Below are 72,089 nucleotides of genomic sequence, written 5' to 3' on the forward strand. Positions count from 1 at the left end.
GAAAAGATTTGTCAGTTCATTTAATAAGCTTTTTAATTTAAAAAAATTACTCAAATTATTGTAATGATAGAAGAAAGATTTTTTAATTCATTTAGTAAGCTTTTCGAACTTGAGAAATTTCTCAAACTATGTGTTGTCAATGACAAAAGATTTTTTAATTCATTTAACCAGCTTATTAAGCTTAATCAACCACTCAAATTTAAATATATTATAGAAAGATTTGTCAATTTATTTAATAATTTTATCAAGCTTAAGTAATTATTTAAATCAAGTGTTATCAAAAAAGAAATATTTACCAATTCATTTGGCAAATTTCTCAAGCTTGAACAAGCTTTCTAATAAAGTATTTTCAAAGAAGAAGTTTTTTTAAAATATTTTAGATTTTTTATGGCTTTATGTAATATTTTATATTTATAGGAATGATATAAATGAAGTCTTAATAATATATTATTTATAAATAGTGATATTGAAAGTATTTCACCTAATTGAAATCCTATTATAATCAATATTGTCAATTCTTCAAATAATTTTTAAAAGTCTTTGTTGTATATTTTAGATGGTATCTTTATATTTTCATAGATACAAGTAAATAAATCATTATAATTTTTTAGAAATAAAATCTTTAATTTTTTTAGCATTTTTTACTAAATAAATAAATATTTTAAACATTTCTTTACTTGAATTTCTATCAATATTACATATAGGTATTTATAGAGAGTAGAAGTATAATTCTTTTATAATAAACCGTTTCAAGTTATTCTTTATATTATTACCAAGTATAATACCTTTCAATCAATAAATAATAGAAGAAAAATATAATTAGAAATTATAATCTATAATATTATTAAACACTTCAAATATATACGAATCTCAAAGTATTTTACATTGCAATACATACAAAATATAAAATTAATCTTGAGATATATTAAATTATTTTATACTTTATTTTATTTTATTTCTTTATTAATTTTTTATTTATGATTTTATTTCAATTATTATATCATTATTTAAAATTATTTCTTTTATTATTAATCTATTTACTAGTACTATATTGATATTCCAAATTTTTACATCTTTTTATTCTTTTTATTTTTAACAATATTTTTATTTGTATCTTATAATTAATCATGCTTTTTTATTATTCCATATTTTTTTATTTTTATTATAGATTGATGCATCAACATATCCAAATCTATACTTGCATCTTACTTTTTTAATTATATTCTTTTTATTGGTCCATATTTGTAATATATTTTCTTTCATTATACTACCTCAATCCACATTATTACCAAGATAAACATAATATGTCCAAAAAAATATTCTTTTCTTCAATTTTTAAAGTATCAAAACTTATCTTCAAAATAGACCATAGCTTATAATTACTATCTTCATCTCCATCCAAATTTCTTCTTCTCTTTAACTTTTGCAAAGCTCTTTTTCAACATGTCAACTTCTTTTGTCCTCTTTAAAATGAGCCTACAACTTTCAAATTTAAAGTCAGTCCATTATAAGATCTTACAATTTGTTTGCCAACCTCAATAAGTTCTTTAGATAATATGTCATCATCTCTATAAGAATAAGTTGTAAACAAATTCAAAATTGCATCTTAGTCAAGTCCTTCAACATCATATTTATCAATCTTTGTAGAATAGTGTTTTAGTACCTAATAATTTTGGATTGTCACAATTAATATGCTACTTTATTAGAATAGTGTTTTAGTACCTAATAATTTTGGATTGTCACAATTAATATGCTACCTTTATTAGAATATAAAACATCTATAAGTATTATATTATTAATATGACTTTTGTTCCTCACATCATTTAATATTAGCATGAAATTTTTGCTCATCAATAATTCTTTCATTATTTCTTGAGCTTCTTCCAAATCCTTTGGTTTCAATTAAAAATTCAATTGGTTCAAAACTTTGCAAATTATTAAAAAACCGTAATCTTTATTTTGAATACTTTCAACAAAGCATAATACATCATACATATGTTGCATATTATCAAATGTAGCTTTTGCTAATATAGTCTTTTCTATTCCATCCATATCAATAAAACATAATGTATTTATTCTTCCTTTGCATAGTTCTTTAATGTTTGACAAATGTTCTTTTACATCCATTAATTTCTTTTTTATAATCATGTCCCTATTTAAATAATCAAATCATCAAGTTAATAAAAGTTACAATTTGTACCATAGTTTCTAATACAATAATATGATTTTATATTCATAATTTAACAATATAACATTATTAAAAAAAATACATATTTGAACATAAAGACCTTAAAATCATACAAATCAACTCAATGTATACATCAAACAAAATTACTAATATAAAACTTATCAATGGAATATCAGCATCAACGTCTTTTGTTATCCTCTTTTTATGATCTTTGTTCTTAAATGTTCCAAAATATGGTATTTTGGCTATATCAATTTCCACTAAGTATTTTTTCTTCAATGTTGTCAATTTTTTACAAATTTTTAACAAAAAAAAATTACAAGAGAGATCATGATAAATAGTTGAATTACATATGTAACTTGCCTACAATTACATGAATACAAACTTATTAAATATTTTATAATATTTTAATAAAAATTAATCACTGAAAAGAGTCTTGAGTATAGCAAATAAATTTCTTAATATAATTCACAAGTAAACGTAGAAAAACAAATCTCTACTTATAATTATGATTCTTTTAATAAATTTTTATTATCTCTCAATAATTTATAACTAATAATTATTCATATATAGAAATAAAATAATATATAAATATTCATTTCAAATGTCTCATCATTTAGACAAAATCTCAATAATTGATGTTTATACCTGACAAAATAAGTAACATTTGATTCTTAAATATATTCCATTTACTTATTCAAATAACCATATATTCTTGAAATCTAATTTGATTACTACAAGACCTTTATACAAAAAATATAAATATTAATGCAACTCATTTACATTTCAATCCTTCAACATATTTTATACAAACTAATTTATATTCTATTTTTTTCTAATTCATGGTATTTATTTTATCACTTGTTATACCAATAACATGATTACAATTTAAACCAACTCATAAACAAAAACATATATATATATATATATATATCTCAACATCACAACCATATCAAGCCTTATTCTCTTAATAAACTAACTTAAGTATCCATCCTATCCAATCAACCACATAAACATCACCCTTCACCCAAATCTTCTATGTTTTACAAATCTCCAAATATTATCCAAATCTTGTGCAATACAAACACAACCGTTCACTCTAGTAACATTACACTCGATCAATTCATCCAAGAGGTTGGACACCTCAACTTAATATGCAGTTTCAATATATGATGATTCCATATGGATCCAATTGTTCTATTTTACACGTGTGGTGCAAGTCAATTGTGCAAATGAAGGCTGAAGTAAAAGTTGCACACGAAGGCTGGATGGTACACGCCTTAATAGCAACAAGCAACTTCCTCTTCAGTGGTGGAGTTGACCTTAATGTCCATCAAGAATCTTGCCTTTGAAAAATGATTCAAAGGGTTGCCGTCATTTCTGCAAGCGCAAGTTCATATTCCTTCACATGTATAATCTTGAGTTCTAAGCACGATTATGAATTGTAGCTTGTACGTATTTGGGATCCGTAGAGTATGGCTTCCATAGGACAACCAGTGCAATTACATGTTGCGGGTATGAGATCACCTTCCGCTCTCACTTCAACATCTTTGACATCACCTGCGGAAACAATGGTGAACTCCACTATTTGATTAGTATCAAGCGATGACCAGGTTTGTAAAAGCGAGGAGGTTCAAGCTATGTGAGTATGGTTCTCTGGCTTTTGAGACGGGGTGGGCAAGGAAAAACATCGAACAAACGCTGGCTGAACTTCAAGATAGACGTTCTGTGAGGATTAAGCTGATGAGAGTCATTCAGCAGGGCAAACGATTACTCATATTTTACTTGGCGAACAAGCAGAATGGCAGAGTAGTAGTTCAATGTGGTCACTATCAGCACACGTTACTTCCTCGGAGTAGTAGGAATGCCTCAAACCTGTGTTTCCTGCGTGATGACTTCTGTCATGCAACGTGCTCTTGTCGGTTGTGATGATCTCAAAGGAAAGCTCCAGAAGCAGGTCACATTGTTCTACACTGCATCCAGTTGCTTACACAACTGGCAGATGCATCACTTCTGCAATTGAAGACTTTATTTGTTCTGCATTTTCGCGGCCATGCCTTGTAACTGCGACTTGAGAGAGTTAGGATTAGCCCACTGGGCGTTCATGTACGCATCATCCTCGTCCTCAGCCATTCGCTGCCACGAGCATCAAGACATCGTAATCGTGCCTCAGGTTCTCGTCGCAGCGAAATGGTGATGGACGAGGCACAACTGCTTGCAAAGAATTTCACAATTTGCTTAAATGTTAGATTTCTGAGCAGGCTTACCTTCAGCTGTTCTTGCTGCTTGAAATAATGGGCCATCATTGCCTAGTGCGTATCTGCGTCAATTGGCTGCATATTGGGAGTATTATACAGTTTAGTGTATTAATCTTGCATTATAGTATACAATCTATTAGTTGTGACTCTACACCAAGAGTTGTGACTACAGATGACACTCTTGTATACACATTATAATGTGTAATGTTTGATCACATATAATATAACATAAGATGTTTCCAACACGGCAACGGTGCAGCTAGAACTACTTGTTAGAAGCTCTTCACGAACCACAAATTCCATCTTCAGTAACGAGAGATACATCTGATCTCTAGAGACACTTACTGGTTCCCGTTCTGGGAAGCCTAAGCCTTGCGCCCGCAACTTCACAAGTATCTGTTCCACATTCACCAGTCCTATTGATGAGAACATTCAGATTTCGCAATAATACTACAGATCCTGGGAGCCATCTCAGATAATGAAAATGAACATACGACCTTCATGGTTATCTTGTGTTGGACTTTACATCTCTAATGCAATATCTTAATCTTTAGGTAATAATCTTTCAAGCTGCTGAATCTAGAGCTCCAATTTTTAAAAAATGTGAAATATAATGTAAAAATAATGTGAAATGTTATGAAAGTTTGAAATGTAATTAAAAATAAAATAGAATAAAAATAAAAATATAATAAATATAATAAATTATTTTTTCTAATTTATTTAAGTTTGTAATATAAGTTTTGTAATTAAAGATAGAAGTTGTAGGATTTATTAGAAAGAAGTTTAAAAGGCCTTTGAAGTCAAAAGTATAATATTTTGACTTCTAGACAATTCTATGTGGATAGATAAGATGAGTGACAAAAAACTTCATTTCTATTAATTGAAAGTCATGCCTAATGGGCTTTAAAATGTTATCTCAAACCACACTAGAATTTGGAACCACTATAGGGCAAGCTATTCAAGGCAAGGTAGACCATTCAAAGAAAGGCAAGGTAGTTAAAGTTTGAAGGTTGGATTCAAAATTTTTGTTTTTTGGATAAGAATTTAGGTGGAAGAAATAGGTGAATTGGAGTTATAAAGAGAGAGTTATAATTTTTTGAAATTAGAGTGAAATTTGTATAGAAACTTCCAATAGCACTTCAGCCTTTGTTAATGATACATTACAAACATTCTTCTACTACTTGATTTATAATGTAGTCAAAAGTAATTTATATTATAATATATTTCATCAATATTAATACACCAAGATTCAACAAAAATATTCTTGCACTCTAAAAATACATAGATAAGACAATTAATTTCAAGCATCAAACAATGTTCACCTTTATAGCCTATTCTTTTATACAAAAGACAAAAGAACAAAGGTAGAGTAATCTCCAATCCCATGTATGATGACAAAATATGACATGGCTTTAAAAATATATTTAGTCTATAATATCATAAAATAAAATAAAAATTGTTGCCAAAGATGTCTATTTCAAAGGATTTGAAATGGCCATTACCAAATACTTAATGTCTATATTGTCATTGAAGAATACATTGTCATCTTCCTTGAGTTGGGAAATGACAACAATAAACTAAAAAGGAATAAGTTTTAATCTATTGAAAGTCTACCAACATGAAGAAAATCAACACTTCTTTTCTTATAATAAATAATAGATGATAACATCATACAAATAAAATAAATAAATAAATAAATAAATAAATAAAACATTATCTATTGGTCTACATAATTACGATTAACAACTACTAGAACATGAATAAATCAAAAATTCAACACGTATTAAAAGACCACCAATTGAACTCAATGATTATGTGTTCACCTTGTCCACAACTATAAAACAAAACAACTTGAAGATAGCCAACAATCATTTAGGTTATAACTCAAATACATAGGTGCAACTTTAAATCTATTCTTGTGAGTGTGGCAAATATAATTAGATGTGTCTATTTGCATAAAATTATCGTACGCCATTTAAGAGTCGCTTCAACCTCGATCCTCCACCTTTTGCTTACAGGCCTCAATTAAAGTAACAAAATCAAGTTATTTTTGCTACTGACCTTTGGCCATATAATCTCACATATCATAACATCAAAGAGACCAAAAAGCAATGAATCAATCAATTCATCTTTAAACAATTTGTCTTTGAACACTCTTTTGACAAAAATCAATCCAAAACACAATGCAACACTGAAAAATCTCTAATAAAGCTTACAATATAAAACACAATAACTTTGAGATGGATATTTTTATAATAACATCATATAGTGACATAATTACAATTAAAAGTAGGTACTCAAAAGAGAAAAAAAAACATTGTGTGATATGCAAGGGATATTCCACATAATGACTGATATAATAGAGAGTGTTGGCAAAAAATTACACATCGCCTATTTCAATTTGACTAGGATTAAACCATGGTTATTTTCTACCTAGAATCACCCCTAGATCAACAAGATTGCACAAAGCTTGCAATTTTTTGCTTTTAGTAAGTTCATATTGGCTACTTTCAAAACAACTTTGTCAATACCAATCTATGTTGATGGAAATTGCCACTAAAATAATATAGATGTCTAATAACTAGAAGACATTTGTAAATACCTTGTTTAGTCTAATATCCACTCATGAAAAAATTGTAATTTCTATTTCATGCTTAACAACATTTCAAAGTGTATTTCTTACTGCAATAAATACATCTTAAGAGCAATCTATAAGTTGAAGGTGAAAGTATACACATCAATTTATACAGCCAATGAAGGCATACATATCAAAAGAATACTCTCCAATATCAATCCTAGAGAAGTTAAGTAAGCTAGAAACAAACTATCAATCTATACAAGAGCAATTTTTTCCACTACCTTCTCTTTACAATTCCAATGCTACTAATCCAATGTATCAACTATATTAGAAGTACATACATGTGTGTATCATTAGTACATGTACATACACACATCACCAAATTGTGCAAATAACATCAAAGGTACATTGGAATCAAACTAAGTGTGCTATGAGATAAGATAGTGAGTAGGTTGTGAGTGCTATGGGGATGAATCTAAGCATTGCAGGGACAAAGAACGAATAGCAAAGAGGCTTCAAGAAAGTAAGCTTGAGTTGCCCAAGAATATAAAAAATATATATATATATATAAATAAAATAAAATAAAATAAAATCCATAAAAACAATTGTACATTTATCAGATTGGAGATATTGTATCATAATTAAGGATATATTTAATATTATCAAAAAATTTAGAGGTATATTTGCTATTATTAAGAATATAAGAATATTCATAATATCATAATATATTTTAAGGATATATATATATATATATATATATATATATGATATGATATTTCTTCTTGTAAAAATTATTAAAGGTCTTATATTTATTTATATGATATAAATTGTTGATTCATTCAAGTATTAAGATATTCAACTCTTTTTGTTGTCTAACATTATAATAAATTTAAATTAAACAATAAAAATCTTTATAATTTTAAAATATCAAATTAAACTATTAACAAAATTATAATATATTGATTTTTCTAATAATAGCATAAAATCTTTTTTTTACCTTTTTTAACTATTAAGACTACCTATACTTAAACTAATATCTTTTATTATTTTTTATAAATTTAAATTTAAATTTTTTAATTAATTTGTTTCAAGAACACTATATAGAATTTTTATAACATCCATTGACTTCATCTTCTTGGAGCAACCTTTTAAATTGTTGAAATATAATAATTATATTGCCACTTCTTACTTAATTTCTTTTCTTTTAATTTTTTTCTATTTTTTCTTCTCTATTTATTTTCTAATACTTCTCTAATATCAAAAAATTCTTATTTTAAGGCCTATCTTATTCTTGATATCTTATTTCATTTATTATCAACTTTGATTTGATTAATTGGATTGACTCAACCATGGAATTAATGTGATTCATATAGGTTAATTTAATTAGCTAACTTGACTCAATTAACTCAAGTCCTTGCTTGATTTTTCTTCATTAAATTAAATTTCTAATTAACATTTATCCATCTGAAAAAATAAAAATAAAAATATTAATGATATGCTTAATATAGAATTTCTATTATATATAAATAAAGAGTTTTTAAATAAAATTATCAATTATAATATTTACTTCTTTTAATAAATTTAAAAACTTTGTAATTTTATAGAATTAAGTTAGTTAATTAAGTTAATTGTATTAAATTAAATCAATCTAACCAATCAAGTTGAAACTATTAGCTTATATATTTTCAAGAATAAATAAATTTAATAGACGTAAAACTTACAAATACTTCCAATAATAAAATTTGGTTAAAAAAAAGAATGTAATTTTGCATATGATCCAAAATTTTCAGATGTTAAGCTTTTAATTACTCTCATCTAGTAAATTGCAATGTGGTGTATAATCCAAGTATAGGGCAAATTGAGGTGGTATTAAAAAAAATTGTGATGGCACTAGCAACATCCTATAAAAAATTTACTAGTAGCAAGAGAGTTATCCAATTGTCTTAGTAACAGTTAATGATACATTACAAATATTGTTCTAATACTTGATTTCTATATATGTTTAATTTATTTGTATAATTTTGAAGCTAAATTTATCCAAGCATATAAACCTTTAATATGTTTTTTAAAAGAATTCATGTTTGTAGCTTTAAAAAAATTATATTTTTTTCTATTTTCTAATATTCAAACATATAATCTTTGCGAAAAACATATATATATATATTAAAAAATATCATATAAGTAATTTATTATATTCAGTAATTTTAAATTTTTAAATAATAAAAAGATGCAGATTTAAATGTATATTTAGAATATAATTTATTAAGATGTTTTCCATTTAAGAAGAATCATCAACAATAAAAAATAATTCCAAATGCCAAAAAAACTAAATAAAAAATAATAGCTAATATCTTAAATAAATAAAATTCAACCAGATGAATAGATTTGATTCTTTGTTTAAAATTATCTAGTTAAATTATCTCACCAAAGGCAATTAGCATTTCTTACTTAATTTTACAGTTTAACAAATCCAAAAATACTAACTACTTCATTCAATAGAAAGTATTCTTGTTTGGAATTATAAAAACTTCTTTTATATTAAAAGCTATGATCTACGAATTAATTCTTTAATAATATATATATATATATATATATATATACATATACATATTATTTTCAACTAAATAATTTATAGTTTTGACTTAGGTTTTGAGAAGTACCCTACTCTTAAAAACCACCACATTTAGGGAAACAAGTCAATAGAGTTGGAAAGTTAAAATCTTACAATGGATTGAATTTTAAAAAAAATAAAAATAAAATAAAATAAAATGTTACACACTCATTATACACATAGGTGGTATGTGAAAGATAATTATAATATAACAATTTCTAAAACTTGGTGGAAGCATTAGTTAGGGGTAAACCAACTTACTACAAAACAAAAAAATGTTTTGCATAACTTGAAGTTGCTATATGATAGAAGTAAACTAATAAAATGTACATAAGTCTGTTTGTATTTGTATTTCAAGCTAATTCACAAATTATTGGTTTTAGTCCGCTTTATGAGAATCAAGAAACTAATCAATCATTAAAAATAGACATACTTTGTTTTTATGTATAAACAAAAAAAATCTTCATAAAAGTAATAAAAATAAATAAATAAATAAATAAATAAAATGGTACAGTTCATGCAAATATATGAATTACAGTTCATGAAGTACTTCAATAGCACACAACAGCACACAATATTCAGGTGAGCCACCCTCGTAACAGTATAACTGAACAACTCTGGTCACCCTTGGATCACCATCAATTTAAAGTAAACAGCTCTGCGATGGAGCTGGCAGGACCAAGCCATGAGCGTCACGACCAAGCCTGGACAGTAGTTGGAAACCATCAGAGAAAATAATTCTTGCGCTAGCAGCTGTTCTTCCTCAGGTGCGCGTTTCCGTCGACATCGACTTTTCACGAGCCGAGACGCCGAGGCCGTTTCAACGTCCACTTCACTACTTCCCACCACCTCCTGCATGATGTGCGATTTGCAGGTGTCGGGAAAACTCGCGTACTAAGTTCGGCCTTCAAATGGCATGTGGCCCACCTGACGATCTCGCGTCACAGCTTGATCTGAAGAAGGGCAACGTCACCGCCAACCTACGCCTTGTGGCTGGGCATGCCATCCCCCACTTCCCTATCCTCACCATCCAGCGTCAACTTGGATACAAGAGTTGCGTTCCTCCGAAGTAGGGCACATTTTCGTTTCGTTCATGCCGGCACGGCCCAGCATCGGAGGTTTCTGCTAGCTGAGTGTTCTTAGGATATGGGGTCACATGGTTCCCCCCACGTCGTCATGGTGCCTATTGACCCGGCGGGGCATTTCATCCCTTTCCTCCAGTTTGCCAGTAGCTTGGCAGCTGAAGGAATCACCGTCACCTTCGTAGCCTCCGACAGCCACTTCTCCAAGCTGATAGTTCGCGGCGATGGGAGCCCACATTCAAGCTATCATCTCAGGTTCTTGGAGCTCGGAGACGCCTCGAAGCACCTCACGTCCCACGAGCTTCTCGCGGAACGAAATACGCAAGCTGAAAGAGAGAAAACTGTCAAGCTGCTGATGGAGCTGATTACAGATATCAGTTCCCCAAACGCACAGCTCTTGAGGGGCGTGCCGACCGCTGCTTTCCCCGTCTGTGTGTTGCATGACATGATGTCGTGTTGGGCTCAAGAAGCAGCCGAGCGGCTACAGATCGAGAGGCACTTGCTGTACGTCTCGGCCGTAAGTGCTCTTTCGTGTACTTTCCAGGTATGATTTATTTGTCATTGTTGCGGTGAGGCCGCACACCTTCGTCCTTTGCTTTTCTTCACGCCATCCGAAGCATCCCAGCCTGAAAATCAACCCCATTGAAGTCCGGGTTCTTGTGTTGGCAGTCGGAGCGTCTCGCTCGAGAGGGTCGAGTTCCACTCACTCCAGAAACTCAGAGCGTTCCGATTGCAGACATTCCCGGCTTGCCACCACTCCAGCCTCGAGACCTTCCTTCACTGTTCCTAAGTGCCGAAACGTACAAATGGATGAAATACAACGACTACCGAATGGCCATGGCGGACGTGGTTTTGACCAACAGCTTCTACGGTCTCGAAAAGCGAGCCATCGTTGCACTGCAGGAAGAAGTGATTGGTACTGGTGCTGGCGTGAAGGTCAGCCTCCCTCGGCACCTGCGTCTTTTCATGTGGGATACGGTTAGGTAATCGAGAATAATCCATACTCGCATGGGTTCTCGGGCCCCACACAGAACCTGCGAATTGTGACAAGAAATCCTGACTTCTCCGCTTGTGACATGAAACTCTACGACACTTGTGCAGGCGAAACATGTGCTTGACATAGGTCCAATGCTACCGGAGGCCTACTTTACGGACGACGTGAACCTGCATTTGGATGAGGAAACGGACCCTTGCATTCTTTGGCTTAGCACGCAGAAGCCCTCTTCAGTTCTGTACGTCAGCTTCGGGAGCTTCACCACTCACGGAGCCCCGCAGCTGCTGGAGTTGGCATCGGAGCTTGAAGCCAGCGGCCAGCCTTTCTTGTGGATTTTACGGCTTCCCGATTCGTTGCCTGCTCACGAAGCCACCGAGGCATCGACCTCGCTGGCGGAATACCTGCCCCCAGGTGAATGTTTTGTACCGTCCGTTGCAAGCGTCGAGGTTTCAGTGCCGCTTGCAAGACTAGAATTGAAATCTGACGCTCGACATACGTCAGTTACACCCGATGCGCCGCCTGGCTCATCGGATCCTTCCTCTCCCTCGTATGCACACTGGTCTCCTCACCTGACAGTCACACCTATGCTTGGAATCAGGATTTGAAGAGAGGACGAAGAGGAGAGGTATGTGCTACTCCAGATGGGCGCCGCAGCTGCGAATACTGAGGCATGTTGCAACCGGGGTTTTCCCAACCCACTGCGGCTGGAACTCCACTCTGGAAAGCGTGTGTGCAGGCGTCCCAATGCTTACGTGGCCCTTATGGGCAGACCAAAACCTCAACAACAGGTTAGTCGCTGAGATCCGATGTCTCACGCATGTCCTACTTTCGGGTCACTCTTCGTAACCGCCAGGTCTGCGAGGATCCAGCAATCACAGTACGGGAACCCCCACCTGCAAACACATGCAGGACTGATGCTCTGACGCCGTGGCATGACCGCAGATTCTTGGTGGACACTGCGAAGCTAGCGATCGAGTTGGAGAGAGAACCCATCGACCCAGCGCAGAATCTTGGAGACGATGGGAAGATCAAACGGCGTGTCCGAAAGGAGGAGATAGAACGGAAGATTCGCAAATTAATGCAACAGGGGGGAGACCGGACCATTCGACACAACACGCAACAAATGACACAGAATGCACGGAGAGCAGTAGCGTCTGGTGGGCCTTCGGCCAGAAACTTCGAGCAATATGTCAGCCTCTTGCGATCTGCACCTCCCTCGGCCCATCCTACGCAGAAATCCTAATTAATGCTACCGATCGAGCACGGTCTCCGACACTCCCTCTTCCACTCATCGATTTGGTCACAAGTCTCACGCCAGCGAGTGTCGGAATCGAAGCACTCGTCCACGCGTGGACTTGTGCAAACCATAAATGGAAGCGAACTGGTCACTGTTGTTTACTCTCCTCACACACTCGTCCGTCAGCATGTCCTCGCATTGGTTCTTACAAAAACTTCGTCGGCCCTGCGCGTCACCCAAACCAGCTCCGATTCGCACCGCTCACGATTGCAATTGGTATGGCATCTTAGATGCGCACAACCTTTGCGTTCAAGCCGATTACTGCCAAAACATGCGTCCTCGGAAGAAAATACCCTTCTGAAAGTCATAACGCAGGGGAACCCCACTCCCTCCTCAAGCTCGGTTTCGGCGTCTGCAAAGAGCCCATCTCCAAGCACACACCACCTACGGACTAGAAAGGGCAAAAGTCCAGTGGACACCAGGGAGTTGAATGGTGACCATTACTTCTGCTAATTCCCAAGTGATCCCACGCAAATAAGCCGTCGTACATGTCATTCAAGTAGCTTCACAACGTACTACTACTCCGTTGAAGAGAGAGAGCAGTGTGGGACTGAACACAATAATGGTTCCCTCGCACTTTCACAAAGCCTTCCACGCCCAATCGTGAGGCCTCCAGACAACACTCCCATTCGACGTGCCTGCATCGGTCCTCTGGAGCACCTGCAGGTCTGCCGTCGCTCATACCTGTGCCGGAACCGATTACCGAAACCCTTCCTAACGTTGTGCATACCACAAATCGCCCAACATCACAATCCTTCACAAACTCTAGGCACCAAGGTTCACTCCCACCGTGCTCCGCCGCGCGATGCAACCGCCTCGTTCGAACACGATCGCCATGCTTGCTAACCAGTTTCATCAAAGACGACAACCGTGACCCCCAATCGCCTTGTGGAACACCACCGGCGTGATTTTAATGCTTACAGCACCATACAATCGCCGCATCACAAACGCATCTATTTCACAAGTCAACATCCACGCATCCAACCATCCGTGCACTCCACATTCATGTGCATGCAGTCACACGCTTTCACATCCATATGCATCTCATCACGACGAACAAGCCGAATGTGACGGTTAACCAACTTCGACACCCTCCCGCTTCCGAACTAGAAGAGGGTGTCGGGGGCGTGGATATGGAGAAATGACAAAATTTTAAAAATAAAGAAAAAAAACGAGGAAACGAGGAAATGAAGAAAAATTCGGCGATAAAACGGAGGCCCACTACTGCCTCCATCTCGGTACGTTAACTTCATCTACAACCGGACATCAATTTGCACGCCCGCGCACCGTCACCGCTATGCGCGCCAGAAAGCCATCACAAGTAGCACATCTGCGCTTGGCCGTGATCAGACGTCTTCAGCCACAGATGACGCCCCAGCAGAGGGGCTGTGTGGACGGCCATGTACGCCGCATTCAACCTGCAGTCATCCGCTCCCACCGTCAGAAACTCTCCCACTCGCCTACAACAACTTTACACGATTCCACCACCGCGCAACACATCCACCACCACCATCCTAACCATGCTACCAAACCAGGCCACGACGGGCGGAAAAGACCACTCACTTGTCCACGTCGACCGGGGCCAGAGGGTCAAAGATCTCCTCCTCCTTCTGCTCCACGCTAGGGACGGCGCTTACAGCAACTGAAGCCTGTGCGTCACCCTAACGATAGTGATGTGCGCGCATTTGCGATACCCAGAACATCAAAACGAAGAAGGCCTCCATACACCTCCCTCATCTCCACTTCTCCCACCTTGGCCATTGCCCCATCCTCACCTCACTCTCACTCTCCCTCACCCCCCCTATCCTAACCACCACCCCTTCTCATCGCTACTTCTGCGCAAAACTAACAGCACGTACAAACATCCCACCTTCCATACCATGCCTTCGTAAACATGCGTTGTGTCCACTTTGCCACCATTACATCCACACAATTCAACCAGTACCCACACCAAACACGATGAAAAGGAACACCTCTCTTCATGTTACGCCTCGATTATCAATACAAGTGAAAAGAAGCGGACCGAGTCCCTCGTCTATCGACTAACCAGTTCAAGCTTTTCATTGCTCGGCAGAAAAGTCCATCCGGATGTTACACCTAACCCAACGCGTCTACCCATGGCCCCCAAGCCTACGTCAAAACATACAAAAAGCTTTCCACTACCCCTGCAGAACCAGCTTCGGCCTGGCATCTTATGACTTCAAAATGTTGCAACATCTATTGCCTTGCCATCAGTACATGTGAAGGTAAAAAGGCATCCCACGTTTCAACCACTATTCTGCACTGTCACACACGCCAAAAACGCTCCAGCAGGAAATCACTTCTCACAGTTGCTGAACTCTTCACTGTAATATGCGACCACAGCAGAGCCGGCCTCAGATCATCATTCACTAACACAATCAAACAACCATCAACAACACCGACCCCCCCCCCCCGTTCCTCTTTCATTTGCATCGCCCCCGTCCAACCACAAAGACTACCCCACTCCACCGCGCAACGTCACACTACGCGCCGTGCAATCTCTATCACTGCTCCTCACAGCCACCGTCACTTGTCCACCCCTACCAACACACGTAATCACAAACCGGGCCATCGACGCACCAGTCAACGACAGCCCACAACATACTCTAGCATACCTGCTGGGGATAGTTTCCGTAGCCAGGGTAGTTCCCGTATTGAGCGTATGCAGGGTCCTGCGGCGGCTGTGCTGGATATCCGTACTGATCGTACCCTTGCGCATATCCCTGGTAGTACCCTCCCGCGTTCCACTGGTTTGGGTCTTGGTGCTGGCCCCATCCAGGCTGCCCACACAAAAGAAACAACCAAATATCCTGTCAACGACAACCCTTGCCAAACACGCAAAATATCACGCAACTCTTCATCTCCAAGACCAACACACCATTCACTCCCCGTCACCTTCCACACAACCCTCTGACTCTCATGCAACCGCACATCCACTCCTCGTTTCCGACACAGCCTGCGACTTACATCAGCAGTCTGTTTGTTCCCAGGACTTCTCCCCCACGACAGCCGCACCGCTTGCGTCCCGATCACCGTCTGGTGAAGCCTTTGCAGCGCCTCCTCTGCACAAGCTCTGCACCCACACCTCCCACAAGCCCTTCAATCGTCACATTTTCATTGCACCCGCTCCGCCGCTGGATGCATTCCGGTCGCGGTTCACACATCATCAATATCTGCTCACATATACGCCGCGCCGACACCGCATCGGCTCACGACCTCCACCAACAACCACGACAAACACAATTTGTGCCGGACATGCCCAACCAACGGCTCCTGCAACTTCTCACGCACCTGTGTGTGAACTGGACGAAACCGCAGCCTTTCCCAGCCGGAATCTTCACGTACACCAGCTCCCCGAATTGCCCAAACACGTTTCTCAAATCTTCGTCGCCTACAGCTGGGTCAAGTCCTCCCACGAATATCTGTCCACACAAATCCACCGCATCACACCCCGTGCCTCACCTACCCCACCGCTCCACGCGTGCGACCGCATTCTATCCACAACACCGTTTCTCGAGGGAGGGGGCGGTGCGCCTGGCCAACCACATGTTCGCACGCACTTGCACCACACCACGCCACCTCCCAATCACCACATCCAACGAACCAACCCAACCAGAAACATCCCAACTCAATCACAAAACCACACCCCCCGTCACCGCAGAGAGTGCCTCATCCACTTACGGTTGTGTTGTTGGGATCGTTGTCCACGGGGAACGCCTGCGGGGATGGCTGGGCTCCGTACGCTGCATACGTGGCCACGGCCACCGGAGACACTGCATCCACTCCAAACCAACCACCACGCATCAGCCGTCAACGGGAACTTGCCAAGCCGCAAACCACGACTTCCCCTCCCACTCACCCCACTACAACCTCGAGGCGATGAAACATCGGCACAAGATTGCAAGCTCGATCAGAACCCTTCTATTTCCGTCCCTCGCTCCTCAACCACATCCACCGCCAAATCTCAAACCGGTGGACCCCCAAAAGAATGCACCCAAATCGATGGTCACGCATAACAAATTCATACGACGCACATCCACGCTTCCACCCGGCATGCAAGAACATCAACCCCCATATCTGACCCGTCATTCGATGCAACGCACCCTTCCAGCGCCCGACATGCGCCACCCTCACGCATACGAATGCAACACCCGGGATACCCTGAACCCGCTGAGCCTCCATGCGCAGCCCACCGACAAACCAGTACAACATGAGGCTGACCTACAAGGAGCCGCGAATGAACGGTAGCGCTCACAAACCATGGCTTGGCCACCTAGACCAGCACGACGTCACCGCCCTCTTCACATTGCAACCGTGTACTTCCATCCCCCGCACATCAATCACACACTCGCCACCGACCTCCAAAGCGATGACACCTACGAAGAACGTCCAAGCCCAGTATCTACGCCACACCTGATCATCAGACACTGGACCTTCGACGCCGCATGGTGACCCCGACCACGCACTTGACCCGATTCTCAACCTCGCCCATCCCTCTACACTCATGCATGGGCATAGCTTCGGTCCCGCCACGCCTCCCACTCGGATGACCAAGACTACGAATGCCACGTGAACCGTGACAACGCCGACGTGCCCCACAAACTGGACTACAACCACACCCGCGCAGCATCCGAAAACACCAAGGGACATGGCTACAACCAGGGAAAATGCTCATGTGCCACAAGGAAATCACTACAACGGAAAACCACGCAATGCAGTAGCAAAACGTCCAAACAGAGGACACTGACCTAAATTGCGGGCCACCCACTACTGAGGGTGCTTTCCTAGTCCCCGGAATCTTGTTTTAGGCACCCTTGGTAGCGAGTCCCTTGCCCTCCTGCTTCGACACACATTATTGACGCATGAGCTTACCCACCACACATCACCTCGACCCACACCACCTCCCTCACCCTCGCACCAACCACCCTCCCACCACTCCTCTCCTCACCACATTGCACACACAACTGCAACGACCAGCACTACGACTCATCACCCATGCTCGCTTACACGGCCGCCACACGAATCCACCCAAGCCCTCACTCCTGCTTCTGGCCTGCACCTACGCTCATCCACACGACGCACAAACTCATTCAACGACCGCGACTCCCACACCACCACCTTTCGGGTTCAGCTGGGCGGGCCCCAGAGACTTCTTCGGAGTCGCTGCGCTGATCCGCATCGGCCTGCTCGAGCAGTAGACCCCGTTCATCTCGCTCATCGCCCGGTTCCTCTCCATTTCGTCGCCGAATCGCACGAATCCGTACCCCTTCGACCGACCCGTGTTGGCGTCCGTCACCACCTTCGCGCCCTTCACAGATGGGTACCGCGTCCGAAACGTCTCCTGCAGCATGTAATCCGTCACGTCGGGAGCCAAATCCCCCACAAAGATCGAGTGCTCCGGTCCCGCCTCCGGACGCCTCTCCCCTATTCCAAACGAAGCCCAATTCAGCCGGAATGGCTGTTCCGTGTTCGGCATCTGAGTCCCGTTGTAAGCTTGCAGAATCTTCTCCGCTGCCGCGTGGGACACGAATTCCACGAACCCGTACCCCTCCGAGTACCCCGTCTGCTTGTTGCGTATGATCTTCACGGACTGCACCTGCAACAACCACTCCCACTTCTGTCAGCGCGTCCTCGCCCGATCCCACCGCGTTCTGCCCCGTCCGAGGCACGTCATATCACCCCATGCCCTGCAGCCATCCCTTCACTCCGACTCCCCGTCCACTCCCGCCTCTCCAATCGCTCCCCCTCCGCAAAACCGTCACATCATCATCATGCACAACCATCCATAACAAACACCTCAAACGCCCCACATATGCCTCGCTTCTGTCCACATAAAAACGAACTCGCCTCCCTCAGCAACCGCTACCCGACCGAAACAGCCACCGACCAACCGTTGCCACAGCCGACACCGGCGATCTCCAAGCGTTCGTCATCACTCGGACCAAGCCCAATGCTATCAACTCTCTGCTTGCTTCTGCCACCTCTCGAACAAACTGTTCGTCCGTGGGACGATTCAGGACGCACACACCGCGTGCATTGCAACGCTACTTCCCACGCTTTCACGACATGAGGCACGGCAGTAAGGGTACCATCAGAGCTTTGTGCTCCTCACTAACTCACGGCTCAAGTGCGCAGAAGTACACGACCTATGTAGTCCATCACGCCCACACCACCCACCCCCCCCCCATTACCCTGCAACACCCAATCCAAGGAAACCCCACAATCCGAGATCGCCTCTGCGGGCCGAGGAAAGGTGTTCGAAAGGGCACCTCTCCAGTGTGTACAAAAGCTGTGTGCAGGTAATTCTCGTCCATCCAGTACTGCAGGTCTCCCACCCACAGCGTCTTCACCTCCTCGTGACTCTGAGGCTGCATCCCCGTTTGCTGCATCATCACCCATTGCTGCGGCTGCTGTTGCCCCTCTGGCTGCTGCCCGTGCGGGGGCCCAGCCCCTGCTGGTGACTGCATCATCCTCTCCGAGCCCTCGATTCCAAACACCTGGCACTTATACTTCCGCTTCCCAAGCTCCCTCTAGGACCTCCAGTTTCTGAACACAACACCAACGACGCACCGCACTCTTTGTTACTCATGATACTCCACGGCCCCGGACACGATCACCACGCATAACAGCTTCCCGCTTTCTCCCATACTCTCTCCGCAAAACCCTCATCCGCACCACACCCGCCACGCCCAGAACAGCAACAACATTGCACCACTCGCAGGACCGAGGGGCATAAGAAAATCCTCACTCGTTCCTGCATTCTCTCCTCCACACCGACCCCCTACAATTCGCTTCGCAACAATTCGTGTCCACGATGCGGAGCAGCTCCACAGCAGGTCTAACGAGTTTCCGCCCACAGCAGTTTTAACCGCACACCGCAGGTGCAAGCTACAGTGAAACCTAGAACTCCCAAGACTGCACGCGTCCCCCCGCACGTCGGAGCAAGGGCAAGGCTTACAAACACCCGCCACAGACCTAACGACGGATTCCCTACACCTCCTCGCCTGATCGCCACTTCTCTGCACTCCACCAGCAAAAGATAAACCCACGGCCTCGCCACAACCCAACCGATCACTCACAACGTCCACCTCCTAAAACGTGACCCACCACATTGTCACTCGACGTCAACCTCGGCCGACTCTCTGGCTCCGAACTCCGAACCCCAACGCCACCCGAAACTGCCCGCCCAAAACCCTAAATCCGACATATCATCGCCCACGGCTCTCTCCGCATCGGAACCACCCACCACCAGACCAGAATCTATTAGGTCCTCCGACCGCCGCAACCACCAGCGCATCAATTCCCGCGCGCTGAACCATTGCACCCCTCCCCAGCCCAGGCACCAGCCACAACACCCGGTCCCAAGCCCAAACCCTCGCACCAGCGACAGTACAGAGGGCACTCCCAAGCCGAGAGAAAAAAGAACTGCATGACCGAGGGCCGAAGAGAGAGAGAGAGAGAGAGAGAGAGAGAGGGAGAGAGAAAAGGAAACACAGGGGGAAAAGGTGAAGAACAACAGCATTCGTACCTGCAGCAGGTCAAGCTAGGCTCGCGAGCGGAGGGACGATCCTATGCGGGGGCAGAAAGGAAACGCAGGGGCAATCGAAAGGAAGCAGTCGCAGGTGCGGGAGACAGAGAGGAGCCTCGACACCCCGAGTGAGTGAGAGAGTGCGCAAAGTGGGAGGAGCAGGTGAGCTTCACGACGGGCTCCCACTCTGTCCCCCCTCCGATGGCCCCGATGCGTGGCCTCGCTCTCATCGTGGCCGTCGCTCGGATCCCTCTGACGCTCCGCTGTGGCTCCCTCCCTCGCCTCGAATCCAAGCATGCGGCTCTCTGGACGGTCCCGATTACGCCGCGTGAGTCGCCGTCGTCGTATTTTAAACGTCTATCCGTCGGCTCGCTGACTGCTGAGTGTTGCTATCTAACGAGTCCCGCCCTTTTTTTGTATCATTCATTCGTTCTTTCGTTCGGGGGTTGGATGAATCTGCAATCTCGTGCAAGCTTTGGCGGAGGAGTTGGCAGGACCCCTCCTCCCCCAAAGCCGACGGTGGGACGTCGGAGATTTCCATCGGTCTGAATTTGTAAACAGCAATAATAAATAAAATGTTAAGAAATTCATAAAATGATAAATGCAACTATACTCGTTATTGTATCGTCAAAGAAAGAATTGCAGTGATTTTGAAACAAATCTGCACAATACAGGCTAATCTAGTGATCCAAGCCAAGGAACTACTGAATATATCCAACAATTTAATCGAACATCAAGCATTGGTCCTGTAATATTAAAAAATTATATTTTTGCACATACCCGATGATTATGAGAAAGTGCAAGGTTCGTAAATATGTGGTTAATATACACAACATGACTATTCAACGCGGAGTTGCTGCCTGGCATTAATTGGCTCCCACAATATATCCCCAGCCAAAGCAACCTTTCCACGGCTATTATTTCCTGCACACTACTCTTGACAGAAACCTTCGTAAATAAACGCAGGCACTTTCAACACGTTCGTCTTCGAAAGTGAATGATTAAGTTTGCACTGTTTGCTCGTAAGCGATTTTTTTCGGAGACGATATCGGAATTAAAGACGTGGAACTTGGTTTCAACTTTTGCGATAAACTTAGAAAGCTTCCGTAAGAATCCACATGGGCTTTGAACTGCCCTCTAAGCAGACGATTGCTCCACCTGAACTTGAGAACAAGCCTGAATCTGGCTCCAAGAGGGAAGAAACTCAGAAAAAACAAACTCAAAGAAAGATGGTGCGAAACAATTTCAAAAACAAAAACGTTATAAATGCAAACTACACCAACCAAGAACGCAATACTTCTATGCCACCTTTAACTCTAAACTTCACAGAGTATCTCCTTTTACATAGGACACGAATGCTTAAGCAATTGAAATTTTATTTTCTTGAGGTCTTGAGAGGAAGGAGTTTCTTGTACCGGAGCACAGAACCTGCTTATTGATTTGGACTTGGCTGAAAATATACCAGCGGTAAATTCACGTAAATGCGCCATCAACTTGATTGTGAGGGAAGATGGTATTGAAGAAGTTACAATCAACTTGCAAACAGCACACCAAGTAGGTAGCATTCCTACAGGCCGCTTTCGGGTCTCAAAACTCGCTAAGCACTGACTGGATAGCAACTGAAATATCATGATCATCTACTCAGAGATTAAAGACCAAACACCGCTGAACCACAGTGCGCCTATCATTTTGACGGAACAACAACCAGTTTGTCTTTACGAAATTTCTCAGTTATACGCGGAAGTGGAAACTTCCAACAATATCTGTAACCGTATGGTTTGAACATATGGGTGTGCTATCATGAAGGTTACTTGGGGACTCCAGTACTGCCACAACTTTCTTTACAACACCATATAAGGAGCAAATTTTTGTACGGTTCTGTGTACAGTAAGAAATTCTTCGAGTACCTGGCTAAATTGTAGATGGAACGTACTGACCAGCGACTGGACAACTGGATCAATTCTCTCATTACATTCACAAATGGGTGATGCCTACCGCCTTCCTAACATTTTTAAGGGGTGAATATGCTCGCCAGCAACATCTGAAGCGATCGATTTCTTGTCACTTCCTCCATTGTTGCTGTGACAGGTCTTCCAAAGGAATAACCGAAGTAAATTTAGACATCAAAACTCAAGAGTTTATGCTTGAAATTGTACGACGATTCGCTTCATGAACTAAAGGTTACGACAGAAGGCGGGTACGGTGCAACCTGTTCGCAGTTGTCAAACCTACGTGAAACAAAATTATACTGTGATATAACTAAGTATCAAGGCAAAGATATCAACTTGCTGAGTACTATCATACCTGACAAATGGCAGTAAATTTCTGCAACAAACAAATTTAGACTAAGCTGAGGAATAGCACGACCTTCACTTTCAGCACTAAGCGAAGATAAATTGACAAATGTCACCATGAAGGCGAGAAATTTACCGCTTTCCCAAGAAGCGTTGCAGCCACGTTGAACCCTTTATCATGTTTTTGAAAGAAGGGTAACGATGCATGCATTGTGAACATCCTGCATCCAAACGGATATAAACTTTTTAAATATGGGAATACTAAAAAGGAACTAGCAAGACGATTGTGTTGTGGCCTTTAATTCTTTATTTTCACGAATTAAGGTAAATCGAGTAAAAGGAGCACCTGTAACAATAATATCCCACAAGTCTTCCTCTTCGGCAGATTCCTCTAACCTTTCTGCCTGCAAAAAAATATAGTTGAAATGTTCTTCAGTTCTAACATTTTGAACGATTACACAAGGAGTTGCCGTTACAGGAAAAGCTCTGGATGCACTGCAGTAGCTCCAGGACAATATTTACTAGATTCTAATCTAGTTTTTGGTCGAATTTTAATCCTATTTATGTAAAAAACCAGGTCGGATGCTCACCTTTTGGCATCGCTCCAGATTCATCAATATCAATGCAAAAACAGTATGCAGAACAGCAGGACCAAACCCGGGATACTGAGAGAGGGCATTTTCATTGGTCAAACCAAGAACCATAGTGCATAGACTTGCCGCCAATGCACACTCCATCACCTGCTTTCCTTGAACTGAACCAGAGCAGACACAACTTCAACTCAGAGGCTTGAAATATATCAAAACAATACGTTTATACCGATTTCACAGAATTAAATAAACATTGAAATTTTCATAGGTTATTTCTTTAAAGAAACACTGGTGAAGTTGTAATTGAAGGAATAGGCAATGCTCAAGCTTGATTATTTTGAACATATAATCAAAAAGAACCAGAGCGAAAGAAACAGCACGATTCGATCCAAATGGTGGATACAGTAAGGGAATGGAGCAAAAATAAGCAAACCTGCCCAGTTGGCAAGAGAAGGCACTGCAGGAATGAAGTCCGTAACCTTGATAGATCTACCCAAGCCATCCTTTCGTTGCAAAGCAACCCGAACAGAGACGCTTGCATCATAAATCGTGAAAATAAAGAAATAAGAGACAACTCAATTAGAGAATGTTATGCTAACCCTACAGTTAGAAGTTGTTTAAAGTAATTTCCAGCACATATCTCCAGGATGAAATTCTAAACTAGAAAGATAATTATAAAGAGAAATAAGCAGCAAAATTCCCAAAAACACAGCAACACGTTGAAATACCTTGATAAGCAGGTTCAAAAGTGTATCACAAGCATCAATTATTGCAGCACGACATTCGAAGCCTCTTGTTTCCGTTGCTATACGCACAAACTGAACAATCTGCAGGAGAGAAACTTCAATTATTGGAAACATGAATTTTAAATAAATTATAACGTGCATTGCACATTTCTCAAGAGTTTGCTACCAAAAATCATAGTATGGGAAATTCATTGACAGAAGGATAAAGCTGCCGAACTGAGGCCAAGCATAACCAATTAGCGAGCTTTTCCAAACTTGTCTCAGTAACTACACTAGGTAGAGGAACTGACTGCAAGTATGGAACTGACCTGCTGATGAGCTCCAGAAAGAACCAGAGCTTTGCAACCATCAAGCTCTGTAGTAATCTGTGACAAGGCAGGTAACATGAAGCTGACAGCTTCCAAAGATCTGCACTTAAAGTAAGCACCTTTTAGCTTCAGAAAACAAGAGCTGACACTTTTACATTCAATCACATTGGTACTAGGATACATTTAAACAATCAGTCCACAGAATAAGTACTTCAAACAGCTGGCATCGATAAGTGAGAAACTTGGTGGGAATGTACCCATTCTGCCCTTCTCTGGTAACAGAGAGCAGGAATTTAAGTAACTTGTATACCCGATTTTGGTGGGCAAGAGGAGTTTCCGCCAAATACCTGAAAGACCCTGGTTCAAATTTCTTACTATAAAGGTGATATATGCACTAATGGTGGAAATAGGAACCAAGCAGAAGCTTAATAATTCCAACAATCTACTATTCGATTTGTTTAATTAGATAATCATCTTGGACAACATACAAGTTTTAGGGACATAAGATGTGCATAAGGTTAATTGTTCTTCAGTTGCACTCGAACATACTCCAGGCTATAGAAGTTCATGAAAAGGAGGGTGCACAACAATAACCTTCCCAGCAACCGTACAGTGCCTGCAGCAAATTCCCACACGTGATATCATTTTCCTGAGCAAACCAAAAACAGACATGTAAGATGCCACTTCCATCTCATGAAACAGAAATGGAAGATTATATAAGATGATAAAGAGTAAGTATACCTGCTCTACTTGTTTCTCGAAAACATTTCGCTAAAAATTGGTAGCTAAGTGCGAAACCCTCATTTCACATCACTAATCACGACCCGAAACAAGAGAAAGGGATTCTGATTTCGTGATAAAAGTGAAACCACGGTTGTGAAGTACCAACCTGAGCATCCTCAAGAAACTCAACAATCAAACCTACAACTTCGGTTAACGCAGCAACAGCTTTTTCCATCGTAGACTCCATCAGCTTATCTGATGACACAATCAATGCATGCACACGAATATCAAAACATTCGAAAAAATGTTGTAAGAAAGGAGAGGGAATGACACAGTCCGAGAAACTGCAATGGCACGTTGCATTAAAAATTAGCACTTACTAGCCACATTCTTTATGAAACCAATGTGCAATATACCAAATCACACTACTACATACACTCAGCAATTCGGTGTACCTTGCTGTTCAACGACAACAATGATGATATGTTCCAAGAGAGCGAAATAAGTAGCCAGTCCCTGCTGGTTGCCAGCAGACTCAGCAACTTGAGCAGTTTCGCCTCCTCCAGAATCAAATGTTTTCCTTGCAACTTCATTCAAAAGTACTGCGGTTTCAATTCTCAGTCTCTACCACCAGCATAAAGAACCTGATTTTGAACACTGGTTTCTCTTAGCATAAATGTGGAACAAAGTAACACACTCCAAAGCTATTTCACAATCAGCATCCCACATAAAAGTTAAGAAAATGCAATTTATGAACCGAATCACCGAAGCAAATAATTAGACTCTATATATTTGACTCTGCAGATATGAAGGATTTCCACAAAATACAAATAACATTGTGGAAATGTTCAAGCAGATGATCTTGGAGAGCCTAGTACATACAAAATTTATTAATACATTCAAAAACTTAAGAAAAATAACCTCTAAATTCATCTCAACGAATCAGACTTGCGTGTAAACAGCAAGGAACTGAGGTCACCTGTCTGATGGAAAAGGCATTGGAACTTCTGGAACAACCAATGGCCCCAAAAGCAAAGGCTCTCCAACAATTTCTACCATGGCCTCTGTGATTTCTAAAGCCAATTGCCTCTTTTCTGCCACTGCTCCCACGATATAGAACCAAATATGAGAAGATATAAATTAGTTGAACTTCTGGCACTAACTGGAGAGAGAGCTGGGGCAGAACGACAAGCGAGTCCATACTTTAGATGTGTCCCATCTCGTCTTTCCTCGATTAGTGAAATATAATACAAAGCAGGGACTCGGTTCTCCTGCAACACAAGTGATCAAGCTTATAGTTATGATATGACACCTATCTGAAATTTTCGCAACAAGAGACAGACATTCATAATTACGTTAAAACCATAAAAAATGCTCGTTATTACAAATTAAGAACATCACTATAAGTACAATATGCCTCAGAAATCAGGTGCAGAAACCTCAATAGCAACAATGCAGCGGAGACCGTTTAAGCAAAGAAGATAGAAAAGAGCCTTAGCATACCAACGCGGTTGTTTAGAATAACACCAAGACCTGAACGTATATTGGCACGTCAGTCAGAACTTAGAGTGGTGTTCTGTATAGCAAGTCGAACATGAGCCTGCAACTCAATCAAAAGGACGTCTTGAGAATGAAATCGAAAAATATCAAACAAGGCCCTTATCACACATATAAATGCTGTGACAAAGACTAGTCTCCCTTTGTTGAATTTGCCTAGAGATAGTGCGTAGTTAGGCAGGAATCTTAAAATTACGACAGAGCAAGCAAAGAGAGTACCAAATATTCCGATGCAAGAAAACAGTGAAGCAGAGACATTGCTTCAAACTTGAAGACATCTTGCTGAACAGCTAACTGCCTTGCTACATTGGGAACCTGAAAACAAGCCACAAAAACCTTAGGCACAGAAAACAAGCAAGCATAACAGAACCACTGTCATAACTGAAGGATTGCCCTTCAAAATGCCGATATATCCATCTTTTCCATTTTCAGTACTAAAAGAGTAATGCACTCAAGCTATTATGGCCCTGATTGAACAGTTCTTATCCGGACTGAAAGAGTTCAAAAGGAAGTGATTCTTACCGTGGTTGCCAGTTCTTTTGAGCACTCCATGATCTCCTGCACAGCTCCCGTGGTAGTGAACATAAACAATAATAACCTGACAGCTACAGGTATCCAATTTGCATCTGTATGTACAAAACAATAGGGCCTGTCATGATATGTTCTAACCATGGCAGCATAAAAAGAAATTATTCTTGTGCACTAATGAAGTGTAGCACCCAACTAACATGGAGGGATAAAATGTTAAGGAATAAGCAGAACAGCTAGAGAGAATTAAGAATCCAAGTAACTAGATATCTCTGAAGCAGGACAATGCAGCAATCACAAGATAAAGATACAGTACTTGGTGGTGCCTCGCTCAAACGGCGTACCACTGTAGTCAAGACTTTTTTCCGCGATAGAGTTTCCAATCCCTTGTCTGATGCTGGGCCTGTGGCAAGCAAGCGCTCCAAAGAGTCTCCAGCGGCCACTTCATCCTCCCTGATCATAATAAACAAACTATCAACATGATAGGAATCACCATACTTCATCAGGTTGGGTTTCAATCAAGAAAATGGATCACTGAAAGGATTGTCAAAGCTGTTAAGAATTTTTCAAAAAAGACAGGATGAGGAAACTAGCCGATGAATGAAAAACCGAGAATCTCAGAAATCCCAAAAATTATTTATTAAGGCACTTGCAAACGCCGCCCTGAACAAGAATTGCAGATTTGACATTTACAAACGGTGTATAAACAGTGTAGAGTAACCTTAAGGATAAGAAAAAAATCATTGAAAATATATTGTTGATCACAAAACAGCCTTGGCTCCTTAACAGCCTAATTACGGATGAAAGACATATAGCACTTCAGGACAACTCAAAATTCTCACCTACTTCCCAAATATCTTTAATTGAAGCGGAATAAAAAAATAAAAAATAAAAAATAAAACTTTAACTGGAGAAAACACCGTAAAGGAAAAAGCGGAAGAAAAAGATTGAGAGGAGAAAAAGAAGGAGGCAAATTATACCTGCTTGCTAAAGTTTCAAGGAACTTTACTGATGGTTTCATCCATCGCTGCAAGCTCCGGAAAACGACAAAAAGCGGAGATAATAGAGAGAGCCAAATGCAAATAACCCTGTTGCTGCTCTTTGTTACTGTATCCAATGGCTTCGCCTCCGCTGTGTCCTCTGGCTTGCCCTGTCCCTGCCACATAGAAACATTGGATATTTGCTTCATCGAGCATCAAATGAAGCTGATCAGAACCTGCCAGCAACATCGCAAACTCGTCTGCAGCAGCCACCAGAGAAAGAAACACTGACCGGATGTAAATGCTTACGTTTAGAGCTATTATTCTTTCGCACATCTGTACCGTCGCGCTGATGACATAATCAATAAGCCCGAATCCTATCGTACATGCATGTGAACGAAGCTCTATTGATACTTGTATAGCCGCTTCATTCCCGGTAAAGTCTTGCGTAACACACTGGGGAAGTAGCCAAAACATCATCGGTGACAATTATCCATAAATAGAAACTCATATAATTCTAGACATCCACTGTTATTAAGATTGATTGCTTACAAGAATGGACCTCATAGTAGTGGTAGAATTTCTCGGTGGTTATCTCAAAATTCAGTTAAAGATTTTTTTGTAGAAGAATGCAGATGGGCGATGAAGGGTGCGTAATTCATAAAATCAGTAGTAGTAATTTGCTGAATCAACTTGAAAAAAACACACAACAGGGACTGCGGCAAGGTTATGCGTAATTGTAACATCAATGCCAAAATCCTACAAGTAAAATTTAAAGATCCTCCACCAATTGTGCAATTCACTGGAAGAATTATAAAGAGAAAACCACGCAAGAGAAACCGAAAATTCGAAGCGAAAGCAAGGCAACCCTCGAAGAAAAGCTACGTTCAGAACTGTACTGATAATTTTATGCAACATGAACCTCTGGAACATCAAAAGCCACGTAAAACTTGAGCTCATATTAATGTATGCGACAGAGACAGCAGATGGGACAATGCAGGTCAAAAGAAAGCAGCAATTACTAAAATTCATATAACAAACCCTAATGTCACGCACAAACTACGTAATCTAGATGTAATTAGACTACATACTAATAGGAATCGGGCACAAGGAGTATTTGTATCGTATTTCTGTGCGTATACTTGCAGTATCGGATGTCCGAAGAATACAAGTTCCCGGTTACATTGTGCTTCTCAAGCTTACGACTAAGTTTGCGGAGGTGTTTTTAAATGTAAAAAATGCCAAATATCTGCCATACCTCTCTAGTGCACATTCTAGATCGGACGTTTATGTCAAGTAACGTGACTTACTGTTTGTTTCACTGACTTGGTGAGCATTTTCAGCTCTCTAGTTATGTTCTTGAAGGAATTGACATGTTCTTTTTTTGGAGTCTCATGTTTTTAGAAAAATGCATGAATTGATTTGGAATTTTGTACCAAAAGAAAGTCCAGATGTAATAATTAATGGAATGAAAGAATAAATAATAAATAAAATTGATAACATATGGCTGTATGAGATTCAAAGATGACAATATTTGATTGATGAGAGCATTCATTCTACTTCTTTTTATGTAGATATTTTTAGAAGCTTGCTTAATTGGATTAGAGAACAACAAAGCATATTATAAATCTTATGTTGATAATAGCAAGGATTTTAGGCAGTTGAGATGAAATGTGATTAGTTGGCATTTGTGGTTGTTATTTTTATTTTTTCTTCTCAAAGAATGCTACCTTAAACTTCATTTCTTCATCTCATTTCTAAAATATTTCATAATCAAGTTGGATTTTAGTATTTTACAAAGGATTGTTTGATTGATGGAATTGTAATCATGTTTATATTAAGGACATGAATCTCAAAGAAAGAAAACACAACACACTCTTGTGTTACTTGAAAAGATAAGAAAGTCACTCAAAGATGGTAATATATTGAATTAAAATGGCTATTGCCAAAGACAAGAAGACTAGAAAGTCTTGAAACAAGATTAAAGACTAAAAAGACATTGATAAGAGTGAAGAAGGCTTCACTCTTGTCTCCATATATATTATCTAACTAGGAGCTATATAATTGTGATGTAATATAGCTAATGGGTAAAAGAGTAAAGAAAATATTATATTATAAAAAATATTATTTGAAAATATTGTAGCAAATTATCTTATAAATATAAATAATAATCAAAAAGTAGTAAAACTAAAAATAAAAATGTTGCCTTTTTAAAAAATTAATCTTCTATTTATTTTGTAGAAACATAAATAAGACAAAATAAGATAGATTAAAAAAATAAAGGATATAAATACATATACAAAGAAGTTAGGAGATGATTTTAATAAAAATTATTTTAAAAAAACAAGAATTGATATCTAAAAAGGACCAACTACCATAATACAAACATGATCACAATTCTATCAATTAAGATCGAAATCAACTCCCAAGGCACAAAACCATGCACCTACGGTGATTCTAAGGTTCTTTTGTAAATCAAAGATTGATATTTAAAAAAAAAAAAAAATTATAAGATTTCTTTGAGTATTGGTTTTGTGCAATTTGAGTTTGTAATGACTTTATAAGCACTTTTTAAAATTAGAGTTGTTTTTGGTGAATCTAATTTTGTAAAATATAAAAAAGAATTATATTTGAAAGAATTTTATAAATTTGGTAGTAGATCTACAAGTCAAAATTTTTGGATTTGTGATTATAGTTGTTTTTATTACATAGTATAAATTTGAACATAATCGAATGGTTAGATTGAAGGTTATTGAAGTTCAAGTGGGTTGAAGTCTCAAAAATGGGATTTTGAAGGTGAGTAAAGATTTTTAAGATCTTTAGCAATTTGCTTATTGGATTGAGGTGAAATTTATCTATGTGAGTAATAGACTTAATTTCCAACATATATGTAAATTTTGAGATACATTTAATAAAAAAATTAAGAGATTTTAGATCAAGGAGATTGACATCAAGATTGGAGAAGGGAGTCGGCCAATATTTAAGCAGATTTTAGAGTTTATCTTCTATTTGGTAAGTTTAATCTTTTTAAAAATATTTTATACTTAATACCAACGTAATTATTGAGAGGTGTGCAAAATTTGAGTTAAAATTAATGATTTGATTATTAATTATGGAAGATTCAATCTATCATAGGATTTATTAAGAATTTATTTAAATTTAGGATTTTTTTAGGATTTGATTAGAGTTTATTTAAGAATTTATTAGGATTTGTTTAGGACTTGATTAGAATTTACTTAAAATTTGATTAAAATTTATTTAAGATTCAATTAAGATTTGTTTTGGATTTGATTAGGATTTGTCTAGGATTTATTTAGGATTTGTCTAGAATTTGTGTAAGATTTGATTATGATTTATGTAGGCTTTGATTAAAATTCAATTAATATTTATTTAGGATTTCTTTGTATTTTTTTATAATATATTTAAAAATTTAATTGGACTTGATCAATGTTTGATATATTTGTGAAGCTTTAATTACAATTTATATAGGATTCTATTATAGTTTTTAGGACTTGTTGTTGCAATTTTTTTTTTTACCATCTACAACTATGTATCCAATACATTTTTAAACAAGACTTCACATAATACGACAATGTTATCATAGCAGAATGAATGTGCCTCAAGAAAGCATTGGGCCTTTGGATGCCACTAATTGCTCAAACAAATTGCAAATTTATAAAATACAAATATTACATATAGATTGTCTTTGAAGAAGAAATTATATAAAATATACAGATCTAAGATGTAGAAGAGTGCCTAAGATATGACTAAATATCCTAAAATCACTTCTATTCCTATAAAGATATCTTTTATATATGTATCATTTAATAACTTTCAATCTAACCATCCAGTTGGATTCAAATTTTTTCAAAAGTTAATTTATATTTTTGGTTATCTTTATACAAAAAATAAACCATGAATTCATTAAAAGACTTTGAATTACACCTAATTACTAGTAGATACTAAACATGTCAATTTCTATATATTTGTGCACTAAATCCATCATATTTCAAAACCCAATATTCAAATATCATAAATTTTTTATATGTAAATTTTTAACATAATCATCTATACTTATAGAAATTTTGAGCTAAATTTTTTTTGAGAAACTCAAGATATGGTCCAAACCAAAACCTCGATTAAAAACAATTTACTTACAAATCTCAATTTTTAACATTACTTCTAATAGCTTTCTTTCTTTTATTCTAAATTATAATATATCTATTTCTTCACATAAAATGAAACTCTTAAATTCAACTTTTTAACCTCACTTTTTGATTCTTCAATGCTTTCTTACAACTCTTTATATAATTAAAAGAATAATAATAGATACCAAATTTATACCCTAAATTTCAAACAACCATATTTTCTTTGTTATAATTCTAAATTACATATTTTTTCTACCTAAATTCTGGTTCAAAACACAAGCTTTTCAAATCCAACCTCCAAAATTTGAATATGTCACTTTGTCTCAAATTGATTGCCTTAAAGTGTCTCTGAATTCCAGTATGGTCCCGGACAACCTTTTGAAGCCCATTCAGCATGACTTTCAACTAATGGAAATGAAGTCCTCTATTACTTATCTTATCTATCTACATGGTATGGTTTAGGAGCCAAAATATTATATTTTTGATACCAAAGCTCTTCTAAATTTCTTACTAATAAATCCTATAAATTCTAACTTTATATACTAAATTTAAACTATAAACTTAAATAAATTAAAAAGAATTTTATTTTATTTTATTTTATTTTTAATTATAATTTAAAAATTTATATCATTTTATATTATTTTTACATATATACTACTTTTTGATATAACATCTACCCGCTCCAAACTTGCACATCATCCAACATGTACTAATTTAACCATCTCTATTTTTGTTATCATCTCCATCTCTTTGTACATCTTCCATTTGATCTAGATTTAATGCTTCAAAATTTGAAAGATTACTTAAAATAAATCTATTACTTCTTTTTTTAAATGACTTCATCTACTTCATAGTAATAAGTATGTTCAACATTATACTATTCAATTCACAAAGCAAATAGGTAGTATTGTCATTCACTATAACCACTATATATGGTCCAAACCATCTTCAAAAAAACTTTTTAAGAGTTTTATGTTGATGCTTCAAACTAATATCAATTATTAATATCTAATTTCTAACTTCAATTGATTTAGATTTTAAATGATAGATTTTGTCAAACCTCTTTTTATTGCTCAATCTAGAAGCTTTTAGTTTTTTCAATGTAATCTCTTAATCTTTAAGTAATCTTTTAAGCTATTGAATTTAGAATTTGATTAATATTTTTTTCATAATGCCATCCTTTCAATTCAACAATATCCAAGTAGGCACAAAATCTTCTATAAGAATAATTAACTTTTAACTTAATATCAGCTTAATAGGCATATCATTAGTAACACTGCTATAAGTGATTCTATTGATCCATAAAGTACATGGTAGAAGTCTTGGCTATTGCCTTGGCTTATTTCTATAAGCCTTGATAAGAGCATTAATGATGAAAGGATGTCCTCTCTCACTCTTACTATTAGCCTCAAGATTAAAAGTAGTTGTTAGCTTCAACTTCACTTCATATCTTTTAAAAAAATCTTTCACTTCTATTATATCTAATTCTCCTTGATTACCCTTCATCCTTCTAATATTACTATATTTACTAAAGATATCTTCTAAGATGAATTTTTAGATTCTTTCTATAGTCTTGATCCTCAAAGCTTTTTCTTCAATATGATTTGAGAGTTTTTTTTACTAAAAAAAGATCTTTCATATCTTATAATCTAAATGGCATAACCACCAAGTCAATCATTCAGTAAAAATGTATAGTAAGTAGATAGATAGGATGCATTTCATCTCTAAATCTAACTTTGGACTATAATTGGCATTCAGTACAAGAAGCCTTAAATACCTCCACACCTTTGTAGAGGCTCTTTGACTAATATCACTCTTTGATCTTATAATAGGTGGTTTAAACTCCTGTGTGGCCTATCTAAAGCATATTATGAAAATCTTTGAGAACTTGGTTCTTAATTTTTGCATCATCCACCATTTTTAATGGTACTCTATTCTTCTTCTTTTGCATCTTCTAGAATTTTTTTTTTCTTAAATTATAGTCATAAGATTGGTATTTGATGTCTTTGAAGACCTTGTCTGACTAACTATCTTGTCTCCTTATGGTATTCAAATAGATGCAAATATTTTTTGACTTGTATTTATAAAGATCTTTTTCTAGAAATCACATCTTCACTATTTGGGTTTGTTCTATTAGTAGATAGTACATAGTCATAGTCCTCATCTTCACCGATCTCTTATATCTCCATTTCTTCTTTACAAATATATTTGGCCTTGAATAGCATATCTGTGACAAAAATTTTCTTATTCAAAATATGCACCAATACAGGATTGAGTAATTTGATGTAAGCTATCTACTTCAATATGATAATAACAAGAATAGAATAATTGGCAATCATATCCAATTATGGTAAGCAATTAATATCTAGTACCACATTAGCTCCAATTCAATAAGTTTTGATTACTTTCATAATTTTAGATACTCTCAAAAGCTACTTTTTTACTTTTGGATATGCTCTTTGTCTATCTATGAAAATTCTTGCTCCAAACTTGATAGAAAATCTCTTGCCTTCTATATCATCTTGACCAATAATCCATCCAATAGTAATAGAGCATGTTTCAATAGTAATAAAAATTGGTCTATTACAATCATAGTCAATTTACTTCAAAATTTGTGGTGACTTCAAAATCTTTTTTAAACCATCTATGGCTAGTCCTTGTTTTTTTTTTTTTTTTTTTCTATTGGAATTTAGTTCTTTTTTTCAAGAGACTATATAATAGCTCAACTATGTGAGTAAAGTGAGGAACTTAAATCTAATAGAAGACATAGGTTTTTAAAAACTTCCTTGTTTCAACGATGCTATTATATGCTTTTATCCTAAAAATAGCATTAATCTTTTTAAGGTTACATTTTTAGTCTATATTTTCCAAATAAGTATTTAATCACTATAATTTTATCAATTCCAAATTTATATTTGTCAATAAATAAGGTTGGATCCACGTCTTTAAAATCTTATCCACATCTTGAATGTAATCTTTTATAAACCTTTTGCATCCATCAATATCTAATGTCAAGTCTCTAGCCTTGTCTTTACAGTCCTTGATAGGTATATCATTTACAAAAAGAATAGTCTTTTCAAGTACAAAATTTCTTATAATTTGTTTTATGGCATTCTTAATATGAGCTATTGAGTTAATAACATCTTAAGGCAAAGTGCACATCCTCATAGGTTCCAATGGAATTTTCATAGTTGTTAGATCTCTACTTTTTATGCAAGCTGAAATTAATCATAACAAGAATAAAGATCTCTAGTAGAATAGATGACATATCTTGCAAAAACTTGATTAACTTTATCCACAATCAATTTTAATCTCTTGTTTCCAATTGTTACCTTGTTGATCCATTGAATGTCATGGACATACTCATGTAAGCTAGTAATTACATATATAAATAAGTAGAAGTAAGTAAAAGTAGATAAAAATAAGTTAATTCTATAGTATTTGATATGAAAGCTTCCTAAATGCTTTATAGATGCTACTTTGACTTTATAAGTGTCTTTAATTGACTTTTTGGATTAGAAATGTGGTCAACAAGTTGGCCATGTGCCACACATGTTATTAGCTTGAAGACCAAACTAACAATGTGGTCCACACGTAGAAAAACTTACCTTGTAAGTCAAGGCATGTGTCCTACAAAGTCAACACTTATCGGAAGTCCTATAGAATATCGCCACATAGCTCCTAGTTAGATAGTATATATAGAGCCAAGAATAAAGCCTTCTTCACTCTTGTCAACTCCTTTCTTGCTTCCAGTCTAGTTTCAAGGGTCTCTAGTTTTCTTGTCTTTTGGCAATAGCTATTCCAGTTTCTCTTTCAATATACATACTTGTTTATTTATATTTTGTTACCTTTCTTTGAGTGAAGGCTCACTTATCTGAATTGCTTTTTTATCGAGTTCTTGTCCTTGATAGATTGACAAGAGTACATCTACAATATTAGAGCTTTATCTAATCTTGATTAAGAGTGGATTACCTCTTTTTCTTAATAAGATATAAGCATATTAGAAGTTACAGATTACCTTCTTCTAAACTGATATTGTCCTTAGTATTTTCTTTGTTTTCAGGTCCTCTCTTCTATTTGTCTTGAGCGATATTAGACATCTTCTCTTTTCTAAGTGTTATCATGGTAGAATTTGTTGAAATGAAGAGTACAATGGCATAAATGCAAGAGCAATTGAAGGAGTTAATGCTTGCAATGCATCAACTCAATTTATCATGACAAGGAGCAACAAGATTGGCAAGAAGTGAAGATATGGAAATGGTTGGAGCTACTTCAACATTTGTACCAAATCATGTCCTTTTTCCTATGGTGGAACGTCCTTCTAGTGTTAGAAAACTAAGAATTGCCCTACTTGAGAAGTTTGATGGCATAGATTGCAAGCCAATAAGATAAGCAATTGACTTTGCTATGAAGTGCGATAATTGCCTTTTTGAATTTCGATTTGTGAACTGTACAGGAGGACCTCAACATTACTATAATTCAATGGCAACACCAACACCTCTTCAACACATACATTCGGAAGTAGAGGATATGCAAATTGATGTAGTACGTTTCAAACTTCTTATTGAGCAAGAAAAGACTCATTGTCGTCAAGAAGGATTATGTTTATATTTTGGAGAACCAAAACACACTACTCAACATTGTCCAAAGAAACGACGCAACCACAAAATGAGGAGTATGGCTGTGAAAGAAGACAATATGTCGAAAAACGAGTTTGTCCAGCTATAATAGGGACCGTTGTTGTGATGTAACATGTCTAACAAGTAAAAGGGTGAAAAAAATATGATTTTTTGAGGATCTCATGTCAAAAATATTATAGCAAATTATCTTGGAAAAATAAATATTAGTCAAAGGGTAGAAAAATTAAAGGTGCTAATGCTGCCTTTTTACAAATTATGCTTCTATTTACTTTGTAAGGCCATAAATAAGACAAAAAAAGATAGCTTAGAAAAATAAAGGATATAAGCATATGTAGGGAGGAGTTAGGAGTTCAAATTAGTAAAAATTACCTCAAGAAGACAAAAGTTGATACCCAAAGAGGACCGATTATGAACCTAGGTCGAAATCAGATTCCAAGGCACAAAATTGTGCTCTGATGGCGACTAAAGGGTTCTTTGGGAGATCGAAGAGCCAAATTAGAGAGAATACTTGTGGAGGGATTTTTGAAAGGTGATTTCGTGTCGTTTGGATGAGTATTGGATTTTTGAGGGATTTTCAAAGCGAGTGATGTTCTCTATGAATTTAGATCTTTGAGAAATAAAACTGGTTTAAACTTTTTTGGATTTCATGTCTTTTGTAGCATTTTTACAAGTGAAAATTTAGAGACATATTGTTATGCTTGTTGTAAATGTGTGTAAGAGATTTGAGGTCAATCGAATAGCTAGATTGATACATATGAAGGTTTTTGTGGGCTAAGGTCTTGGGATTTAGGATTTTGAAGACCAGTAAGGTTTTCTTAGATATCTATCAATCTGTCAATTGGATTGGAGAGATTTTTGGTTTTATTAGTAAAAGACTAGATTTTCTATATGCAAGTAAAATTTAGAAGCAATTTAATAGTGGAAAAGGGAGATATCAGCACTTGAAGTTGGCATCAAGATTGGAGAAGGAGAGACCAGCCGACATTTGAGTGGAATTTTGAGGTCATCAACTAATTGGTAAGTGCAATTTTCTTCAAAATTTGTGTGCTAGTTTTTAACTTAAACTCCAAGAAGTATGAAAATTCCAAATAAGAATCAATGATTCAATCTTTAGTTATTTAAATTTCAAATCTATGATTAGGATTTAGTTTGGGTTAGGATTTGATTACGGTTTAGAGTTAGGATTTATTAGGGTTAGGATATGGTTTAGAATTTGTTAGGATTAGGATATGATTTAGGATTTGATTTAGGATTTAGGGTTTAGGATTTGGAGTTTAGTTTAGGATTTGATTTAGGATTTAGGGTTTGGATTAGAATTTGGATTTGGGTTTAGGATTTGATTTAGGATTTGATTTAGGATTTAGGGTTTGGATTAGGATTTAGATTAGGATTTAAGATTTGATTTAGGATTTAATTAGGAATTAGTTTAAGGTTTAAGATTTGATTAGGATTTAGAATAGGATTTAGGATTTGTCTAGGGTTTGATTAAAGTTGGATTAGGATTAGGGATTGGTTAGAATTTAAGATTTTATTAGATTTTTGTTAAGGTTTGACTAAGTTTTTTTTAATATTCTTTTATATTTCTTGAGGATTTCTTTGTGTTTCTTTTATAACTTCAATAACATTTAATTGAGCTTGCTTAATGTTTGATTATGATTGTTAACATTTAATTTTAAATTTTTTATAATCCTATTGGATTGTTAGGACATTTTGTTGCAATTTTCTTTTATCTTCCACAGCCAGGTGCTTGGTGCATTCTCAAGCAAGACTTCAGGTGATACAACATATTTGGAGAACCCGACATGAAAAACTTGAAGTGGAAGGTATTTGGAGTTTCTTTGATCTATTTGGGTTATGGAAAAGGAAGGCAAGAGAATGGGCAGAGGAGCTTTTGGTGGTGCTTCAAGTAGAATTGGAAGTGGAGCTTCAATTGAAAGATAAGGTATGTATTTTGATCTCAACTCTGCAAGCATGTTTGAGGCATTGGCCTTATTCATGCAACAACAACAGGTTAAAGATCACAAAGAAGGCATGGTAGACAAAGCGTTACAAGCTGTTGTAGACAAGATTGATCAATTTGAAGGAAAGTATATTACAAAATATTTAAAGTATTATGTAAAAGAAATGGAATTGAAGCATGTTTCAGAGAAGGAGATGGTTCAGCTATTTAAATTGGCTATTGCAGCAGAAATTAGAAATCATGTGAAGTCCATTATAGAACATTCTAGAGGTTCATGGGAAAAACTATCTCAAGTATTAAAGGATGAGTATTTTTTAGAAGATAGTGACTGAGTTACAAAGAAGTTGTTTTTTGAATAGATTGAAAGGCCTAGGAAGGATCTACTAGCAACGGAGTTACTAAGGGAGTTTGAAAAGCAATATTCTTGTTTATCAAAGAAAGAGAGGCAATTATTAGATCCAAGTAAAGTGGAGCTTTTTCTTCAAGCGACTAATGGAGAGTTGCAAGAAAAGTTGGAAATTTTGCTGAAAGATAAAGAAGAAGTTGAAGGATTGATAACAAATTGAGAGAAAGTAGAAGAGGCAATTGGAGTGCTTGCAAAAAGAGAAAAGAGAAAAGATAGGATAAAAATTCAAAGACCATTGCAAGTATCTAAAGAAAAAATGCCTGCTATCTATCCTACATCTACGATTCAACCTTCAATGGCTACATCAAAGAGAGAAGAAATGGGCATTGATGAAATCATATGAGGGATGAGAGATTTGCAAATAAAATTTGTAAAACTTGAAGAGATAGGTCAATCATCAAGAATATCAACAAGACAAAATTTAAGACCAATAGAAGGTATAGTGCATATGCGCATGTGGTGTGATAGCATAGATCATTCAAGAAAGAAGTGTGAGGATTTTTCAGAGGCGCTACGCAAACGAGTTGTTTTTTTTAAAGATGGTATGATACACTTAAAAGAGAGTAGAGAAAAATTAGAGACAAATTTTGGTAAAGGAAGAATGAAGGTGTTTGTAGGAGATGCTTTCAAGGTGCATACAACTTCAAGCAATGAAGCATCAATATTTTGGATGGAGGCAAATCCAAGAAAATGCTTAAGTATAAATCATGAGTATCCAGGAGAATCTAGTTCTTTATGGTCAAGTGCAATGAATTATGCTGAAAAGAAAATTTTTATTGGAGATGATCTAAAATATGTTGGCAATAACATTCAGCAAATTACTGGGTGGGATGATCCAGTAGATAGATTATGAGTTCATGCTCATATTGTAAGGAGTCAACATGAAGCATTAATAGAAGAAAAATGAAGGAGAGACAAAAATCATGAAGGGCCATCAAAAAGAATCACAAGGAGAGATAAAACTCGACAACAGAAGAATCCTATGCATGAAGAGACAATAGAGAATATTTCTACAAAAGTGAGGGAGATTGTGAAAGAACTTGTAAAGGTTCCTGCTTATAAATTACAATTAGATATTGAAGCTGCTACAGATTTGAAGAAAGTATTGGAAGAGCAAATTTTAAGTGGAAAGGTTGAATTTACAATTGGTGAAATTCTAGGAATTGCAAAATGAGAATTTCATGAAGTTATTATTGACACAATAAAAAAAAAAAATAGCAATCTATTGGTGATATTATGACATCAAATGTACAAGGTACAAAGGCAATAGGAAACAATGCAGATGAAGAAATTGAAATACAAATTGTTGGAGATATTTTACGAGTCAAATTTCCAGGAAAAAAAGATATGATTCAAACTTCTAGTCATTATTCTCGGAGTCATTGGGCAAGGGCTACTATGAAAACTTTAATAAAATTGGAAGATTTAGAAAAACCAATTGTAGCATTGATTGATTATGGTTCTGAAATAAATTTAATGTCAACATAATTATATAAAAGAAGAAATTGGCCTATTAATATTGAGCATGGGTGGATGATAAGAGTAGTAAATAATTCAAAAGAGGATTTGTATGGAGCTTGTCTAAATATCAAGGTAACAATAGGAGATGTTATTCATGAACAAAATTTCTTTGTGCAAGATATGTCTACATATCCTATTATATTAGGACAACCATATATTACTGCCACATGAATGGAGACAAAGGTTATAGATGATGGATCAGCTTATGCAAGGATAAGAAGTCAAGACAGAAAGAAGGCACTGTAATTTTTAACAGTTTGTGCAAATCATGGAAGAAATAGGGATAGTTTGAGGGAACATCCTTTGTCAAAGATACATAAAGAATTTAAAGATCTTGAAGATTCAAAGGATTTTTACTAGATGCCATTGTAAAGCGTGATTGCAATGGTAAAAAGAGTGAAGGCTTTTCACCTAATAGAAAGGATGAAGATATTGTAGGATTATCGCGAGACGGATATATTTTATTCAAAAACATAAATAATTTTAATAGGATAGATAAGAAAAATGTTAAGAATGTAGAACAAGGATTAAAGAAATGTGGAATGATTGATGAAGATGAATACATATCAAGGATGTTTAAAGAATCTTATTTTGGTGATACTATGAATGATTTATAAATATTATTGAATGGAGATTTTGAAAGAGGTGATAAAGTAATAAATGTCCATTCTAAGTAATTTTATGATGGAATAAAAGAATATATAGATAGGTATGAAGTGAAGGTGAACACAAAATATAAGACTGTTGCAAGGAAGGTTAAACCAGTGGCATTGCCACTACCATCGGATTTTGAAGAAAGGATTAAAGAAGCTTCTATGCAACCTAACTTAAGAGATCTAAGGAAAATAGGTCATGAATTCAAGGATAATTTGACGTTAGATGGTTTGAAAATTGAATGTGATAAATTTTTGACAAGAGATGAGGAGAGATGTTTTAAAGAAATGCTTTCATGATATGATAAAGTATTTGCATTTGAATCACATGAAATAGGGTACATTGATTCGAGTATTATAGTACCTGTAGTTATTTTTATAATTCTGCATGAACCATGGAATTTGAGGCCAATTCCAGTTCCAAAGGCCCATTTGCCAAAGCTAGTTGAATTACTCAATAAAAAAATTAAGATGAAAATTTTAGAACCATCTATTGCACCATATTTCAATCGGTGGTTCACAGTACCTAAGAAAAATAGAACATTGAGGTATATTTAAGATATGCAACTGGTAAATAAAATAAGTATTAGAAACATGGGCTCGAGTCCAATTGAAGATGAGTTTGTAGAGGTATTTGCAAAGAGATCAATTTATTCTATAAAAGATCTTTATTCACGATACGATCAATTTCAATTGGTAATGCAAAGTAAAAATTTGACAACTATGAAGACACCATTGAGATTGGTCAGAATGCGTACATTACCACAAGGGGCTACAAATTCTTTGGAACATATGATGAATCGAATGCATAAGGTACTAAGAGATTTTATTCAAAGAATAACAATGTCTTTTCTAGATGATGTGCCAATTAAGGGATGTGAAGAAAAAAAAAAGAATGAAACATTGGATTCAAAAGAATGTAGGAAGTTTGTGGCAGATCATATTGATGATTGCGAGAAGATAAAGACAAGGCTAGAAGAAGTTCATTTAACCTTATCGGGGACAAAATCAATATTTGGAGCAAAAGAAGTTTTGATAGTAGAGCACATGTGTGGTTCATATGGACGCAAACTAAGTAGGAAAAAAATTGATATTATAAAAAAAATGAAAGAGTATACAAATATGACAGAAGTCAAGAGGTTTTTAGGAGTATGTATTTTCTATCATATATAGATACCTCATTTTATACATATAGTAGATCCATTATATGAGTTGTTATGAAAGAATCAAAAATTTTAATGGAAAGAAGAATAAAGAAAAACTATAGCAAAGTTAAAAGAATTTCTTTCTTCACCTCCAATTTTGAAGAAAGTAAATTATGAATGTAGAAGGCATGTAATATTAATAGTTGACGCAAGTCCAATTGGAATAGGTTGGGCAATTGGACAACATGATGAACAAGGGAATAGATATGTAATAAGGTTTGGAGCAAAGGTTTTGAATGCTAGACAAAGGATATATGCACAAATCAAAAGAGAATTATGAGGTGTAGTAATAGCTATGAAAAATAAAAGGGATTATTTAATTGATACATCAGTAGTTGTAGAAACAGATTGTCTATCTTTATTGGGTATGATTATAAGTTGTTCAACTCCCAATATTGCTATATTAAGGTGGATGGCATATATCAAATCTATAAATTTAAAATTTAAATATATTATAAGAAAAGAAAATTCAGTCGCAGATATGTTATCAAGAGCAAGGTATTACGATGAAGAAGATATAATAGATTTAGAAGATGATGTAGGTACAAATTTTTATACTAATGCATTATCAAAGGAAGAAAGTATATATTTGAATATACCATTAGAAATATTTTCAAGAGATCTATATGAAGAAGAATGGAAAGACATTGAGGAGTATTTAAGTACATTAAAGCGACAGGATGGTTGGACAGATCAAGAATTTAAGAAAATCTGAAAGAAAGCCTATAGATATTTTTTACGCAATGGATATTTATGGAAGCATCCAAAGAAGAGAGGAGAAGTATCACAATGAGTGATATGTGGTTTAAAAGCTCAAAAAAAGATTATTAAGGAATTTCATGAAAATTTATGGGTAGGGCATCGAGGTATTTGGGCAATATTTATTAAGTTGAAAGAAAAATATTGGTGGAAGGGCATGTATAGGGATGTGGCAGATTTTGTAGGATCTTGTGAAACTTACCAAATATATTCAAATATTCGCCACCGAGATGGTTTGCATCTTACATACCCATTAGTAATTCATTATAAATGGGTGGTTGATTTAGTTGTAATGCCAATGGGATTTGGTTACAGGAAATATTTGGTACTTGCTTGGAAAGAGCACTTTCAACAAAGACTACGGAAAGAGTATGTCGGTTTATATTAGAGGAAATTATTTGCCGGTATGGATGTATTGGAAAAATCTTTGCGGATAGAAGAGAATTGGATGCAAATGAAGCATGAGAGTTCTTTGAAAAGATGGATATTAAACTTGCATTGACAACAGCATATAATCCGGAAGGGAATGGAAAGAGTGAACATAGACATTCTCCGATTATTAAAGCATTGATTAAAGCATGCAAAGGCAAGATAAGTGATTGGCCTAAATTATTACCATTTTCATTATGGAAAAATCGAACAACTCATAGTACGGTTACAGGATACATGCCAGCAGAATTGATGTATGGTCAAAAACCGGTAATACAGATAGAAGAGATTGTATCAAAATGGGCTATATTACCTTGAGAAGATGGTTTAATAAGAGAAGAGTTATTGGCATTATGAATTCGACAACTTGAAAGAAGGCCCGAGGACATTGAAGTAGCTTTGAGAAAGTTGAAAGAAGCGAGAGAAAAAAAAACAAGGAGAGGTTTGATAAAAAGCATCAATTGTGTCCCAAACCAATTCAAAATGGTGATTAGATGTTGGTTTATGATAGTAGTTTAAACAACCAACATAGTACGGCAAAGAAATTTGCAAGAAGATGGTTTGGACCTTATGTTGTCAACCAAGTGCACGAGAATGGAACGTACTTGTTACGAGAACTGGATGGTACAGATTTAAAGATACCAATTGCTTAATCAAAGAAGTAAATACATTTATTTTGATGAAGAATAAAATATAATAAAAGATATTGAGATAGAAGAAAAACAACAAAATGAAGATCAAGAATTTGACCAAGATGAAGAACATTTGATATCAATATAATGAAGGAACTTGGTGCATATCAAAGAATGCACAAGTTCAGAGAGGAAGATGTCGTAATATAACATGGCTAACAAGTGAAAGAAAGAAGAAAATATCATGTTTTGAGGATCTCACTTCAAAAATATTGTAACAAATTATCTTGGAAAAATAAATATTAGTCAAAGGGTAGAAAAATTAAAGGTGCTAATGCTGCCTTTTTACAAATTATGCTTCTATTTACTTTGTAAGGCCATAAATAAGACAAAAAAAGATAGCTTAGAAAAATAAAGGATATAAGCATATGTAGGGAGGAGTTAGGAGTTCAAATTAGTAAAAATTACCTCAAGAAGACAAAAGTTGATACCCAAAGAGGACCGATTATAAACCTAGGTCGAAATCAGATTCCAAGGCACAAAACTGTGCTCTAATAGCGACTAAAGGGTTCTTTGGGAGATCGAAGAGCCAAATTAGAGAGAATACTTGTGGAGGGATTTTTGAAAGGTGATTTCGTGTCGTTTGGATCAGTATTGGATTTTTGAGGGATTTTCAAAGCGAGTGATGTTCTCTATGAATTTAGATCTTTGAGAAATAAAACCGGTTTAAACTTTTTTGGATTTCATGTCTTTTGTAGCATTTTTACAAGTGAAAATTTAGAGACATATTGTTATGCTTGTTGTAAATGTGTGTAAGAGATTTGAGGTCAATCGAATAGCTAGATTGATACATATGAAGGTTTTTGTGGGCTAAGGTCTTGGGATTTAGGATTTTGAAGACCAGTAAGGTTTTCTTAGATATCTACCAATTTGTCAATTGGATTGGAGAGATTTTTGGTTTTATTAGTAAAAGACTAGATTTTCTATATGCAAGTAAAATTTAGAAGCAATTTAATAGTGGAAAAGGGAGATATCAACACTTGAAGTTGGCATCAAGATTGGAGAAGGAGAGACCAGCCGACATTTGAGTGGAATTTTGAGGTCATCAACTAATTGGTAAGTGCAATTTTCTTTAAAATTTGTATGCTAGTTTTTAACTTAAACTCCAAGAAGTATGAAAATTCCAAATAAGAATCAACGGTTCAATCTTTAGTTATTTAAATTTCAAATCTGTGATTAGGATTTAGTTTGGGTTAGGATTTGATTACGGTTTAGAATTAGGATTTGTTAGGGTTAGGATATGGTTTAGAATTTTTTAGGGTTAGGATATGATTTAGGATTTAATTTAGGATTTAGAATTTAGGGTTTGGAGTTTAGTTTAGGATTTGATTTAGGGTTTAGAATTTGGATTAGGATTTAGATTAGGGTTTAGGATTTGATTTAGGATTTGGGGTTTGGATTAGGGTTTAGATTAGGATTTAGGATTTGATTTAGGATTTTGTTAGGAATTGGTTTAAGGTTTAAGACTTAATTAAGGTTTATTAGGATTTAGAATAAGATTTAGGATTTATCTAGGGTTTGATTAAAGTTGGATTAGGATTAGGGATTGGTTAGAATTTAAGGTTTTATTAGATTTTTGTTAAGGTTTGACTATGTTTTATTTAATATTCTTTTATATTTCTTGAGGATTTCTTTGTGTTTCTTTTATAACTTCAATAACATTTAATTGAGCTTGCTTAATGTTTGATTATGATTGTTAACGTTTAATTTTAAATTTTTTATAATCCTATTGGATTGTTAGGACCTTTTGTTGCAATTTTCTTTTATCTTCCACAGCCAGGTGCTCGGTGCATTCTCAAGCAAGACTTCACGTAATATGACACCATGTTACTGAAATCTTGTACAACATCTAGTAAAGGTCTTATTCTCTTCTCAGAGCCCTCTCCTTGTTTTACATTAAATATTATTTTAGGACTTAAACATTACAAAGCCTCTGAGTTGTTAGATTCAGGAGCCTCAGTGTGTTTCTTGAATGAAGAATTTACTAAAAGACATAGCATATCTTTAATAAAGAAAAATAAACCTGTTCATGTAGAAATCATAGATGGTCGTTCATTATCTTCTGGAGATATTACTCACAAAACCCTTTCTATAGAAGTAATAATCAATGGTTATAATAGCTTTGTAGTATTAAATATCATTAGATCTCCTTTTAATCCAATCATTTTAGGTTTATTGTGGTTAGAAAAATACAACCCTCAAATAGATTGGATTTTCCCAACTCTTACTTTCTCTAAAAGTATAATTAACAATGTAGTTAATCAAGTAGAGAGTCATAAGTCCAATTCAATTAAATCCGTATTTATAGGTGTAAAAGTTTTCTTGCATGTTGCTATAAAAGAATCACCATATATTATTTATGCCACACCTATTTCTAATGGTGCAAAGACTCCACGAGGCATTCCAAGCCAATATTAAGAATTTCAAGATATATTTGAAAAAAAGAATGCAGATACACTCCCGAAACATCGTCCCTATGATTGCTCAAATGACCTTCAAAAAGGAACACAACCGCCATTCGAAATAATCTACAATTTATCACAAAATGAGTTGATTGAACTCAAGGAGTATATTGAAGAAAATCTAGCCAAGAATTTCATACGCCATTCTAAATCTTTGGCAAGAGCTCCAATTCTATTTGTGAAGAAAAAAGACGGATCATTGCGGATGCGTGTTGATTATCGAGGACTCAATAAGATTACCATCAAGAACAGGTATCTACTATCTTTAATATCTAGACTTCTTGATCAGCTGAATTAAGCTAAGATCTATACAAAAATAGATCGTCAGGGAGCATACAATCTAATACACATCAAAGAAGGAGATGAATGGAAGACTACATTTTGAACTAGATATGGACATTTTAAATACAACATCATGCCTTTTGGACTTATAAATGCACCAGCAGCTTTTCAACATTTAATGAATGATATTTTTTAAGAGTTTTTGGATACTTTTGTGGTTTGTTATCTAGACGACATCTTGATCTATTCTAAGAATCCAAAAGAACATGAACTTCATGTTCGTCATGTGTTACAAAAATTAAGAGATGCGGGATTCTATGCCAAGATAGAAAAGTATGTATTCCACACTACTCAAGTCAATTTCTTAGATTACATCATTTCAAATGATAGAATTATGATAGATTCTAAAAAAGTTCAAACTATTATAGATTGGAAGATCCCAAAAACGTTAAGAGATGTCCAATGCTTTTTGGAATTTATCAACTACTATTAGATCTTCATCAAAGACTTCTCTCCAGTTATACTTCTACTTCTTCGTTTGACTTGTAATGACAAACTTCAATGGAATCAAGAAGCGGAAGTTATTTTTGAATCTTTGAAGATAGCATTTATTTCTGCACCAATCTTGTATCGTGTTGATTTTTCCAAAGCATTCTTTATGGAAACAAATGCATCAGACTTTGCTCTGGGTGCAGTTTTGTCACAAATGGAAACAAATGAAAAACTTCATCTTGTAGCCTTTCATTCAAGAAAATTCTTAGCAGCAAAAATCAATTATGAGATCCATGACAAAGAACTTCTTACAATTATGGATTCTTTTCAAGAATGGCGTCATTGTCTAGAAGGCACTTGCAATCTTGTCACTGTGTATACGGATCACAAGAACCTCGAGTATTTCATGTTAATATGCATATTAAATCATTGTTAAGCTTGGTGGAGCATGCTTTTATCAAGATTCGAGTTCATCATCACTTATCGACTAGAAAAACAACAAGGTTTGTCCGATGCCTTGTCTAGACGTTCTTATCTTGTACCAAAAGAAGAAAATGTAGCTTTTGAGTAACAAAGAATGGTTCTCTTGAAGCCGGAGTAATTTCATCTTCGAGCAATAAAATCAACATTGACTGTTGATTTAACTTTTCTTAAGCAAGTCCAGTTAAGTATGTCTTCAGACCCTCTTATTCATGATATCAAAAATAATTCTTCTAAATCTCATGATCCTTCTAAATTCGAGTTCAAGAACAACCTACTTTATTTTAAAGGACGCCTATATGTTCCAAAAGGAGAAGCATGTTTACGTATTCTTCAAGCTCGTCACGACTTCCCAGCAGCAAGACATTTTGGATACAATAAGACTTTGGAGCTGATATCTAGGGATTTTTGGTGGCCTCAAATGTAGAAGGTAGTCAAAGATTTTGTACAATCATGTGATGTTTGCTCAAGATCAAAAACTCTTCATCATCGACCTTTTGGACTTCTTCAACCATTACCCATTCCAGACAACCATGGTCTTTTGTTTTTGTGGACTTCATCACGGATCTTTGAATCTCAGGTTTTTATGACTCTATATTCGTGATAGTAGATCATTTTACCAAGATGGCACATTTTGTACCATGTACAAAATGTATCTCAAGTGAAGAAATAACTAAGCTCTTTCTTGACAAAATCTATCGCTATTATGGATTATCTAAGGATATTATATCAGATAGGGGAACTCAATTTGTATCAAGATTTTGGCGGACTCTTTTCAAGATTCTAAAAGTAGATATAAAACTATCTTCAACATTCCATCCTCAAATTGATGGAAAAATGGAGCGTGTTAATCAAGTTTTGGAGTAATATTTAAGATGTACCATTAACTGCCAACAAGATGATTGGACAATTCTTTTGCCATTGGTAGAGTTTGCTTACAATAACACGGTATATTCTTCTACAAAATAAGCACCTTTTTTTTGCTAATTATGGTTATCACCCATGACTTGATACTTTTGACTTTTCAAAAGTTGATAATCTTGCTAGGAAAGATTTGGCGATTCATTTGTCAGAGCTACATGCAATGATGAAGGCATAGTTAAAAGAGACTCAAGAACAACAAAAGGACAATGCGGATGTCTATCGAAAGGAATAACCACCATTCCACTTGGGTGATAAGGTATGGCTACTTCATCGCAATATCAAGACCATTGGTCCTTGTGACAAGTTGGACTATCAAAGACTAGGACCATTTTCTATTTCTATACAAATTAATCGAGTTGCATATCGTTTATATCTACTAGAGTCAATTAAAATCCATCCTATATTCCTCGTATCTCTTCTTGACCCATACAAGATAGTGGACATACTAAGAAGATGACAAGCTCCACCTCCCCCTATAGAAGTGGATAATAATGAAGAGTTTGAAGTAGAAGAAGTCTTAGATTCAAGGTTGTATCAAAATAAATTAGAATATCTTATCCATTAGTGTTGATAAGATATTAGTGAATGCACATGGGAGCCAATAAAAAATCTTACAAATGCAGAAAAGGCGGTGGAGGCTTTATATCGATGACATCTATCAAAATCAAGATGAAAACCTTCTTTATAAAAACAACAATATCTAGGCAAGATAACATTGTACTTTTAATTTTTGTTTATAGCTTCTTTATAGTTGTGATGCTCGAGAGATGGAGAACCAACAACTAGTGGATTCGACTTAAGAGCCTTCATTTGTTGACTTATCAAATGAGGTAGTATGATTGTTACAACCTTCTAGACGACACAATCGAAATGAAGATCTTCAAGAACGACATGTTCTTCCTTGAATAGATGGTAAGATACAATAAGTTTGGTATCAAAACTTGGGAAGGGACTCCCGATGTTTGGTGATTTTGCTAGAGGTAGGAACAATTTTTGATAGTGTTCCAAATGTTCTATTCGAAGAAAGTTATGAAGGGCTCAACAATGATCAAATAATAAGGTAGTCTTCCAACCCTAGTATGGGGCACTACCAATGGTTGATAGGCCTTATCAATCATCTTTGAAGAGAACAAAGATCAGAGTATGTGGCCAATACAATTTGTCGCATCATAGATTTCTTTAATATATGATGACCGCTCCTCGTGGAACTCGTGCCTAGAAGGGGAGGTAATGTCACGGATATACTCATGTAAGCCAGTAATTACATATAGAAATAAATAGAAGTAAGTAAAAGTAGGTAAAAATAAGTTAATTCTATAGTATTTGATGTCAAAGCTTTCTAGAAGCTTCATAGACGTTGCTTTGACTTCATAGGTGTCTTTAATTGACTTTTTGGATTAGAAATGTTGTCAACAAGTTAGCCATGTGCCACATATGTTGTTAGCTTGAAGACCAAGCTAACAATGTGGCCCACATGTAAAAAAACTTGCTTTGTAAGTCAAGGCATGTGTCTTACAAAGTCAACACATATTGGAGGTCCTATAAAACGTTGCCACGTAGCCTTTAGTTAGATAGTATATATATAGAGACAAGAGTGAAGCCTTCTTCACTCTTGTCAATTCTTTTCTTGCTTCTAGTCTAGTTTCAAGGGTCTTTAGTTTTCTTGTCTTTTGGCAATAGCCATTCTTGTTTCTCTTTCAATATATATACTTATTTATTTATATTTTGTTACCTTTCTTTGAGTGAAGGCTCACTTGTTTGAATTGATTTTTTATCGAGTTCTTGTCCTTGATAGTCCTTCATGACGTATTCTAAAATTGAGAAGCAAGGTGGATTTTCTGAGGCACCACTTTTTTCTTCTTCATGCACAAATAAAGATGCGGCCCTAGATCTAGTCATTATTATTAAGGGTTGTAGTACGGGTAGATTCTTATCCTTTGATTGATTTTTTTGAAAGATTATTAAATTTAATTTTAGGAAAAAGACTTGATTGACACTAGATTGGGTAGAGTTTTGAATAGGTTCTAATTTTCTTTTAAGCTAAGATACAAATCTCACATCTTGAGATCTTTGGCCATGTCTTAGTCTAATAAATAGAATTTTGACCTTGATTAGGATTTAATGGAATATATTGAGAATTGATTTAAAGTCCACAAGGTATATTTTAATTCTGTCTATTTTTCTCATAGTCATAATACAAGTTTAGGAACTTCATGTTGTTATATGTTGAAGATTGTCTTGCCCTCCTATGATTGTCAAATGACTATTGACAATAATTATTTAGTAGAAGTTATTAAAAAACTATTCAATCGGATTTTCTATAAGTTTTTGTGAGATGATTACTACCACAATTTCAACAATCTACTTGGTTTTTGATCCAACATTGACTGAGTGGATGCCTTTTCCTATAAAATGTGTAAAATTCTACTTATTATTTTGCATGATTCATAAGACCTTGGTTCTTAGTATTAAGCCCTTCTTGCCCTATATTATACCTTTAAAAGATTTGATTTTTGTATCTAGGGGCATATAGTAAGGAGTATTGGTTTTATAAAAAAATGGAATTACAAAATTGAACCAAATGCCAAAATTGTCAATAGTGAGTATACCATAATACTATTGTATGTCTTTTTGATTCAATGGGAGGTAGAAAAGGGTCAAAATTGGACTTTCTAGCTAATTCAGCTAGTTGTTCTATCATCAACTTCAATTATTGAGAGATTTGGATTTGAAATTCTAACTAAGATGCCTTCATCTCTTTTTATAAGTAATCTTTCAACCTATTATTTTCAATAGAATAGGTCAAAGTCAATGAAGGAGGTGGAGGTCTAATGTTTAAAGCTACTAAATAGGCTCTTAGATTTGTAAGAACTAATGGTGATTTTTTATACAATTTGGAGCTTGATACATAAAGATTCCTAGCATATATGGATATGAATCTAAGAATATTATGGTCTTCTTTATCCTATAGCCTTTCATAATTTTTTTGATTTGTTCTAATTCCTTTGCTACATATTTGGCTGCTATAAGATCTTTAAGATGTGTATAGAGAATTTCTTTAATGGTTTTGTCTTTGACTAATCTTTAAATGAAGAAATGCTTCAAGATATCATTAGTGAGAAAATTTCTAACAAAACTTGTCACCACTAATTTGAAACATCAAATATACAACATAATGTCTTCATCATTTTCTTATCTAAGGGAAGATAAAGCAATTAAGGACGTGCTTTGTCCTACTTTAGATTAAATTTTTTCTAAAAAAGCACGTTCTCGTATTATGTTAAGTCTTGCTTTAGAATGTGCTAGGCACTTAGCTGTAGAAGATAAAAGAAATTTATAACAACAAGTCCTAACTATTTTAATAAAATTATATATAAATTAATATATAAGCTTAATAAATATAATTAAGCATTAATTAAGTCCAATTATCATTATTATTTTATTTTATTTTATTTTTTGAAATAAATTATAATTTTTTTTTTAAAAATCCTAAAAAAACCTAAAAAAATCCTAAAGAAATTGTAAAGAAATTCAAAAGAACCTTTAAAGAATCTTAAAGAAATCCTAAAGAAATCCAAACTAAATTCTAAATCAAATCAAATCCTATTTTTAATCAAATCCTAATCTAAACCAAATCCGAAACAATTTTTTAAATAATAAATAAATTTCTAACAACTTAACAATAGATTTTTGAAATTCAATAATTAATACTTGAACCATTGATTTCAACTCAAATTTTATACTTTCTTCAATAATTAAGTTAAAAATAAATCATAAAATAATAAAAATGATCAAAATTACCAAATAGACAATAATCTCAAAATGTACTCAAGTGTAAGCCAGCCTCATTCTCCGACCTTGATGCTAATCTCTTAGAGCCAATTACTTTTGATTGAACTATTACTTTGCTTCAAAACTTTATATGCTTGTTAAAAATCAAGCTAACTACTTTTCTAAAAAAAATTGTTGCAATTTAATTAGTACATTGACAAATATCTAAGAAAATCTCACTAGTCCTTAAAACCTAGAATTTCAAGACCACAATCTACAAAAACCTTCATGCTTTTCAATATAATCATTCAATCAAATCCAAATTCTCAACACACATTTAACACAACTACATCTACAAATCTAAAAAATTTCACTTGTAGATCTATTACCAAACTCTTGAAATTGTCCAAAATGTCAACCCTATTTTATTTTCCAAAAATTTAGAGTCACCAAAAACAACCTCAACTTTGCAAAACTTTTACAAAGTCATTAAGCACCTAAAACCCTCAAAATCAATGCCTATAATAACCTTATAAAGTCTTCTATCAAATTCTACTCTCCAATCAACAAAAAAATTCTAAAATCATTGTTGAGGCTTAGTTTTATGCATTGGGATTTGATTTCGACCCTGATTGATAACCGGTCTTCTTTGGGTATCAATTTTCGTCCTTTTTGAAGTAAATTATACTAAAACCAATTCCTCACTCCCTCCTTCATATGCTTATAACTTTTATTTTTCTAATCTATCTTATTTTATTTTATTTATGGCCCTACAAAGTAAGTAGAAGCTAATTTTTTTTAAAAAGTATCATTACTACTAAAAGTTTTATTATCTTCCTATCTTTTATCCAAATTTTTTTATTTTATCTTTTAACTTGATTCTTCTATAATAAGATCCATATTATTATCTTTCACCATATAGTTATGTTACAATAAGATAATATTGGATCATAACTCAATTCAAGAAGGTATTAAGAAAATAGTTGTATTACTATTCATATGCTCTCTCTTTTAATGTGTTTAAAATAAAATTAAGTAATAGCAACCATTTTTTATCAACCATATAATAAGTATTTTTATGAAATATTCTATATGGGATGAAAGTTCTTCATTCTTTGCATCCTTGAAGATAAGAAGGTTAGGGGACATAGATGCATTACTAAGTCTCTTTAAAACTTGAATAAGTAAATATTTTGATTGAACTAAGGAGATAATTAGTATGGATGGTAATTCTCCCTTTTTTGCTCTATTCAAATCCATTGTTTTTTATAGTTGAAGTGATTGAATATCTTCTTGATCCAAATTACTTATATAATCTATTAAAAGATTTAAAAATAATTTTTCTAAATTTTCTTCAAGATCTTCTAAAAAAAATTCTTCAAATTCTTTAAAGAAGTTTCTAGGCATATTTAAATTGGATTAAGGAGTCAAAGTTTCAATGGTTGGCAAAAGAGGTTTAATAGTTCTTAAGGACTTTAGATTTTTCAAAGGTTATAATAATACAGGTTTATGGGACCTAGTAGAGCAAAGCATTAAAATACTATGTTCATAACATTATCTTTAAAAATTATAAATTAAAATAATTAAATAAATAAGATAAATAATTTATAGAATTTTAAATTTATATTATCTTATATTCATCAATATGCATTCTACTTAAATACTCTTTTCAACATGAAAGGATAACATAATAGAATTAACTTAAAAAAAGAATACTTACTTGACTATTCTCTTAAGCAAGACTTTTCTTCTCTTAGATTATTATACAAAATAACATTTTAAGAGGGTGATCTTAAGCAATATTTAATACAAAGGCATTCCATTGCTAGTAAGGAATTCAAGCTCTCATTTTTTTTTAATCTTTTATACCAATACACGTAGGAAATTTTCCACTACTTGATTAATGATAAAAAATACTGGACAAAAAGAATTATTTGCATACATCAATCCAACTTAAAGGAGAATTCATTTGACTGCATTACTAGCTATTATATTCTTTGTCAACAAATCAACACCAAAACAGTCTAATAATTCTCCTAGTTGATTATGGACTAGATTAAAAAGGTATAGTCATAAGTGTAGGTTCTATTCTAATCTAATACTCTCAAGTCCTAAAAGAGGGAATAAAAGAGTACCTATTCTACTTCTTTTTTTTAGATTCTATCCTCCAACTTCTTATTCATTGCTTCTTTTATATATACTAAAAATTTAAATAATTAAAATAATTCAAAAACTAAAAACTTACTTGATTTTATACTATATAAGTGCCAAGTATCTTCTTGTAGCTCATTGTTTTTCAACTTACAATCTATATTAGTTTAATAAGGATTCAAAAAATTAATTGATTGTTTCAAGAGAACTTATCTTAAAATTTAGGCTTTAAACTTGAATTCTTTCATTTCTTCTTTTTTTTCTTCTACTTCTATTTATTCTTTGTTTCACTTCTTCTCTTTCTAATATCTTCTTAACTTATTAGTGAAGTAAGTCTTAAAATTTTTATTGAAGACTTTGTCTCTACATTACATATGTGAATATAAAGAGAATAGCAAGTACAGAAGGTGATTAAATTCCTCTACTACTAGAGAATTGCCGCCAATAAGAAATTTACAATTAGATAAAAAGAGAAGACATGACAAATAGAGAAGGTGATTAAATTCCTTGAACTACTAGAGATAGACCTTCAACAAAGAATTAATAAGGAAGAAAAATAATGACCAACTTTGAAGATGAGTTGTATCTTTGATGAAGATCTTCATGTAATCCTAATTTAATTCTAGTCCTTAAAATAATTCTAACTCTTTAATTAAGTTTTCTTCTATTTCACTCTAAAATCCTTTAAGCTCCTTCTCTAATTTTAATTCCTACATACAATAATCTACAACAATACTAAAAGTTTGTATTACTACAAGATATATAATTTAGAAGCATACAACAAAAAAATAATTTCTTCTATACAATCCTAAGACTTATAAGATCTTCTTCTTAGCAAATGCACCAAAATATGAACCAAAATAAACCCCCACTAGTTAGAAGCCTATTCTAATTCACAAAAATTGAATTATCTAAATAATCTAATAATTACTGATTAGTATTATTTTTATTTATTTTTATTTTGATACCTAAAATTTTTAATAACATATTAATTTTGAAATAAGAAAATTATTCTAATAGGTGATTTCATCTAATTCATGACTACTAATTAACTTATGAATAATTAAATAAATAAATCTTCCTACTTATTAAGATAATTTAATCAATTTAATAAATTGAATTTATACTCAAGTAATTACAATCCATAATACAAGCCACATAATAATAATAAAATTATACACAATTAAGAAATTATTATTATATTTATTTATTTAATTTATTTATATTTTTCATATTATTTAATTTTCTAATAAAAATTCATTCCAAATTAAACCTTCTTTTAATAATTTTTCATTTGTAAATAAATTTTTATCTATAAATAAAAAATCATCTAATTCAATCAAATTCTATCTACCATTTATCATCAATTTTTAAAATTCATCTTTGATTGAAATTTCATCCAAATTGATTCATTTGATAAATTCTAATTCAATGTAATTCTAATTAATTTATTTTTAACCTACAAATCCTTAAAAATTTAAAATTATTAGTCATTTTTTTATTTTAATAATTGATTTGATGAATCCTAATCCACAATGCACTCTCTTCTTTGGTTATTAGATCGTAAATCTTCTGACAATTTCATAATCGTGTAGATTTTCAATGACAGGATGTATTTTTTATCAAGCTACAATACAACCTTCTTCAATTTATTCTTTTTGGATTGGAAGGACCTCACTTCAATCAAAAGGCCTTGGATGAATTTGCTACTCGTCAACTTGCAAATCACTTCTACTCTGCGACAACTACTTAATTGGTAGCTTCTATGCTTTTGTTAAGCTTTTATATAGCCTTCAATAGCTTTCAAAGTTTGTATTACAACTTGGGTCCCATCTAATGATCTTGCATGATAGTGTTGACCATGAAGATGTTGATTTGGAACTTATACATAATATCAAGGACCCTTCAATCCTTTATTAAAAGAGATCTTTATATGAGTTTGAGGGTATGTAAAAGACATGAATTTTGAAGAAAGAAAATCCTCAATATATTCTCATGTCATTGAAAAGAACTAAAAAATCACTTAAAGATGATATAATATTGAATTAGAATGGCTATTACCAAAAACAAAAAGATTAGAAAGACTTGAAACAAGATTAAGAACTAGAAAAGCATTGACAAAAGTAAAAAAGACTTCACTCCTGCCTCAATATATACTCATAACTAGGAGCTATGTGGCGATGTCCTATAAGACCTCTAAAACATATTGACTTTGCAAGACATATATCTTAACTTGTAAGGCAAGTTTTTTATATGTACACCATATAGTTAGCTTATTTTGTAAGCTACCAATATGTGATTAACTTGTTGACTAAGTTTGTAATTTATCAATTAACTACAAATACATATAAAGTCAAAACAACATCTACAAAGCTTCTAGAATGCTTTTCTAAAAGATATTATAAAATTAATATACTTTTATCTACTTCTACTTAATCATATAGGTATTTATTAGAATATATATATATATATATATATATATATATGATATTATTCTTCTTTCAAGGAACAAGTTCCATAAGCAGTAATCTTTATATATTGATAAAATCCAAGATGTATCAAATTATATTTGCAATATACTCTGATCTTTATTCTCTTTGAAAATAGTTAATAGGTCTTCTTAGCCATTGATAGTATTTCATACTATGGCAAAAAGATCACCATGTTATTTGGTTGTTGTTGAGACTTTCATAACTTCCTTTAAATAAAACATTTGGAACATCGTCAAGAGTTGTTTCTACTTCTAATAAAATCATCAAATATTGGAAGTCTATTCTAAGATTGTAATACCAAACAGATTATATCTTGCCATCTATTCAAGGAAAGACATGTCATTCTTAAGGATCTTTATCTCGATTTCATTGTCTTGAAGGTTCTAATAATTGGAATATCTCATCTAATAAGTCCACAAATAAAAGCTCTTGAGTTGAAGTTACTGGTTGTTGGTTTATATTCCCTTAATTTGCAAATACATAGAAGTTACAAAGAAGGATAGAAAAGTAGAGTATTATTTTTTTTTGATCTTATTTTTTGTATAATGAAGATTTGTTATTATTTATCTTAACTTTGATGGATATCATTGATGAAAATTTTTAACTTTTTTTGCTATATTTGTAAGAGTCTTTGTTGGCTCTCAAGTGTATTTATTAATAATATATCTATACCAATGAATAAGATGTTTCAACCTATTTTAGTGCCATTTTTAATCTAAGACTTCTTATACCTTGAACTCTTGATTATTATCCACTTCTATTGGAAGAGGTGGTATTTATCTTCTTCTCAAGATATTTACTATCTTATACAGCTCAAAAACAGACATGTGAAATACAGAGTGGATCTTTATAGACTCTATTAGATATAATCGATAAGTAACAAGATTCACTTATTTAATAATAGAAAAAAGCCTAAGCCTATAATAGCCCAATTTGTCACAAAAAAAAAATAGTCTTGATATTGCGATGAAATAAACATACCCTATCACCTACATTGAATTGTGGTTATTCCTTGCACTAGGCATTTATATTAATTTTTTATGTTGTTTTTGAGTTCCCTTTAATTGTACCTTCATTGTTGCATGTAGCTTTGATAAAGAATTTTCCAAATCTTTTGTTGCAAGTTTATCAACTTTTGAAAAGTCAAAAGTATCAAGTCATGGATGATAATCATAATTGATGAAGAAAGATGTTTGTTAAATGAAAGAATGTACCAAATTATTGTATTCAAACTTTGTCAATGGCAAAAGAATTGTTTAATCACCTTGATGATAGTTGATCGTACTCTTTAAGTATTACTCTAAAACTTAATTTATCTATTTTGTTTACCCATTAGTTTCAAGATAAAAAGTAAAAGAGAGCTTTATATCCACCTTTGAATTCTTGAAAATAGTTCTCCAAAACCTTGATATAAATTGAGTCCCCATATCCCACATAATAACTTTAGGCAATCCATAATACCAATAGATATTATTAAAAAAAAGATTAATTATTTCTTTGCCTAAGATAGATTTTATACATTGTATAAAATGTGCCATCTTGGTAAAACAATCTACTACTATGAATATAGAATCATATGAACTTGAGATTGTAAGTTATAAAATCCATAAAAATGAAAGACCATGATTGCTTTGGAATACGTAATGGCTGAAGAAGTTCATAAGGTCAATAGCAAGGAATTTTGGATCTTGAAAAAATATGACATGATTGTACAAATCTTTGACTGCCTTTCATATTTAAAGCCACTAAAAATCTCTTGATATTAGCTCCAAAGTCTTATTGTATCCAAAATATCTAGCTATTGGAAAGTCATGATAAGTTTGAAGAACATGTAATTATATCTCACCTTTTAGAATGTATAATTATTCTTCAAAATAGAATAGGTTGTTCTTGAACTCAAATTTAGAAGTATTATAAGGCTTAAAAAAATTATTCTTGATATCATGGACAAGAGGATCAAAAGACATACTTGATTGAATTTACTTGACAAAGATTGAATCAACAATCAATGTTGATTTTGTTGCTTAAAGGTGAAAATGCTCTGACTTCAAGAGAATTGTTCTTTGTTGATTGAAAGATATATATATATATATTTTTTTTTTATCTAAGATAAGAACATCTAAATAGGGCATTTGACAAACCTTATTGTTTTTCGAATTGATAAGTGATCTTAAAATCAAATCTTGATAAGAATATGATGTAACCAGCTTGATAATGATTTAAAACATATACCAACATGAAATACTTGAGATTTTTGTGATCTATATATATAGTACTTAGACTTAAGGTGCTTTCTAAATAATGACGTCATTCTTAAAATGAATCTGCAATTACAAAGAGCTTTTTGTCATGGATCTCATAATTAATCTTGGCTATTGAAAAGTTTTTGGAATGAAAAGCTATTGGATAGAATTTCTCATGTGTTGCCATTTATAATAATACCATATTCAAGATAAAGTTTGATATATTTGTTTCCATTAAAAATATCTTGGAGAAGTCAATACAATATAAAACTAGTGCAAAATTAAATTCCTTTTTTAAAGCATAAAATGATACTTTAGCTTCTTTATTCTCCTTAAATTTATCTTTTCAAGCCAAACGTATAAGTGGCACATCAACTTGAACAAAATTCTTAATGAAGATCCAATAGTAATTGATAAAGCCCAAAAAGTATTACACAACTCTTATTATTCTTGAAATCTTTCAATCCATGATGGCTTAGACGTTCTTTGGATATATCATTAGCCCTACATTGAAAATGATGTATTCTAGGAAGTCAACTTAAGTAATGTGGAATACATACTTTTCTAACTTCACATATAATCTTGCATCTTTAAGTTTTTATAACACATAATGGATATGAATTTCATGCTCATGTATATTCTTAGAATAGATTAAGATGTTGTCAAAATTACAAACAAAAAAATCATCAAGAAAACTCACAAAAGACATCATTTATTACATATTGAAAAGCAATTGGTGGATTTGTGAGTCCAAAAGACATTATATTATATTCAAAATGACCATACTTGATTACAAAACGTAATTTTTTATTCATATTTTTTTTAATATATACTAGATTATATATTCTTTGTAGATCTATTTTTATATAGATCTTTGTTTGATTGAGTTAATTAAGAAGACTTGAAATCAAAGATAAAAGATACCTATTTTTGATGGTGATCTTATTGAGTCCTCGGTAGTTCAGATACATCTGTAGAGATCCATCTTTTTTCTTCTCAAATAAGATAGGAGCCTCGATTGGAGATTTAAAATGATGTATGAAATTTTTAGACAAGTTTTCATCAATATATTCTTTGAGTGTAACTAACTCATTTTGTGATAGACTATAAATTGGTCCAAATGGTGGTTGAGCTCTTTTGTAAAGATCAATGGAATAATCATAAGGATGATGCTATGGAAGAATATCTACATTATTCTTTTCAAAAATTTCTTTAAAATCTTGATATTTGTCAAGAGTACTACTTGACATCTTTTCACCATAAAAAATAGGCATGGTATATAAAAATAAAAGATAATCTTTTTTTTGCAGCATGCATAAAAGCTCTTGTATCTACTAGTAAGGATTTGGATATACTATACTTATATATTTCTACTTAATTAATGGAATTTTAGATTAAATTATCAAAAAAATTAAGGTTTTGAGAGATCTAATCTATTTGAAGATTATATCTTTTTAATCAAGATAATCCTAAAATAACTAAATGAGACAAAGATTTTATTATATTAAATATTATTATATTATTATGATCTTTAATTATTACATCTAAAGAAACAATCTCATATAAAACATCTCCAGAAGATAGCAAACGACCATCTATGACTTCTATATGTACATATTTAGTATTTTTAACTAATGATATCTCTTATTTTTTGACAAAATTGTTATCAATAAAAATAAGTTGAGGCTCTTAAATCTAACAAAGCTAAGTCTCTAAAATTTTAAAGTCCTAAATAAACTTCTATTGTAAAATAAGGTGAGGGATCTGAAGAGAGAATAGTTCCTTTATTAGAAGTTATGTAAGATTCTAACCGCACGATTCCTATTGTAGCTGAAAAAACTCATTTTTCAACACCTTGTCTTCTTTGGCAACCATGCTTTTCATTTTGTGATTGCATTGTTTCTTTTGATAATATTAAGTAGTGTGTTTAACTTCTCCACAATATAAGCATAAACTCTTTTGACATTGTGAAGTCTTTTTCTGCTCTGTGAAGAATTTAAAACATACTATATTAATTTGCATTGCTTTTGGCTTCAATAAATAAGTTTTTGAAAACTAAAAAAATTCCATTATTATTTTATTTGTTCCTCTTTAATCAAGTATTTTTTCTTAACATCTTTCAAATAATTGATTGTCACATGCAATGACTTGAGTGATAAATTTTTCTAAAGATTTTATCTTTGGCATTGTTAATAACAAATCTTTGATAATATCTTTCAATCTATATCAAAATTGATTAATAAGGGCTTTGTCATTTCAATCTACATTGCAAGCTATATTTTGAAATTCAACAATAGATATAGTAGTTGACCATAATCCTTACTGTAAAGATATGAGTTTGGTCTCTACTACTCTTTTTTGATCACTTTTTCCAAATGTGGCCATAAATACTTCTAGGAATGAATTCAAATCATAAAAGAGACCCAAATCTTTTTCCATTAAAGGTGCAAATCAAGAGAGACTACTTCTTGATAGAAATATGACTACAAATCTAACTTGAGTAAATTCATCTGGATATTGGAAAAGATGCAACATTAGATAGAGCTTGACTTATTGCAAAAATCTTCAAAATTTTTATCTTATTCCATTAAACTTTTCAGGGATACTAATTGTTATCTCTGTCAAACTTGTACAAGTAAAACTCTCTAGATTTGATTTTTAAGTCAATCTACTTACTTCTTTTGAGTGCACAACTTTTTGCTATAGATTTTTAACTTCTTTCATAAGTATAGATATAGTACCTCCTTGATTTATATCAAAAATACATGAGATTTCTACTCTTAGAGTATTAACAAGCTCTTGAAGATCTGCAATAGTTACAAATCTATTCTCACTTTTGCTGAGAATAGCATCAATAATCTTTTCTTTTATAGATAATTCAAATAAATTCAAAAAGTTAAATTAAAAGAAAGTTATCTACAATCTTTAATATCAAATAAAAAAATTTATAAAAAAAGATAATTCATTCTTTTTAAAAAAAGAATAATGTTAGAAAATAAGATTTATTTTCTTTAAAGGTCAGTAGTCCACAACCTTCAAAATACAACAATAGAAGTGGCATAATCTACTTACTTCCAAAGCAGATAAAACTAGTAAGTCAACACTCTAATCAAACTGTTAAGGACATGAAACTTGAAGAAAGAAAATTTTCAATATACTCTTGTGTTAGTGAATGGAATTAAAAAATTACTTAAAGATGATATAATATTGAACTAGAATGGCTATTGCTGGAAACAAGAAGATTAAAAAGTCTTGAAACAAGACGAAGGACTAGAAAGAAATTGACAAGGATGAAGAAGACTTTATCCTTGCTTCTATATATACTCTTAATTAGGAGCTACATGGAGATGTCTTATAAGACCTCTAAAATGTATTAACTTTGCAAGACACGTATCTTAACTTGCAAGGTAAGTTTTTATATGTGTGCCACATAATTAGTTTGTTTTGCAAGCTACTAACATGTGGTTAACTTTTTGACAAAGTTTTTAAATTATTAATCAACTAAAAATACATATAAACTCAAAACAACATCTACAAAGCTTATAAGAAGCTTCTCTAAAAGGTATTATGAAATTAATATAATTTTATCTATCTCTATTTAATTATATAAGTATTTACTAAAAGATCTATGTATATTTGTGATAAGGCATATTGGTAGCTATCACTTGAATAGTGTTAAAAGGAATTGTTGTGGTTCCAATAAAAGATCTTGAACTTATTAATTTAGTATAGCATACACTCATGAATATGACTACTACTCTTACAACTTAATTATTCTACTCCCTACTATATCAATGACTATGTTAATCAACATTCTTTTAGTACTTTAGGATTGATCTTTTAGAGGTGCTCTATTACTATCAACAAATCTTATATAGCTTATAATTTGTAGAAGGCATAATTTGTAGCTTGACTTGATGCCAATTTTATTACTATAATCCTAAGGTGAATTACCATTTTTTTCTTCTCTAAAAACTAATGTTGATGTATTTATGATTCAACCTAATCTCCAGCAATATTATTGCATTCTATTTTATCCAACATGGTCAAACAAGCACTTCCAACATCTAGAGCTTCTTCTTGGACTAAGATTGCTATAACAAAAAATCTTTTGACAACTAGCAACAATATCTATCAATCTACTGCAATATAGTTTCACAACTATCAATAATAAATAATTAAGAAGAACCTCTATAAGAAATTAGAACACTGTTGTTATAAGCAATAGCTCCAAATTATAGATCAATTAAAAAAAAAAAAAAAAAAAAAAAAAAAAAAAAAAAAAAAAAAAAAACGACAATTGCACGTTAAAGAAAAGAAACAATTGTTGATTCTAAGTGAGCTTCTATACTACTAAGCCATACCACAAGCTAACGACAATTATCATTGCACCTTTATTGATCTTTGCTACTTCAAGGTCCTATCACCTATAATCTTACTCAACTCTAATTTAGCACCATTGGTGAATTTACAATATCACTCATATAGTTTTTTAGCCTCTACACAATACTTACATGGAGAGATTCTTTGGCACTATAAAATCCAATGAGAATTATAAATTTTTCAGCTGCAAGATCATCAATGTCAACCTTGGCATTATACCAGTAATATATAGTGCATATGAAAAATAAAATAAAAGACTTGCTAGCTCTTAGAATATTGCAATGCAATATCTCTCTATACCACTTTGATCACATGTGAGCTTATACTATTATAGATAAATTAGATAAATTAGAACCAAGAGGGCAAGGCAAAGCTGCACTACGATATTCAAACTTAATAAAAATAATAGAAGATGAAAAAAAAATACTACATTGCAATATTTTTACCACATATAGGAAATAGAAAAAAAAATTCTATGGGGCCTAATACTTGTGAAGATATGAAGAAAAAAACCAAAAAAATCCCCAATAATGAGGGATTTGATGGTCTGACCCTTATCGATAAGAGGGCTGCCACCATTTAGAGGCAGCCTCTCACTACCTTCATTATCTTTTAATTTAATTTTTTAATTTCTTTTATTTCTTTTATTTCTATTTTTTGTCTTCTTTATCTTATATTCTTTCTTTTTCTTTCCTTCTTTTTTTTTATTTCCTATTTTTTTATCTTTTTTATCTTTTTATTTTATTTTATTCTTATATATATATATATATATATATATATATATATATATATATATATATATATATATATTTATAACATACACATACACACACACGCACACACACACACATACACACATATATATATATATATATATATATATATATTTACAAGTTTTAAAAACTATTAATAAAATAGATTTTTTTTCTTTTGACAATGAAGGCTATTTCCATTGACCATCATCTATGGATAATTATAAAAAAAAACTATTCATCAAGAAAATTTGTCCTAATAAATTTTACCTTAAGCTACATATCTACTATGAATAATCTATTTTCTAATTTTTTTTTTTAAAAATCTACTACTAATTCACAAAATTTATGATTTTAAGTACAATAAGTATATTTTTTTTACTAAATATTCAAGTAAATTAATTCAATAACTCACACGGATCAATTTAGAAGATAAAAAAAATTAAAAAGATTTAGTGTAATTTTAAATATTGAGTTTATTTCTAGAGTTGTTGAAGAAGAATGATTTCTAAATGATGTTTTACAAGTTTTAGAGACATTGCAAGGGGAAGGCATTACATCTTTTGATGTGATAGTAGAGATTTATTTAAAAAGATTGCATGAAGAAATATTAAAGATAACTACTTATTTAAGATTGATTGAAAGTTATGGCTTGGAGATTGAAGCAATGATAAATACCAAGTATAAGACTAGGGCAAAGAAGATAAAGCTAGTGGCAACATAACTACTGACAAACTCTAAAGATCATTTCAAAGAGACTAAAAAAGAGTTTGAATTGAAGGAGATAAGAAAGATTGGATTCAATTTCATAGAAGAAACATTGGCCAAGCTAAAGATTAGAGGGGATGGATTTTTGAAATAGCCTAAGAAAAAAAGGTTTTTAGAAATGATCTCCAAGCGTGGTAAGTCTTTTGCCTCTTTAATAAATGAGATTAGATGTAATAATCCAAAGGTTTTTGTACCAATGGTCGTTTTTACTATTTCACATGTGCCTAGAAATTTGAAGCCAATTCTTATACCAAGTCTTCATAAAGCAATAATCTATTTTTTGTCTTCACAAATAAAATTAGAGCTCCTATGGGAGATTTCAAATAGCATATGAAGTTCTTTGCTAGATTTTGTTTTTAATATATTTTTTGAATTCAACCAATTTATTTTGTGATAAACTATAAATTGGTCCAAATGACGATTGAGCTCTTTTTTAAAGGTCAATTGAACAATCATAGGAATGATGTTCTAATAAAGTATTTGTATTTTTTTTTAAAATACATCTTTAAAATCTTAATATTGGCTTAAAATGCCACTTGAAGTCTTTTCACCATTAAAAACAAGTGCATCATAAATTATACAAAATAATTCTTTTTTTGCAGCATGCAAGAAAGCTCTTGTAACTACAAATATAACTTTAATTATACTAGACTTATGACTTTCTAGTTAATCAATTATACTCTTAGTTATACTTTTAGAAAAGTCAAGACTACAAGAAATTCGATTTGTTTTTGAGTTATATTTTTTTAGCCTTGATAAACCTAAAATAATTGAATGAGAATGAGATATAATGACATTAAATATTACAAAGCTACTATGACCATTAGTCATTACTTTTATAAGAAGGATTTTATGAATAATATTTTTTGAAGACAACAAATGACCATCTATGACTTCTATGTGAACAAGTTTAGTTTTCTTCACTAATAGTATACTATGTCTTTTAGATAATTCTTCATTCAAGAAATACATTGAAGCTCTTGAATTTAATAAAGAAGAGGCTTTTTAATATTTAGATTCTAAAATATCTTTTATTATAAAACAAAAAGAAGATTCTAAAGAGAGAATAGGACCTTTTTTGGGTGTTGTATAAGGTTTGAATTGCATGGTCCCTATTGTTGCTCGACAAACTTATTTTTTGACATACTATCTTCTTTGATGGCCGTACTCCTCATTTTGTGGTTGTGTCATTTCTTTGGATAATATTGAGTAATATGCTTAGGTTCTCCACAATACAAGTACAATCCTTTCTAATGACAACAAGTCTTTTTTTTCTCCATAAGAAGTTTGAAATATACTGCATCAATTTACATATCTTCTACTTTTGAATGTATGTGTTAGAAAGACGTTGGTGTTGTCATTGAATTATAGTAATATTGACGTGTACTTTTGTGATTCTTAGATCAAAATTCAAAAAATGAATTGTTACACCTCACAACAAAATCAATTGTTTGATTCAAAATTTGTAGATCAAGTAAGTTGAGCATCAATTTTTTTATCTCATATTGTAATCTATAGAGAAATTGGCTAAAAAGTGCAACATCATCTCACTTGAGATTAATTATAAGTTATCAAAATTATCAAATATATAATGTTATCAATCAATTATTTTGTCATAAAATATAGATCTTATTGGTTGTAATACAAATTATATCATATTTTCCATACATGGATCAAAATTCTACCAAAAACGTCTTTAGATTATTTAATATAGGATCCTCTTATTCAAAACAAGATGAAAATTATAATAATGCTAAACCTAAAAGGACTCTACTAATGAATCTAACTTGTGATCATGGAGTTGGATAGCTTTGAGGTTGAAGTTTAATCACAAGTTATACTTGATTGATAAATTTTCAAAACTTAAGTCTTGTATCATCAAACTTCTTAGACAGTGCAACTCTTGGTTTTCTAATATTGAAAGGATATTCCACCATATAAGAAGGAATATGATTTAGTATAGATATTAAAGCAATTCCAATCATCCCTATATTTTTGCTCCTTGCCATTCTTGTTGCTATATGTGGCGGTAAATTGAATTAATGCATTGCAAGCATTAAGCCCTTCAATTGTTCTTGCATTTGTACTATAGCACTCTTAATTTCAAGAACCGCTATTATAGTAATACTTAAAGAAGAAAAGATGTCTAATATTAGAAGAGCAATAGCTCAAAAAAAATAAAAGAGAAGACTTAAAAAAAAAGAGGAAATAATAAATATAAAATGAGTTTAGAAGAGGGTAATTCACAACTTTTAATATGCTTATGTCATATCAAGAAAAACAAATAATCTATTACTAATTAAAAAAAGATAAAACTCTGATATTATAAGTGTACTCTAGTCAACTTTTTAAAAATAAGAACTTAATGAAAGTAAATAAATATGTGAGACTTTCTCAAAAGAATATGAAAAAATAAAAAATAAAAAAAATATGAATATTAAAAAAGAAATTAGGATGGCTATTGCCAAAAGACAAGGAAACTAGAGACTCTTGAAACTAATTTAGAAGTAAGAAAGGAATTGATTAGAGTGAAAAAGGTTTCACTCTTGCCTCTATGTATACTATCTACCTAAGATCTATGTGACAATGTTCTAAAGGACTTCTAAAAACGTGTTGACTTTGCATAATATATAACTTAACTTGCAAGGTAAGTTTTCTATATGGATGTTATAAAATTGGCTTAATTTTTAAACTATAACACATATGGCATGTCGTTATCTTATTAACCATGTTTCTAACCTATCATTCAATTACAAATACATATAAAGTCAAAATTACTTTTAAAAAGCTTTTAAGAAGCTTTTCTAAAAGATATTATGAAATTTATCTACTTTTACTTATTCCTATTATGTAGGTAATAATTATAGCTATATACTCTAAAAAATGATTCAATGTGTCAAAGAAATTTGGAGCCTTAAGATTTATAAACGACATTCAGTGTCAAGGACAAGAACTCGATGAAAAAGCAATTCAAACAAGTGAGCCTTCACTCAAAGAAAGGTAACAAAATATAAATAAACAAGTATATATATTGAAAGAGAAACAAGAATGGCTATTGCCAAAAGACAAGAAAACTAAAGACCCTTGAAACTAGACTAGAAGCAAGAAAAGAATTGACAAGAGTGAAGAAGGCTTCACTTTTGTCTCTATATATACTATCTAACTAAGGGCTACGTGGCGACATTCTATAAGACCTCTAATATATGTTGACTTTGTAGGATACATGCCTTGACTTACAAAGCAAGTTTTTTTACATGTGGGCCACATTGTTAGCTTGGTCTTCAAGCTAACAACATATGTGGCACATGGCTAACTTGTTGACAACATTTCTAATCCAAAAAGTCAATTAAAGACACCTATGAAGTCAAAGCAACGTCTATGAAGCTTCTAGAAAGCTTTGACATCAAATACTATAGAATTAACTTATTTTTACCTACTTTTACTTACTTCTATTTATTTCTATATGTAATTACTGGCTTACATGAGTATATCCGTGACATTACCTCCCCTTCTAGGCACGAGTTCCACGAGGAGCGGTCATCATATATTAAAGAAATCTATGATGCGACAAATTGTATTGGCCACATACTTTGATCTTTGTTCTCTTCAAAGATGATTGATAAGGCCTGTCAATCATTGGTAGTGTCTCATACTAGGGCAGGAAGACCACCTTGTTATTTGATCATTGTTTAGGCCTTCATAACTTCCTTCGAACAAAACATTTAGAACACCATCAAGAGTTGTTCCTACCTCTAGAAAAAATCACCAAACATCGGGAGTTCGTTTCCAAGTCGTGATATTAAACACATTGTATCTTACCATCTATTCAAGGAAGAACATGTCGTTCTTGAAGATCTTCATTTCGATTGCGTCGTCTTGAAGGTTGTGATAATCATAATATCTCATTCGATAAGTCAACAAATGAAGGCTCTTAAGTCGAATCCACTAGTTGTTGGTTCTCCATCTCTCGAGTATCACAACTATAAAGAAGCTATAAACAAAAATTAAAAGTACAATGTTATCTTGCCTAGATATTGTTGTTTTTATAAAGAAGGTTTTCATCTTGATTTTGATAGATGTCATCGATATAAAGCCTCCACCGCCTTTGCTGCATTTGTAAGATTTTTTATTGGCTCCCATGTGCATTCACTAATATCTTATCAACACTAATGGACAAGATATTCTAATTTATTTTGATGCAACCTTGAATCTAAGACTTCTTCTACTTCAAACTCTTCATTATTATCCACTTCTATAGGGGGAGGTGGAGCTTGTCATCTTCTTAGTATGTCCACTATCTTGTATGGGTCAAGAAGAGATACGAGGAATATAGGATGGATTTTAATTGACTCTAGTAGATATAAACGATATGCAACTCGATTAATTTGTATAGAAATAGAAAATGGTCCTAGTCTTTGATAGTCCAACTTGTCACAAGGACCAATGGTCTTGATATTGCGATGAAGTAGCCATACCTTATCACCCAAGTGGAATGGTGGTTATTCCTTTCGATAGACATCCGCATTGTCCTTTTGTTGTTCTTGAGTCTCTTTTAACTGTGCCTTCATTATTGCATGTAGCTCTGACAAATGAATCGCCAAATCTTTCCTAGCAAGATTATCAACTTTTGAAAAGTCAAAAGTATCAAGTCATGGGTGATAACCATAATTAGCAAAAAAAAGGTGCTTATTTTGTAGAAGAATATACCGTGTTATTGTAAGCAAACTCTACCAATGGCAAAAGAATTGTCCAATCATCTTGTTGGTTGTTAATGGTACATCTTAAATATTACTCCAAAACTTGATTAACACGCTCCATTTTTCCATCAATTTGAGGATGGAATGTTGAAGATAGTTTTATATCTACTTTTAGAATCTTGAAAAGAGTCCGCCAAAATCTTGATACAAATTGAGTTCCCCTATCTGATATAATATCCTTAGATAATCCATAATAGCGATAGATTTTGTCAAGAAAGAGCTTAGTTATTTCTTCACTTGAGATACATTTTGTACATGGTACAAAATGTGCCATCTTGGTAAAATGATCTACTATCACGAATATAGAGTCATAAAAACCTGAGATTCAAAGATCCGTGATGAAGTCCACAAAAACAAAAGACCATGGTTGTCTGGAATGGGTAATGGTTGAAGAAGTCCAAAAGGTCGATGATGAAGAGTTTTTGATCTTGAGCAAACATCACATGATTGTACAAAATCTTTGACTACCTTCTACATTTGAGGCCACCAAAAATCCCTAGATATCAGCTCCAAAGTCTTATTGTATCCAAAATGTCTTGCTGCTGGGAAGTCGTGACGAGCTTGAAGAATACGTAAACATGCTTCTCCTTTTGGAACATATAGGCGTCCTTTAAAATAAAGTAGGTTGTTCTTGAACTCGAATTTAGAAGGATCATGAGATTTAGAAGAATTATTTTTGATATCATGAATAAGAGGGTCTGAAGACATACTTAACTGGACTTGCTTAAGAAAAGTTAAATCAACAGTCAATGTTGATTTTATTGCTCGAAGATGAAATTACTCCGGCTTCAAGAGAACCATTCTTTGTTACTCAAAAGCTACATTTTCTTCTTTTGGTACAAGATAAGAACGTCTAGACAAGGCATCGGACAAACCTTGTTGTTTTTCTAGTCGATAAGTGATGATGAACTCGAATCTTGATAAAAGCATGCTCCACCAAGCTTAACAATGATTTAATATGCATATTAACATGAAATACTCGAGGTTCTTGTGATCCGTATACACAGTGACAAGATTGCAAGTGCCTTCTAGACAATGACGCCATTCTTGAAAAGAATCCATAATTGTAAGAAGTTCTTTGTCATGGATCTCATAATTGATTTTTGCTGCTAAGAATTTTCTTGAATGAAAGGCTACAAGATGAAGTTTTTCATTTGTTTCCATTTGTGACAAAACTGCACCCAGAGCAAAGTCTGATGCATTTGTTTCCATAAAGAATGCTTTGGAAAAATCAACACGATACAAGATTGGTGCAGAAATAAATGCTATCTTCAAAGATTCAAAAATAACTTCCGCTTCTTGATTCCATTGAAGTTTGTCATTACAAGTCAAACGAAGAAGTAGAAGTATAACTGGAGAGAAGTCTTTGATGAAGATCTAATAGTAGTTGATAAATTCCAAAAAGCATTGGACATCTCTTAACGTTTTTGGGATCT

General features: G+C 33.8%; 4 protein-coding genes across 10 annotated transcripts; 1 reads left to right on the top strand and 3 right to left on the bottom strand.

Annotated features, from left to right (window-relative positions):
• The first annotated feature begins 10,138 nt into the window (after nt 1–10,138).
• On the top strand, nt 10,139–12,696 carry LOC112281563 (UDP-glycosyltransferase 72B1). Its single transcript, XM_090250176.1, has 4 exons — nt 10,139–11,261; nt 11,387–11,653; nt 11,798–12,270; nt 12,332–12,696. Exons 1-4 carry the CDS (start codon nt 10,782–10,784, stop codon nt 12,555–12,557), a joined length of 1,446 nt encoding a protein of 481 aa, XP_090106302.1. The 5' UTR covers nt 10,139–10,781; the 3' UTR covers nt 12,558–12,696.
• Nucleotides 12,697–14,142: 1,446 nt separating this feature from the next.
• Nucleotides 14,143–20,687, bottom strand: LOC112281247 (polyadenylate-binding protein RBP47B'). 5 transcript variants are annotated; one of them, XR_016502597.1, is made up of 9 exons: nt 20,558–20,687; nt 19,299–19,575; nt 18,148–18,625; nt 16,711–16,802; nt 16,321–16,451; nt 15,997–16,102; nt 15,645–15,809; nt 14,572–15,353; nt 14,143–14,426 (listed from the first exon to the last, which is right to left on the bottom strand). XR_016502597.1 is itself a non-coding variant. In XM_024517536.3 (9 exons), exons 2-9 carry the CDS (start codon nt 19,497–19,499, stop codon nt 14,324–14,326), a joined length of 1,362 nt encoding a protein of 453 aa, XP_024373304.1. In that variant the 5' UTR covers nt 19,500–19,575; nt 20,558–20,687; the 3' UTR covers nt 14,143–14,323. The 5 variants fall into 5 exon arrangements, 3 of the variants coding, with proteins under 3 accessions (XP_024373304.1, XP_024373306.1, XP_024373305.1); XR_016502598.1 differs by lacking the exon at nt 20,558–20,687 and adding an exon at nt 20,137–20,267; XM_024517536.3 differs by having other exon boundaries at nt 14,572–14,657.
• Nucleotides 20,688–22,244: 1,557 nt separating this feature from the next.
• LOC112281564 (uncharacterized) lies at nt 22,245–26,277 on the bottom strand. The gene is made up of 12 exons (XM_090250177.1): nt 26,198–26,277; nt 25,674–25,798; nt 25,381–25,473; nt 25,090–25,111; nt 24,753–24,842; nt 24,496–24,595; nt 24,170–24,268; nt 23,875–23,944; nt 23,442–23,605; nt 23,198–23,255; nt 22,988–23,072; nt 22,245–22,785 (listed from the first exon to the last, which is right to left on the bottom strand). Exons 1-12 carry the CDS (start codon nt 26,275–26,277, stop codon nt 22,725–22,727), a joined length of 1,047 nt encoding a protein of 348 aa, XP_090106303.1. The 3' UTR covers nt 22,245–22,724.
• Nucleotides 25,677–30,898, bottom strand: LOC141045278 (uncharacterized). 3 transcript variants are annotated; one of them, XM_090249696.1, is made up of 9 exons: nt 28,836–30,898; nt 28,593–28,739; nt 28,284–28,459; nt 27,620–27,756; nt 27,298–27,401; nt 26,995–27,090; nt 26,722–26,818; nt 26,198–26,489; nt 25,677–25,862 (listed from the first exon to the last, which is right to left on the bottom strand). In XM_090249696.1, exons 1-7 carry the CDS (start codon nt 28,848–28,850, stop codon nt 26,771–26,773), a joined length of 723 nt encoding a protein of 240 aa, XP_090105822.1. In that variant the 5' UTR covers nt 28,851–30,898; the 3' UTR covers nt 25,677–25,862; nt 26,198–26,489; nt 26,722–26,770. The 3 variants fall into 3 exon arrangements, with proteins under 3 accessions (XP_090105822.1, XP_090105821.1, XP_090105823.1); XM_090249695.1 differs by having other exon boundaries at nt 26,198–26,318; nt 26,422–26,489; nt 28,593–30,898; XM_090249697.1 differs by having other exon boundaries at nt 29,183–30,896.
• Nucleotides 30,899–72,089: the final 41,191 nt, after the last annotated feature.

The sequence above is a fragment of the Physcomitrium patens genome, chromosome 4 (genome assembly GCF_059467195.1).
Source record: "Physcomitrium patens ecotype Gransden chromosome 4, ASM5946719v1, whole genome shotgun sequence".
NCBI lineage: Eukaryota > Viridiplantae > Streptophyta > Bryopsida > Funariales > Funariaceae > Physcomitrium > Physcomitrium patens.

Excerpts from the sequence above, each read along its gene's own strand:
- LOC112281564 (XM_090250177.1), bottom strand. The coding sequence starts at position 26,277 with ATGGTAGAAATTGTTGGAGAGCCTTTGCTTTTGGGGCCATTGGTTGTT. Across the intron at positions 25,112-25,380 it reads TCTTGAGGATGCTCAGGTTG|GCACTGTACGGTTGCTGGGA; the intron begins GTACTTCACAAC and ends AATTTGCTGCAG. Across the intron at positions 23,606-23,874 it reads TTCTCTTGCCAACTGGGCAG|TTCAAGGAAAGCAGGTGATG; the intron begins GTTTGCTTATTT and ends GCTCTGGTTCAG.
- LOC112281563 (XM_090250176.1), top strand. The coding sequence starts at position 10,782 with ATGGGGTCACATGGTTCCCCCCACGTCGTCATGGTGCCTATTGACCCG. Across the intron at positions 11,262-11,386 it reads CTCTTTCGTGTACTTTCCAG|TCGGAGCGTCTCGCTCGAGA; the intron begins GTATGATTTATT and ends TTGTGTTGGCAG. Across the intron at positions 12,271-12,331 it reads TCTCCCTCGTATGCACACTG|GAGAGGTATGTGCTACTCCA; the intron begins GTCTCCTCACCT and ends GAGGACGAAGAG.
- LOC112281247 (XM_024517536.3), bottom strand. The coding sequence starts at position 19,499 with ATGATGCAGTCACCAGCAGGGGCTGGGCCCCCGCACGGGCAGCAGCCA. Across the intron at positions 15,810-15,996 it reads GGAACAAACAGACTGCTGAT|CCTGGATGGGGCCAGCACCA; the intron begins GTAAGTCGCAGG and ends TTGTGTGGGCAG. Across the intron at positions 14,427-14,571 it reads GCCCCGGTCGACGTGGACAA|GTTGAATGCGGCGTACATGG; the intron begins GTGAGTGGTCTT and ends GGATGACTGCAG.
- LOC141045278 (XM_090249695.1), bottom strand. The coding sequence starts at position 28,763 with ATGATGTTTTGGCTACTTCCCCAGTGTGTTACGCAAGACTTTACCGGG. Across the intron at positions 28,460-28,592 it reads AAAGAATAATAGCTCTAAAC|GGACAGGGCAAGCCAGAGGA; the intron begins GTAAGCATTTAC and ends TCTATGTGGCAG. Across the intron at positions 26,819-26,994 it reads TTCTTGCATCGGAATATTTG|GCTCATGTTCGACTTGCTAT; the intron begins GTACTCTCTTTG and ends ATTGAGTTGCAG.